This window comes from Trichoplusia ni, chromosome 8 (assembly GCF_003590095.1).
Source record: "Trichoplusia ni isolate ovarian cell line Hi5 chromosome 8, tn1, whole genome shotgun sequence".
Classification (NCBI taxonomy): domain Eukaryota; kingdom Metazoa; phylum Arthropoda; class Insecta; order Lepidoptera; family Noctuidae; genus Trichoplusia; species Trichoplusia ni.
Window position 1 is genome coordinate 314,687 of NC_039485.1, and position 72,089 is coordinate 386,775.

The window sequence follows — 72,089 nt, forward strand, 5'->3', positions numbered from 1 at the left end:
AGTGACTAAGGCATAATTAAGGAAATTATTTTCTTCATTGCTACTTTGTTTAATTGTAAATTTTATGAAAAGGTCAAAGTTTTGAAATTAAATTGGTGTACCTAAGTTTACACACGGTGATTTTTTAGTCGTCTTACAAAAGCAGCCCAGTTCATGTATCCGACGTGAAATACCCCTAGGCGCGATTATTATTTTTTTATCATCAACTAAGATAATAAGTACGAAGTAACATTTAAAACAAGAGAAATCTGAAATATACTCTTAAAAATGATAAAAACGCCGCCGCCCGCGTCCCTCACCATTGTTACAAGGCTCGGACCGCGCTCGCAACAGAGCTGGGTTTCTAAAAAAGTACGAATTGCATCATAATACTGAATAAAAATTGCATTTTAAATGTATTCTTATCTCATAAATACCTATTTTTTATCATGAATGTGTTCTAGTCATTGGATACATGAACTGGGCTGCTTTTGTAAGACGACTAAAAATCACGGTGTGACTTAACGGTTTAACACACGGTTTTCACGTTTTCACGGTTTAACTTAACATTTTTTAAATGTTAAGTTAAATTATAATATTATTAAAAACTTACATGTTGCTGTATCTTTGATTTTTTTTTTTAATTAGATATTGTATAAACTTGACTTAAACGTCATAATTTTAATAATCTGTAATAATTCAATATTAATATTTAGTAACATATTATGTTTAATTATACATTTTTTTTTCTTATTACTATTCTGAGTCATTATTGAGCACTAACTTTCTCATATTATTTATATTTTTTAATAATATCAGCTACAACGACAGCTTGATGCACTCAAGTCTTTTTAATCACACACAAAAAGGTTACGCAATGTCGTATTATCACTTAACGAACAACATAATGGTAATAAAAGCCTGGTACAAGTTTTTCAGTGTTAAATCTTTTAAAAATGACAGAATAATGGCTGCCGAGATGTATAGAGAGTTATGAATATCTTCTTTTTTTAAAGAGAGTGATTGCGTGTGAGCGCTCTGCGTTTGTTTAATGCTAAATTAAATATAACATTTAATTAGGCTTCAATCATCTTGCTTAGAAGAAAACCGTATTTGTTTCTTGACAGAAAAAAAGCCCGCACTAATCGAAACGCTTTTTCACTTAAAGGTTGCTTATTTCTGGCAATTTCTTTTAGAGGGAAACAAAAAAAACCAGGAAGGAATTCAGTAGCACATTATTTTACAAAAGCAAAATATTATTTTTGCATTGGGAAATCTAATTTTTGTATTTCTAGCTAATTATATCCCGAGTAATTATAAAGTCCAAAGCCTATATAACACGATCAGTTTTAACACGAGTGTTAATTAACACCTTGATCACATCACATGAACACATGAACACATGATCCACTAATATTTAACAGTTTTAACATTTAACACCTCTTAAGCCACATTCGACTTCTCAAGCCTAATGCTACCAGTTATCCTTATAGTCTGCATAAATTAGCAAAACTGTAAAAGTGATCCAAGTTTCGCAAATCTATTGCAATTTTGTTCGTTTAGTAGCAATTATTTGCTGCTTGCGTATTGATGTCGACTAGATAACTGACTTTTATTAGCTGGTAATAATTGCACTATCAATAATAAAAAAAACTTCTGTGGATCAAGCCACATCACTTAAAAGTTACGTTGCGCTTCTACCAGAAATGCGAGTGATTTTGAAAAATCAATGAAACTAAAAATATAATAATTATGACAAGTTTTTTTGGATGATACATCATCAAATTTTATTGAGTTGAGCGGAAGGGAGTATCTGACTTCTTCTGACTCACTCCCACTCATGTTCCTTTCTTCCTTTGCCGTTCGAGTACCGGCGGTACGGTAACCCTTTCGGACAATCCCGCTGCCAAGACAAGCATCAGCCAGATATTCTGTGGAGCTTGCTGATATCTCTTTGAGGCTCGTTTAGAACATGAACGTACCATCTGGCACGGGCCTGGTCCTAATCGTGTGGTGAGTTACTTCTCACTCACCGCTCGATTACATCTAGTCCTACTTCCAGACTTTGATATTTCTTTACTTTCGCTAGTCACTTAGTAAAGCAACATGCATTATTCATTTATTGATTCTTATGAAAGTCGTGTATGAAGTTTATGTCATAGCTTCCTTTATTGGGAAACACTTAATTATCATAAGTTAACACATGAGCTAGACTCGCATAAGTCTCATTTTCAAAACTCTCGACTGCTGCGTTTTTATCAAATAACTTTCAATTTTGTTTTCATAACACTTTTATTTAAGTATTCGTTTTTTCTTATGATCGCACTCAAAAGGTGGAACTTCTTATTAGGTACTAAAGATGCACTGTATGCCCATCTGTCAGTGTCATCATCGAATGCACTGCTATAGCTACAGTTGAAATTCACACAGAATATGTATGTCTGTTAGCCCTATTAAAACAAACTTGCCGTCTTTTTTTAACTAGATACGTAATTTATTAAGTTTTTTAACAGATCTTTATATTCCAATTCGTCGAAAAACATACCTACCCCAAGCGTTTCAAATAGGTCTCACCATAAGTACATAGCTTTTCTATCACCATTTCCGCTTTTTAAATGAAATGATATCCTTATATGTACAAATTCAGACAAAAGAGTTTTGAGCTCTTCTATTAATTCTCGAAGCTATAAACAGGCTTCCATAAGTGGTATAAATCTGACATCAAATGCCATATTCTCCGAACATTCCTCGCACATCTTCACCTTTCATCCATTACATAAAATTCGCGTCGATATGACATTCAGAAGTTACATCAGACATATTGGTCGTGCGGGTTGCGCGTGAGTTCACCGGCCGCACAGCCGCGCCGCACAGCTGCCCAGTCGCGTTTGTTCCGACGCCGCGGAGTCACGTGCGCGCATCAAACTCAAACGATTTGACGGTTTCTGTCGCGCGGAAATTTCATGTCAAATAATTTGATAGTGTAACGTGATTGTGTTGATAAACTCTTTTATTGGATGCGCTTTTTGGATAGAGGTGAGCTTTGTTTTTGAGTGAATTTGTCAATTAATATTTTCATTTCTAACTACTAATTTAGGTGCTTAGAAAGTCATAATACTTTTAATATAAATGAAGGGGATTATTAAAAAATATTAGAAGAAAAAATGTTTCATTAAAACATTTTTATTTATATAATGCAAATAAATATAATCGTGTCTAGGGATTTTTAATCTAAATTGGCGGCACAAAAATAAAAAATCTCATATCCAAAATTTTCGAAACAAGGCCCAAGGTTTAACTGCAGAAAATACCTATTTACATAAATAACAGTATATACAGAAACTGTGCTCTACAAATAATAATAAATGATGTAAAAATCCATTCATCATGTATATTGTTCTCATAATGTGCATAAAATAAAGTTAGTGATGTGCCAGAAGTGTGAGTTAGAGATGTTATCAGCATTAATATGTTTAGAACGACTGCATGCGTTACCACGAATATGCAGTACGTAACTCCTAGCTGTACTTTATGGGCTGTTTCACGTTATTCAATGGTTTTTGTGTTTTTTCAACAATGTACATTATTATTTTGTTACAATATTTTAGTATTTAATATAAAGACTACTGTCGTATTTTTTTTTGTATTTGAGTAACTATTTATTTTGTAGTTTATTTAAAAAATTACCTTAATGCAAACTATTTCGTTAAATTGTTTAACTTAGATTTTTTACGTTATGTTTATTGTTTAAGAACGATTTTTACAGTTGGCAAAAGAGTTCTGTGAATCTACGTACTGATTTATTAAAACATATGCTGATATGGGCATCATTTAACAAGTAACCCCCTTATTATGCAATCTCTACAAAAGCTTAGCAACTACTCAGATGTACTTATCCAGTTTACATTATTTTACAACAACTTAAACGCTAAGTTGATGATGAGAAAACCATATTTCTAAATAGATGGAAATCGAGATTTCTAAATATTACGAAAGTATAGCTTATCTGAATATTAGATAAAAAGTGATGAATATAGAAAGTGTTCGATTAGCAAGTGTTTAAGCTAAACCGTCTATTTGTATACTTAAGTATGAGTATATGACATTAAAAGACGATCGAATGTGAAGAGCAAATGCAAAACAAATAGGATGTGTGGAAAACACAGTGTCAACTACATTGCTTTTATTATCGTTGCTATATATAAGATCGCTAATGATGATTTCTTGGAGAGTCAACGAGAAATTGTTTTTTACTTTTATTCAAGAAAACTGAATTTTCAAGAACTTTCTGAACTTTCTTCTTGAACTGTACTGTGTGTAGTTATGGCGTTATTTTTAAGAAAACTTCTACATTTAAGTCCAAAAGTATTTTTATTTACATACTTCAATCAGTGCAAATTTTCAATTGACCGAAGGAGTAAAATTATATTTAACCAACGGAAGCCTACTGTAGCTCATACCTATAAATTCTTTTTATAGTTCATTAACTGTAATGATCACAGCGACATTGCTCCTTGAATGCCAGTAAATGTAGTAATTGAAATATCAAAGTCATTTAAAAAGTTTGTCTATTAAAATACAATGAGATAAATTTGAATAAAACCTACATCAGAAATCGTCAAGCCACATAAAACGAACTTTGATTAAAGAGAAAATTTGTTACGAAACAGTTAAAAGAAAATACGTAATTTATTCGTCGTTAAAATTTTTACAATTGACGAACTCGATAAATTGTAGAGTTCTACGTATAAATGTAGGCTTCGCATACTTATTAGTGAACAGTTAGCGCGATACCTGAATAATTCATTGCTTTTCTTGCGTAACTTCATATGTTAATATCACTTTTTTTTCTATGAACATGGTTGGCTATGAGTTGGGTTCCGTAGGCAGAATTAATATTTTAATGCATGGTGTGTTAAAAAATATTAATGTTAATTAATGTACGTTAATTATTTTCAAGTCGGAATAAAATATTCTTTGAGTCGCTTATATTAGACTAAACGCATTAACAATTTTCACGGTTATTTCGATGAGATGTGTACTTAAATTATACAACAACAGTCAACTCACGCTACTAAGCGGGATCACCCGACTAGGATCTTAAATCGTGGAATATCGGGCAGGTAACGAATCAAATTAAAAGTAAAACCAGAAACAAGGCCAGTACGGTACAAATTATCAGGATCCAATTTTTCTACTCGTAGACTGTAAAATGTCACGCACTTATTAACAAGATGAATCACAAAAGCAAAATCAAATAGTACACAGAACCCTATTAATGTCAGAATTAACTAATGCCCATTGTGTAGTAGTTAAGGCAAGATTTTGTGAAACAAATGCTCGCAATCTTTTCCGCTACATATTACTGAGAACACGTGTAGAGTCGATGGTTCATGTAACATGCCCTGCTATGTAGAGCAGCGAGGAGTTTTGAGAGAGATTATTTAGGAGATAAGAAACATTTGGGTTAGTGGTGTACTTCAACCGATGTTGAGAAATATTAGGATTTTTGTTTATCCTAAGACATGTTAAGTTAAGTTTTGGTATTATAAAATTAATACATATACAATTATTAACTATTTTCTAACAATTAAAAATGTACATGTATCACACAGGCCGTATAATTTGTGTCGTATTTCATAACGATGATCAATATCAATCAATTCTAATCGGCTAAATCTTAAAAGCTCTACATTAAGTCTAGTTAGCGAGCAGTCAACTATCTCCTGAACTGTCTCGTTACTTGGAAAAGGATGTGGTGTTATAAGAGACAAGAAACGCAATGTAGCAATTAATTAAGATTAATATAGTTTTCCTTTTGGATGTAATTATGTGCTCTAGAAGTTTAATACGTTTATTAATTTAAATGAATACTAGGAATTTCCTTTTGAGATCATGTTTACAAAGAAAAGTATGATTATCTGTCTCAAAATCATTGCTTGCGATAAGTTCAGATTTGTCACATACATCACGTGTGTATATCCATATACTATCTATGTGTATGAAGTTTAATGTTAGGTAAACAAACGTAATATATTTTTAATGTGTAAGGCCAAAAAAAAATACACGACGAAAATCTTTAACATTTTAAATTATGATGATTTTATGCTGTAAAGATAAACTACACACAGCTATGATGATATTTTCATCAATCAATTATTATTTAAACTCTACAAGTACACAGTTTAATAGCTGAAGCAAGCATTTCCATACATGATAACGATCTTGATCGCAATATTTCAATTTAATTCGTATCGGATATAACTATAGCCAACTATCTCAGAATCTCGTAGTAATGAATCTCCGATGAGGCGCGGGTACCGCTGCGCGCCGTTACGCCTCCTGCGAGCTTACTACGCAGTACAGGCACTGCACGCATTACAGGTATAGCTAATCATCCTTAACTAACGATTTTTAGGCTTAGTAACAGTAACAAGTTTTAAGTAACAATTTTTGAGGGGATTACAAAAACAATATTTTTCATTATAAAAAATAAATCTGTGAAAAAATGTGTTATTGCCTAAAACTTTTTTTTTTGTGAAAATTGTATCTTCCTTCTTTTTATTAAAATCAAAAGTTACCATCGACTGACAAATCTAAACAAGTTATTATTAACACAAACATAAAGCAACATAGATCTATATCGTTATCAATGAATCAAAGTTATTAAAATATCGTCACGTGACAATTATGAAGGTTTCTCATCCAAGTGGAGCGTGTATCTTAAGATAACATCATCCTATTTTACAGGGAGGTTAGCTTGCATCTGGTCCCACGTACAGTTCGTAACGGTATGGAGCATTTATAACAGCCTGCAGGCTTTGCCGCAACTTTCTTAGCTCTACATTATTCTAATGATTATGAAGTTACGCTTAAGTTACTGTTAATAAAATAAACGTAGTAATAGCAGCTATTAGTGACATAAACTTCAGTTTAGTGGAATTTAAAACTACTTGCTTGAAAATATGCGACTATTTAGGTGGAACAATTATGCCGCTTTTAATAACTTAAGTAAACCCAACATTTTTACAACAATCACAAATTGGTATACTTATGTCACTATAAATAATAAGTAGTAAAAAAACTATAATGAAACTAAAATGAAAACTATAACTCAAACATTATAATGAATGTAACTTGAAGTAATTATTTAAAACGCACTGTCAGACGGAACAGTAATTAAGAACAAAAGACATCAACGCGCAACTTATAAGTGAAGGTGCCTGTCAATCAAACTCGTTGAAAATACATGTATATTTTCTTTGTATTTTTGTTTCATATAAGTAATCCTTATTAAATTACCAATAATCATTATTTATTTTAGAATTTTAATAACTATGTTTTATAATATAAATAATCATAACTTTTAATCTTCATTGTAAAAATTACACCAACTTCCGTACATGGTCTTCCTCATATTAAACTCAAATTTTATTTTTTTTCAGGTAAAAGATGAGCCAGTGAGGGTAGTAGTGCGTGACTAGTGTTAAAATGGTACGAGTGTAAGTGTTAAGTGAACAAGATGTATACCAAGAGATACTTGTTCGTGATCATTGCCGCCGTGCTGGCGAGGCACACCTTATGTAAGTACTTCAATTATTATGTTACTATTATTATTAAAAATAGAGAAATTAGGAGTATAATTTTTGGAACAATACTGGGTTATGTAACTTTGTTTTAGGAATGTATAGATATGATTGTAGGCTGGATAGAAAGTTTTGACTTTGAGGCTATTATTGTCTATGCTTAACTAAGACTGATTGGTTTAATCATTACAATAAAGGATAAGAGATAAAAAACTCTATTCTTTTACGACATTTTGAATTTTACACAAAAAGATGTGATTCATCCTCATTTATGAAAATCATGTGACACTGATACTAAACAACACTACTACAACATACCCAAGTATACAATTAAAGCAAATCAAGTCTTTATTTAAATATAACAATAACACTGCAATACCCATAGAACACGTAACTAAATATATAATGTTATTTTTATGACAAAATTATTCGCTTAATTATAAATAAAGTTCGGTCGCTTTCCCTGCTTTCACTCGCGGCGATTTTGTTTCAAACGATTTACTCTGCGATAAGCGTTTGCGATGCTTCGGACAAGATTGTTATATTGTATACTTGATAACTTATCTTGACTGTTTGCTTTTGAATTGCAGGAAGTGATTAGTTGGTGATTATTGTTAGTCCATTTTATTTGAATGGCTGGCTTGTTTTAAATCGTAGACCATTAAGAACCACCTTATCTATCGTTGTATTTGCTAATCTGATTTAAATTTAAAATAAAACGTTGTTAGAATGAATATAACAAAATATATGTAATTTCATTTACTATGTTAGCACCATTTTAAATCAGACATAAACCAAAGAGACGCAAGTATAAGAACCAGAGTACAAACTACCTTCACTGATAAAATAGATCACATCGTAATTCCAACAATTTAACACCGATATGAAACAAACCGGCAATAACAACTCTACTTCTCTCTCCTCTAGAACATCTGTCCCACATACACTAGGTACAATTATATTATTATCAATCATCAAATTAGCTTCAAACTGATTGAAAGAAAATTGTCAGCATTACCCTCTATATCAATACTTACTACGAGACAACAAATCTCTTACATTAGGTTAGTTAGAGAAGAGTAAGGGATGCAGATACACAATGTAGAGTGCCGTCTCGCTTGTACTGCAGCATCAGTACTGATCTAAGAGCTCATAGTACAGATAGAGATCACATGTAGAGCGCAACAAGATTCATCCGAGATAACATCTACTGATGTAGGCTACTCTGTCAAGGTGAAAATGAAAGTCGACGATATGGTACGAAATACTATTGTTTTTGATAATTTTAAAACGTGGGACCGCTGTTTGTGGTGTTGTGAGAGTGAAGAAATGGTTATAAATGTTTTTGAGTGAAAACGAAATTGTTTTACGTGTGTAGGTAATATAAAAACGACTGTATAAATTTCGTTTTGAAGTTTATTTTGTTGTGTATTGATTATAATTTTATTTAATTATAATTACTGTACAAAATAATTTTATGCTGCACTTGTGGTGGGCGTAACGAATTGTTTTAATCAAATGTGGTTAAATCAATTAATGAACCCATAGAAAACATGTAATTAAACACTTTTACTATCTCTAATAATGCTTAAGTTTAATGCATTATTTAATTATATAAACTTTAAATTAAGTTTAGTGCATAGTGCGTAGGAGCTTAATTTTTATGATCTAATATTAATACCTCTAAACACAAGAATTAATTAACCATCAGTAGTTCTTAATATAAATAATTTAAAACTCTACGTTTGATACCTCTCATCGTGAACATTAGGTTTTATTGCATTTCTTATTGAAGTGGTAATGACGATACTTATTATTTAATCATAAATCAAATCGAAATTGACCATTTCATTTTAAGAAAACAAGAAAAGTATGTCTCAGGATGGTTAGATTTCCCCGAAAGGATGTAAGATAGGTTCGGTTAACTGTAAAAGTGTTTTTTATTCATAAAACTTGTTGGTTATTAATAGGAAGCCTACCACCGAGGGTGATTCTTCGGAAAAAATACACTAGTTAAGGTCATATCATTATCCTCACCAACTGGTTCACTTCACTATGATGATTAAAATGTTTTAATTTTTACTTCATCTAATAATAGCCGTAGTACTATACAAGCTTAGGTAAAAATAATATTAAATCAAGCAATCTGCATTATGTAAAGTGTGGTGAGGATAATGATGTTCTTAATTTGTGTTACTTTTTCCGGAGAATCACCCACGAACCTCATACAGCAGAACTGCTGCCATTGTGGAAAGCAGACGATGAAGTGTACGATGTAGAGCTCCATCTCTCTCTACAACTGCAAAAGTACTTAAGATGTGATTGAAAATTAACAGCCAATAGAAAAGGAAGGTCAGGGGTGTTATAAAGAGATACGATCAACAAATGATGATAGGGAATGGAGAAAGCTGTCTGTTCAGATTGTTCGAAGTGAAAATCTGCAGGTGACTGGCTCTGAACGGTAGGCGTGAGTTGAAATATTGATAGGATATAATAGATACGTTGCTATGATAAATTTATTACCGAAATGAATGGGACCGTCAAACTGGTAATACTTTAAACGTAACCGACTATTCGAGCTATCTTAAAGTGCTAAGAGCACTCGGGCAAACTATAGATGTATGTTTAAAAAGTTGTGGGAAATCAAACTTGGATTACGAATTAGGTATAAAAATACGTAAGTGTTAGGTTTTTACTTGAAATAAATACGCTAAACATGTAAAATTATATTAGAAACGATCCTAAAATATTTCATGTTTAAAACTGGGAGTCGAAAAAAATATTTGTTTTTATAAAATCTACAACACCGCCACTAGAATGGAAGTGGGATGAGACCGATCTTTGACTTTACTTCTCAAACCAATTGGTCTGAAACTAAGTCATAAATGACCTGTCAACACAATCAAATCAAATCAGATTATTTGTGAAACATAGGTATGTTAATATTTTAGATAGATCTTAAACTAGACATTGCGCTATGTTTTGTCAATTTTGACATACAAATATTTATTATCCTTAATGAAAATATGCACAATACATCAAGTAGTGTGGATAATTAAATTGTATTTCTTTTATCATAATAGTAATGCGGAGAGTATTGAATGCATTGGCTTATAAAACAAATATTTACATTATTGTGCTGAGGTTTGAAGTTAAGTAAGAAGTGTTTTACTATTGGTTTAGAAGTTTTTTTGTAATTTTTATCACAAGTGATAAAAGGATTTATACACAGACTTTATCTAAGTACTTTTCTATTTCAACAAAAAGTAAACAATTTTATCTCGCATAGCCCTACACACGTTTACAAATTGCAAACCTACATTACAGCTTCTATAAACTCGGTTAAAATACAGCTTCCCGTATTGCAGCTATGATTATCGTGTAAGGGAGAAAACCAGTGCGATACCTTTCAAGAATGTTGGAGGCGTGCAATACAGGAAATTCACTTAGATACCGCAATCACAGCTATTTACCCATAATTGAACCGCTCCATACGATGAAACCGAGATTTTAGAGCATCCAGTTCAAATACCATAAAACCATACCGTAGCAGTGAACCAACACCAAAATATGAGTCATGGAATAATTTCTCTCAAAATAATTTTTCATACCGTCTCAATGTATCTTAATATATAAAGTGTACAGTATCGAAAGTATGAATTATTTCTAAGTATGGTACGAAATGTTAAACTTTAACTAAATTGCGAACAGACGAACAGACAGAAAGGAAGAAATAAATAAATATTATTCACTGATTTTTGACCTTTAAAATGCATTTATTTACTCATCAACATCAACCCATCCACAATACTAAATCGTTGACCCAAATACTTAGTTCACGGTTTGCGATTCAATCAGAAACCTATTAGCATTTGTATCAAGGTCTAATTTAAGCTGAATCAGTGGACTTACCATGTCTTAACATAATACCGACTATTGCTGTCATAGAAGCGAGAGATCGCAATACAAAATAAAGTGGCATCTCTTCCACTCAAATGTAGCAATTTTATGTTTAGACGTGATGACGCTCCTGATCCCTTGGTTATGAAATAAGTTTTAGTTTCAACAGCTGTAATTATGAATGCTCGACTGTTTGGCTGACGACAGTAACCCTTGTGTAAGATTAGGTTATGAAACTAATTGTGCGTGGAAATGAGAATCTACTTAATTTAAATAATTAGTACACGAATTGACATCACCGAGCGGTTGGCAACATGCTGTAATAATTAGCTAATTATTGGCGAGTTTTGTCGTTATTTGCGTTTTAGGGTCTGACTTTTATTTCAGCATTGATATGCTCGTTTGGTAATGATTTTAATAGTTCTACTACATAATTAAATAAAGGTTTCAAATGTAAATATTATTCAGTTGCTAACGTAAATTACTACTTTAGGTCACCAAATGCTAACGACGCAAATTGACTTCTTAAACCAGATTTCTCGTGAACGTAAACTGGAAATATTTTAAATATTAACAAAGTACGTAACCGTGACATTCACATGATAATACCCAGTAGAAAATATATATAGCTATTATCATCTTGCATTACTATAAACATACTTTATATCGTAGTATTTCTTTAAATAGATAACATTAATAATATGACAAACAACACACTCAATCTGGAATTGATTCCATGTATTTTAAACTTTCAATCCCTCATTACCAAGGCCTATTTTTCTAAGCAAATTTCACACTCCCATTACGTTGTCCATATTTCTTGATTTTTACAAAGACGCCTCTATTGACCAAATTGTTAAAACTTAATACGATCATACCAAAAAAGTCCCGCCTTGACAGTACTCAGATGGACAATTTATCATCTAACTTCTTAAGCTATGTCTCTTGTTCCCAGCCCTTGGTACCGCCGCAAAAGCATAGCAATAATTCAAAGAAAAAAATAACTCAAACAACTCCCATGGATTTCTCTAAGCCGAGCAAATTAATTAGCGAAGAAAGGAGGCGGCGTGTCATCGCCATTACAGCATAAGCTCAACAAAAGTGGGCTATGGTTTTACAAAGTTATACTCAAAATCACCATTCAAAATAAAACCTTAATACAAAGTCATAAAGATCATCTCAAACGCAAAACATATTGACAGTCTAACAAGTTCTGATACAGCTGTTAACAACAAAAATAAACTTTACGCCGTTGTGTTAAAGTTCATGCAAGTCGTAAAATGTTAAGTTTTGTTCTCGTGGGACACGGCTTACTTAGCGTTTAACAATACAGAAACGTGTGGTCTTATTGTTCCGTTTTCATTAATTTACTTTACGTTTGTTCTGCGGAGTCACTTCCTACGGGAAGTTTGATGTGTGCCGATAGCAATCGTAATCTTAAGGCGAGGTGTTTTAATAACTTGCAATTTTTTTGCTGACTGTAGCCGGAGTCTTTAATCAGTGTTCATATCTTTTAATAAAACGCTTGTATGTTATGACTGGCATTTAATATTACAACTTCACTTACAACGTTGGGCATTTAGAAAACCAGCATTTTCAATTTGACGTTTTTTACGAGCTTGAATGTGTTTCACAGCTTTCGTCTTTATTAGATTTCATGCCATTTTTATTCTGTGACGCATACTTTTTTTCTACATTTTTTTATTGTACGTTTACTTTTTATTCGCATTCAGAGGTAAATAATCTATACTAATATATAAACCTGAAGAGTTTGTTTGTTTGTTTGAACGCGCCAATCTCAGGAACTACTGGTTCAAATTGAAAAATTGTTTTTAAGTGAATAGACCATTCATCGAGGAAAGTTTTAGGCTATAAACCATCACGCTGCGACTAATAGGAGCGAAGATACAATGGAAAATGTGGAAAAAACAGGGCAGATATAAATCATAGCTTATATCTTCTAACCACGCGGACGAAGTCGCGGGCATGTACACACGACTCATTAATCAGTCTTCCATCTGTCAAATAATAAACTTCTCTAGTAGAAAGTTACAATCGATATGTTTACTACTGCAATTCAATATATGAAGCTTTTTATGTGCGTATCCTAAGCACGTGTATTGAATGCTCACCAGAAATTTAGAAAGCTGATCATAATCGGCGTGTTAAGAAATCTTATGTATTTACTTCACACTTGTCTATTTTGGTTTTATTTATTTTGTACACAAGTGCCCTCGGAAACCTTTATCTAAGAGTTGTTAATGGGGCTTTATTATCGCAAAATATTAAAGACTGTCAGGCAAGGTCTGCTTCTTCTAGATTTTTTTTAATAAGTAAATTATTGTTTTTAACAATATATTAATCTAAACAAAAATATAATTTATTTCACAACAAAAGAGATTATCAGTTTAAAATATTATTCTGCGTACAAGTTTATTATTGAAATTGATCTTTCACCTGTTTTTTGGTTTCGTTTTAGTCATAGTAAGTAGTTTTGTCGATTGCCTGTACTTTGACAACTAGAAATACAAGCCAATTTGCTTTTAATAAACTTTGCACGGCATTTAGCTGCATCTAGGCTGAACATGCGCTAGTATTACGACAGCCCACTTACACAGTAGGCTTAATAGCACAACTTTTAGATTTATAAATAAACTAGCTGACCTGACAGACGTCCTGATTTGAAAATATATCATTTTTTAACAGTTTTGGAACCTGGAACCATCCAGGGTACTAACTACCAGGGTATACAAAAAGCTTATTGAAATCGGTTTAGTGGTTTCAGAGTAGCTTAATAGCATACATACGATAATCTCTTATAGCCTGAGCCAATATTTTTACACCGTGTGTTCTTTTTTATATTTTTTAACTAGGCTTTTATTTTTTGTGAAAAATGATTTTGACAAGATAAAGAACGGTATCTCTTTTCCGCAACTGCGGTCCCTTGTTATTGTAATAGTTACCGATGTTAAAGGTTTCGTGCAAAACCGTTATAAAGAAATTGATTCGTTTCGTTTATTAAGCGGAAAATGTAAATTAAGTTGCAATTGAAATGAGTGTCGTTACTCAAGCGGTACTGTTTACCTGGTTCCGTACGAAAAAGGAATCTTTATAGTGAATACCAAACTTCTTTTGACTTAAATTTTGAGTTTGAAACTGAAGAAAAAGTGTTTAAAATGTTCTGAGTAGAAAAAACTGTCTAAAGTGAAATAGTTTATTCTGAAAGAAGGGTAAATGATATCACTTTTACATGTCATGCTAGCTGGAGTCGACTTATTGAATATTCTGAAAAATAACATTTAGGTAGATAAGGATAATATTCAGCTATTGGTTTACATGTCTCAATAACTTTCACATATTTTTCTAGTTTTAGAAGAACGTATCGCAAAAACATTGAAATTGCACTCAATGAAATAAATATCCTTCTATCCACTACAGCGACTGAAAATACGAATTATTGTACATTAAAAATAAATTAATGTTGATCATTAAAGATTTATTAAGCGTCATTAGCTTTAATACTGGTGTATGTTTCTGTGGTATATTTCTAAGAAAACACTCCTTGACCACACGTATTACGCTGAGATTACTGCAAGAGTATTTAATTGTGAGTTTGTGACCGCAGTATCGATTAATGTGAGCCAGGAATTATACATCCCGTTAATATCGGTTAGATTTCTTATGGATTTAATATTTATTTGGTATTTTTTCTAAAAGTATTTCAGTTTAATTTAATATAGTTTTAAAAATGTAAAGTATTAGGTATAGTTATGTAAAAAAACACTCCGTTGGAAGAAAAAAATATATATTGTATACAGTTACTTATTTAAATGTGTTTTCAAATCCGTTGATTTAAGTTTTTATTGAAATTAAAATAATTATACCTGGATATGTATAAGGAAAAGCTGTTATATGTATATAAAACAAGAAAGGACAGTTGACTAATTTGTTATCCAAGCAAAATAATTCTACATCCCCAATTTAATGTTAAGAGTAACAGAATGTTCAAATAGAGACTTTATAGTATCTCAAATTAGGTTCGTTTTTGAACAAGATTCCTTCTTGATAAATGTTCTATGACATCGCAGGACATCAATCTTAGTGACTGACAGCTATCTCTCCAATTGTCTTTTGTAGATTATAGTTTATCTATGTACTTCCGTAGGCTGTAGTAAGCTTAGAGTTAGCTGAATCATATTTCGAGCTAACAATTTTTAAACCTCAAATATTTAAATACTACTGTTAAGAAAATTGAGTTTTTTTTATTGAATAATCAATTAAATACATAAACTCTAAATTGGAGTAATGCTTTTAACATGTAATAAATAAATCTTTTTTTTATGAACTTATAGAACATTTTATTTCCAAATCATTAATCACCAAAGCTATAAATAAGCAATACAACTTCTCACCTCACATCACACCAACCGGGACTCTAACATATTCCAAGCATGCGCACAGACCCTAACACATGATCGCAGGTCGTTGGCTTTGAGCAAAAACCGAGAACACCTGCGCGCTGAGCACTGGGGGTCTACCACCACATCTCACCATGTCTTGTAGTCATTGTGGAAGAGAGATGCCGCTCTGCGCTAAGACAAGTGTCTCGCTCCAACAACTAAAGGTGAAGCACAGAGAACAGCTGACTGCCTTACCGGCACAAAAACGTCAAACTTATAGATCCGCATTCTGTGGGCAATTGGACGCGTACTTTACTTGTAGGACGGTTGGACTGTCTGGAGATTGGGTTCGTGAGATGATGTTGTTTTTTTTCTTTGGAATAGTACTTTTTTATTGAAGTTGATACACTGCTTGTTTGACTACTTTTGCTTTTACATTTAACTGACACGTCTAAGGACATACTACCAGGTCAGGAGTCGTAGGTTCGAATCGGACATGGGACTCACTGATGTCTTTTTGAATTTACGAATAAGTGTTAAAAATGTAAAAAAAAAACTCGTAGAGAAACCAGCAATCCTGATTTTCTTCAAGGGTGTATAGAAACTATGTTAGGGGACCGTGGGCGGTTTGGAAACTCTAGGTTATGAACCATATGAACATAACATGAATACTTTTGTGTCAAGGCCTACCTATAATGATTTCCTTATTAGAATATTTTTATTATTATTTATTTAGAATATTAGCCCTTTAAATCTAACTTCCATGCGAATACTGCAGCAAATAAAACTATTTAATAATCGTCATTCCTCTCTACAATAAGTGGAATCTTATCAATAGGTGGAAACAATAACGTCGTCGATTTATGATTGTAATTTATGAATTCTCTGTGCGTTCGGAAGCCGAGCGTGACGGACTCTTATCCAGCTCATGTAAGCTAAGGGAATCATGTAATGGTTAAGTGCTTCGGGCTATTTATAAACAAGCTACATTATGCAGTGGGTTATCTAGATTTTGACAACGGTATTTTTTAGAATTGAAGATTTGTTCATGGGTAATAGTAGTTATAATAGTTGTAACATAAGATGAAGTTCATAATTTTCTGCTTTTTCCAGCGTACAACTACTTATAGTCTAGACGAAAAATCATTATATTGCTCGCGTTTTGATTTTAATGCAAAAATGATAAAAAAATATAACTATATTATTATGCCTTTAAGGTCCGTGAGAAGCATTACGGGATATTTCTTTAGAGTTTTTTACTCTGATTTATTTAAAGAAGGAATAAAATAACTTAATACATACAACACATTAGTGTTATATTATTATTCAAATGAAATTCAAATTACCCAGTGCGTTATCGAATAGAGCATAAAATAAATAAAATTCCCTTAATTAAATAAATTATCATTAATTGACTAGTTATATAACGGCTTATGAATAAGCAAAGCGTTTTCCCTCTGATAGCAATCTTGATACTTTTCCGAAGAAAGCGACGAGAGCGCGTCCAATCCAGTTGAAAGTTCAAATTATGACGTAATTGTTACCATCAACTATGGAAGTTGATCAATCTGTAGATTAATCAACTTTTTTGCTGATGAGATTTTAGGAAAAGTAGGGTGATGAGTTGCCATTTATACTAAACTAAGGTACCTACGACCAAAAATTTTATGATTAAAATCTGAAGTAACAACTTCTGAAACCCAAGAATCAAACTGGGTAAAATTAACGTTGATATTATATCTACTTATCAGAATAATACCGTATTAATAGTTGATTAACAAATGGAAATAGCAATAAAAATCTTAACACACATAAAAACTCGGTACAGTAAGTAATCAAAAGGAATCAAAAAAAGATAAACGATTTCAAGTTCGCGAAATCCATAAAATTACTTCCATTGCTATATCGGCCGAACACTATGCCCAAACTTTAAAAATAATTACAGAAAAGTATGCAAATGATTGCTTCGCGAAAGCGTGTGAATCACTCGTTTAGCAAAACTAATGTTTGTGAAATTAAAGGACGCGTAGTCGAAGTGTACACTTACATCATTATTTTTTAAGCCTAAAGTTTTCTCTCTATTGCATGCTTAATAAAATCTGCGGGTTGGTTTCCTGAACAAAATACAACCAATACGTGTTTACGTGTATTTAAATGATTTGGTTTTTTGCAACATGTATATTCCATGTATCACACGGTAAAGAAAGAAACAGTTGAACACGCAGTTTCCTCAATTGAAACAAATATAGTATAAAATATTTGATATAAATACAATGAGTCAATGATCCCACAAACAATGTTTACTTATTCAGATTGTGTATCCAAAATACAACGCACGCTGACATCGAACAACTTAACATTGTTTTATTAATTCTCGAGTATTTTCAAAACATCTGCAATATTTACTAACAAAACGTCAAATCAGTGTAGAAAATTCATTAACACTAAGCATCGTCTTCCTTGTCAGTGTGAAGGAAGTAATAAAGCCTGCCACGGAACACATCAAGCAACTTAATGGTGGTGTAAACTACTTTTTACTTGTAGTAATAGTAAATAATTCTATAGGTCTGTCCCGAGGCATGCGGACTATCTGAAGCAATGTTGATCGACGACATGAGCAAAAAGAAGTACCCTTAACACGTTCTCATAACTATGTCTGTCCACTATAAATAGGGATCGCAGAAAATCTATTCAATGTGAAAGGACACGTCATAAGTGCGTCAGCGTACTTGTGATTTGTAAAGATCATGTTTTCGGTTTGGAAATCTGCTGATTGTATTGTTGGTAATGAATAAGATTTTTAAAACTAATATAACAGTTCCAGTCTGAATAGATCAAGCTACTGTCCACACAAACGCATTGTACATCTAGCAACCATTATTAACTCATAAACTATTTTAATTGCGTCTGAGAACCACCGACAAAGAAAATACTCTAGATAAAATATCGTTTTAATACTTGCAGCTATTCTGCTAATCGCTTCTGTTCACATGGTTAACGACAATAACCGTACTATACAAAGAAAAACGTAAATAACTTCATACACAACTCATATAAATATGTAAATGAGTTTCCGAAAAAGTAAAAGTCTCATCTTTCTCGGTTGTCTTGATCGCAAGGTCAAGAACCTTCTGATGATATAATAACGGGCCTGACCTACGTTTCGATTTCTACCGGTACCCGTTATGGCAGGTGTCCTCAACATTTTCGTCAAAGTACGTACGTACTGTTTTAAAAAGTCATTTCGCAAAGCTAAAACACTTTAAAATTAATATTTACTAGGTATATATTCTAAGAAGACACGATGTTTAGATATGCCTAAAATTTTAAGTATTAATATTATACATCACAGCAATTGTCAATCGCAGGTTTCATTTATTTAAAGACATAATTATGTCGTAATAATTAGATAATTAAGTAGATGAGTATCATGCACGTAGGAGTTTTTGTAGACATGATAGCTATCCACTGAATAATACCACCGGTTGAGAACCCCTGCATTAGTCCAGTCTTGATTGCAACCTTGATTACTTTTCATTTTTGCATTAGTTTTTCTGGATCATTATAATAATCGTTTGTCTTTGAAACTTGACAGCTAATACTTGTGTATTGAGGAAATATAGAGTTAAATAAATGAGAAATGGATTAAGGCATAATAACTGCATTATATTCGTATCACAAGAGTACAGAATAATGAACTAGCATTTCTATAATGAGTTTCTTAGTCGAGTCAGAATACAGTTTTCGTATTTATTACAGTGATTCTAGATTTTGAGTTCAAGAAATGTGAAGTATACATTTTTAATGTTATGATATTACCTGTGATTAGATTTTTTTTTTTTTTAGTTTGCTCATAATTTAGGAACATTCAAATAAGTTGTTCGCCTTTTACGTATTTATTAGTATACCTTTTTCATGTTCTGTAATGACAATTGTAATGTCTTTAACTCAAATTCAATTAAATTCAAAATCGACTTTTTCAAACTAGGCTTATAAATAGCAGTTTTTCAATGTTAAAGTGCCAAAAAAAGCTCACCAAAGAGTGAGATTTTCAATTCACTCCACGCTCAAACGTAAACATGCAGTAAAATTGGACGGCTGTGTGCTGAGAGAATTAGTCATCCAATTTTTCCGTCAGAACACAAAAATTCTTTCTTAAAACTAGACCAAGTCAGTCCTCTGAGATTTGATTGGTGCTAACGATGGCTGTTTATCAGACCGTTCTCTCCGTCATCTCGCAGTCAGCTCGACGCTCCGGTGGTACTCACTAATTAGTGTGTCGCTCTGTCGTGACACCGCTGTCTATTAGAGTACCAGGCCTGTTGCAGAGCACACTAATTGCTTTATTGATTATGTCAATCTTATTTTATTGCATTTTGACTAGGTGAAACTTTTACAATGGTAAATTAAATATCCCACCAAAAACATTAAATGTAAAAAAATGCCAAGTCTCTCGATGCAGTCTTTCCATCGTAAAAAGTTTTGAGATCTCATAGAAGCCAAGTCCTATTCAAAATATTTTGTAGTTATAAATCAACATTTAGTAATTGTATCAATAGTTTTCTTTATATTATAATTATAGTGACTTGGCAATGAGCACAAGAAGAAACAAATAAAACGGCATATTTGTAGGAGTTGAAAGTTACACACACCGCATGCGTAAACATTAATATCACAAAATTAATTTTCTTTTGGTTTATCCGTGTCGTCCCAACCGAATTTCGGCAACGGCAGTCAGTCTTAGTGTACTCTCGATTCATTTACTTTCATAAAGCGATGGCCCGTAAGGTATTCTTAATTATTGTATTGGAGCATGTAGTCGGTAGTGACCATCATGATTCACACATAACAAATAATCTGATCACTGGTCTCGTCAGTAACATTTGCACATAATTCCAGGCATCAAGCAGCTTTTAATTTGTGCTCATTGCCAAGTCACTATAATTATAATATAAAGAAAACTATTGATACAATTACTAAATGTTGATTTATAACTACAAAATATTTTGAATAGGACTTGGCTTCTATGAGATCTCAAAACTTTTTACGATGGAAAGACTGCATCGAGAGACTTGGCATTTTTTTACATTTAATGTTTTTGGTGGGATCTCATTTATTTTTTGTAAGTGTATTTCTTTCTTTTTTTTTAGGTGTCATAATTTCTAGGACTTCAGCTACTGCTTTGCTTAGAACCCATTCTCTATCTCTATCTCTTTTGTTTCTTCTCTGAGACTTCGTTACTTCTAATGTAAACAAGCTTAAACTTATATATATATGCATATATATATCTACTAACTTACAAACTATAGCTAAACTAAACTAAATAACACGTAAAGTTCTCCGAATATCAATTATCACTACAATATTTTTTAGTTTCGAAATGGTTTTTCATAGACAGGTGGCGCTATCAAATGAAAATTATCGAATTATTCTGAAGTACTACTTAGACTGCGCTTTGTAACGAAACCATAGCGCGATTCAGACACGTACAACGCCATCTATCGAGCGCGCATACAATATTTATCGCAATACAATGGAGTTTTAGCTTTATTAATTTAATGAATTATGAATTTTATGTATTAATTTGTATTAATGATAGTCTGTGTATTACATTTATATTATTCTTTTCTATTCTATGTATGTATTCATCCAATTGAATAGGTACTTAAACAACGAACAAAGTTAACAATGCAGTCAAAATCCATACATAATGTTCTTGCCAAACCGCAAATATAAAATTGTTTTCTATGGCATATTATTTTTTAATGTTTTTATAATTTTTCCTTTATATGTGGCTAAGGACCTATCTTGGTGCAAAATTTGAAGTTTCTAAGTCTGCTAGAAGTACCTTAGATTTTTGATGATCTGTCAGTGAGTCAGTGAGTGACAAAATGGTGTAACTTTGATCGACCGTAACTCCTAAACCATTAATTCAATTGGCATGTAATTTCGAACTTAAGCTTGTTCTAATGCCTACTATTATTCCCCGAAAAGCTAAACTCCTAGCTTTGTCCACGTCGAAGATACAGGGGGGGCGAAACAGCCGCGAATCGCTTCGAGAAAAGATGGTACGGCCGTGCCCGTTTTGCTCGAGACTTGGCAGGGGCACTGCCGTGCCCTCAGATTCATGCTAAAATGCAGAGCGTATTTTAATAGAATTGTGACTTTTTACTTTAATAATGACTGAATCATTATTATAGTAACGTTCGATGAATGATTCAAGAAAAAAATGCCTTATTTAATTATTTCAGTTATTTGTTGTTATTCTGCTTATGTATAATATTGTCATATTTACGTTTTAAATCCTTAACACAAAATACGATATTTTTTAAATCTTAAATAGCGACTTTTGCTTTTGTGATGTTTACATAAGTTCACATTTTAGATATAATTAAAAATAATGATAATCATAACTTGATTATATGATTATATAAGGTAAAATAAGTTGCATCGAAATAAATATCATTAGTACACACTAACCAACAGTTTAATATATTTATCTCTAAAGCTACAGCCACGTGTTCCCGACTACTTCCATCGGAACAGTGTGACATAATAACGGATATTAGTTGAGCTAACGCTAATTGTGCGAGAGTCGGAGAAAAAAACGAAAGTGCTCGGACCGGACCGGACCGGTCAGCGGTCAACAACAGTCGGAACTGTATGTGTGTTAGAACTGTGAAGCTGTTTGTGATATACTTATGTATGTTTATATAAATAACTCTATCTGTTAATGAGAGGTGTTTGTTCTTCGACAAATATTTGATGTGTAGAGATTTTTGAATGTTTAACTTTAACACTTCATGGAATGGGGTCTTTTATTAGCTTTTAGAGTATATGACTAAATCTTATAATATAAATATGTACCTATACTCCTTCAGACAGATTACAAAACACCACTTGCTAGTAAGAAGTGTATGGGTAAGTGACGTCGATTTAAACCACACTTCATTTCTTGTTTACAAAATGAAAAAAATACGTGACCAACAGTTTTTGGAAATCTATCTGACTTATCTAACAGTTTTTTTTTAAGTTTTCGTTAATTGTATCTCTCTATACAATTAGAAAGCCAACATTTTGTATCATAATTTTTGTTAATTTACATTCTTGTCTATGGTTGCAATGCAAAACTGCATGAGGCGAGTCGTTTTCTATTTACATTACCTGTTCAATCTAGACAATTTATAGTATCGACATTTAAAATTGTGATTATAATATTGTACAGTCTCGATGCATTTTCTACTTATGTTTATTTAAACTTCCGCATTCGTTTCTGACTTCCATTTACTTCCGATTTCTATGCAAAATTCATAATTTATGTTGATATTTAAAAGCTTTATAATTTGATACGTAATACTTGCGTTTTCTAAGAAATGCATCGTTGATATAACCTTTGATATTTTATTACATAAATCATCAATCGGAATATAAAACATCAAGGACAGGGCGCAAAGTTCGTTATGGATTTACTACGCCAAATAGTAAACAATATATAAGGGTCAATGCAGTAATAGGAGTCAAAAGTAATTTTATTTTATATCTACAAAACGTGCTATGCCTAATATATTTTTATCTCAAAAGTATATTATACCAAACTTAACAAATACAAAATCAAAAATTACTTTCCGAAGAGTCAAAAAGTGAAAGCCGAAAAACGTGTCCAGAAAGCTGGCCACATGAAAACGACTAAAGTTTCTGTTACCTCGGGAACATTTCAAAATATCTGAATATCACATCTACTCTACTTTTTCCAAAAAAGTGACGTTTCGTTAAAAGGGTTATCTTCCATATATTATCGTACCAGCCCATTACATCTATTACAGAGGTTATGCCGTACAGGAAGTTATTTTACTTTCTAATCTGACCGTCTACATAATAAAAACTGCCTAATACTTGTAGGAGACCGAGAGGTCAACAAATTAGTGACTGTTGCTGTTGTTACGTTACTTATGATGAATACCAACGCTTAACTATTTACGAAGTACTGTAATTTGCGCTGTGAGAATTTACTATAAAAACCGGTCAAGTGCGAGTCGGTCTCGCGATGATAAGAGTTCCCTACATATTGGCTAAAGGAAAACAAATAAATGTACTTGTAAAAAAATATGACCTTAACAGCTGTAGCTTAAATCTTTGTTATAGCGACAATAGAAATTACATGAGTTAGACGTTTGAATGAATCTAATTCGCTCGTTTTTTAAACATAGAAAAACATATTGTTGACGCCCTTAAGCGAGTCTATATAGATCTCATTACCGTCGCTCCTACATGACGTAACGTTGGAGATAGGTAGATGGTTTTCAACTATCCTGCATGGAAATATGAATACACAAGTATAAAAAAAGAAGACTGACTAAGTGGCAATAACCTACAATGATTTCCAACAATTGTTAACGATCCCCAATTAACTGAACAGCGGTATTCGATAGGATATGAAAGTAACAAATAGGGAGAGATAAGTCATCAGAGAGAGAAAGCCTCAGCGACCAGTACCGACCTGGATAGCAGCTGTTATAAGCGGAGCCTGTATTTTACTGATTATATATCACAGGGCGATATACTAGGAAATATCTCAGTGTCGCGGGATGGGAGGCACCTAGCGGTCGAAGAATGCTGTGATACTTTTGAAACAATGATCGGTTAACGGGACTGAAGGCCTTCGATTTATATATATTTTTTTCACTGTATAAGGTATTTGTTTTAAATTTTTTCGAAGGAGGTAATTTCGAATGTTTGCTTGATAGAGATTAATTTGTGTTATCATATTTATAGTTCCTAGATATCTGGCGCTAACTTAAGTTTCAAGATTGAAGAAGGTAGATTATTTGACCCACGTAATGTTCATACCATGTGAAGTAAACAAATATTCTGAGTGGCTTTATTGTTTACATGCTTATTATGGGACCATCAGAAGCTGGTTCAGTTTTATTTCATTTAAAATCTATTCCTGTGAGTGGAATTCAATTCAGCGACTGCACCACCAATAACAATTATTAAAATCACTTGCACAAAGATCTAGACTCAAAATTGACTGCACGGATAGCTGAGTGGTTGAGGTCATCACGCCAAACCCACTTTGCGCGACGTGTCGCGTATTGTTGATTAGTGCGGGAGTCGTAAAAAAAAAGAAAAAACAAGCATTCATGGACCACACTGGTACTCAAAGACATGTCAGAAAGAAAGAGAGCATCAGCTATATAAAATACTGAAAATATAAGACACTCATTACATAACTTAAAAATAAAAGTATTTCTAACATTGCCTTCTTAGAAGCAAGAGTTCGTGATGTGAGCTTGTGATTATTCCACGTAATGATATATGTAATGCCCTGGGAACAGGTGTAGTTAGCGCCATCTAGCAGTCACGCTAAACTTTCTTCAAGGTGACTGACACTAGAACACACCTATGAGCAAGTGCAACATTGATAAAAGACATTCTATGACGTCATTAAGTCTTTGGCACCAGGTTCCAGCATTTGTAACTTATCAAAGCCAAAACGTACAAAAAAATCTGCGGTACAATCGCTTCTACATAAATGTAGTTTCAAAATAATTTGATGAGCCGATAATTAGTTAGGTCCATTCTTTTTCGAAAGTTTATATTTTACTAGCTGCTAACTGCGAATTCGTCCACGTGGTTAGAAGATATAAGTTATGATTTATACCTGCCCTGTTTTTCCACATTTTCCATTGTATCTTCGCTCCTATTAGTCGCAGCGTTACGGTAAATAGCCTAAAAGCTTCCTCGATGAATGGTCTATTCAACACAAAAATATTTTTTCAATTTGAAATAGCAGTTCCTGAGATTAGCGCGTTCAAACAAAAAACTCTTCAGCTTTATATATTAGTATAAAGTATAGATATAGATTTTATCTGTTAATGAAAAAGACGGATTTCATTATTCAAAATTAACAAGTTATCGAGTGTATCTTAATTTACAACTGAAAATTACTTTTTATATCTGCAAAACAAATATCAGTAGTTCTAAACTCTCAATCTTCAAAACGACTGTGACATTATCAGTGTAACAAATAACCTCCTTATTACAGCTTCATTATCCAGCAAAAACAAAATAACACAACTTTGTATCGCATTGACATAAATCTAGATCCATTATTTAGCAATCTTTGTATAAGTGCATATCTACTAATGCAACGTCTAATACGATTGCATTACGTTTCACTTTATTACATCTGTTGTTTACTTAGCAGGATAAGTTTGAAGAAATGTATTTTGAAATTACAGTGCGATCTATAATCATAGTTTATTCAAGTCTAAAGCAATGTTTTAGATGGTTGTTGCAATATATAATGTTCTTTATTTTAAAAATTACTTTTGTACCTACCGCGCTTATCAATCTTGGAAACGATTTTTTTTTAAAAGCTTTAAAAAAATCATTTTATTAAAGAGTTCATGAGAATTTGTTTTTGAAATCGTGTTCGATTTAATTGACATGCTTAAGAAACACATATATTTGTAGCAGGAAATATTAAAAGAACTCTCAGTTCTCTATAAATTTTAATACGTGAAGTACTTTAATGTGGCAATGCCCCTCATTTATACATTAACCACGGTATCTTCATAAAATAAATGTCTACAATAATAGTTAACTAGATCATTCACGGCGCGATCGCAATCAGCAATATAATATGGCTATTTGGTTACTTACACGTATTGTACAAAATGTAAGAGATGGTATCGTTTTAACAAGAATAGCTCTATTATGTTGTAATTGCGTGAGGAATGTTAACTGTTGAATACCGGCACTGGCGAGTGGAGCGGCGCGCGGCGGCGGCGGGCAGTGCCGCGGCCCGCACGCAATGGGGATGCGTGCTTTTGTTCTCAATGTAGTAAGCCTTAGCCCCTTTAAGTATATTCAAAATTAACTGAAACCATTTTTTGTAGAATTTATCAATAGTCTTTCGATCATTGCTATTTTTTTTCGGGAATGCTAGTTAAAAGGTTTTGGTTTCGGAAAATAATGTCGACGTCATAAAAAGGTTCAGGCTTTTTAATTTTAAAGAGCATATGAACTTAGTGAATATAGAATTGTATTATTGCTGTTTCATATTTAAGTACCTCATAATTGCGAAGATTGCAAAAAAATGTTGCTCATCATAATTAAAACCAGGTTGAATAACCCTAAAATCAAATAAAGTCACCGCTAAACTTGTTAATTTGTGTAAATTGGTTCATAAAAATATGTAATATTTCAAAGTAAAATGTAATAACAAATGTAACAATGTAAACATCGTGTATTAAACACGATGTTTACATTGTTACTGTGATTCTCAAGACAATTTAGTTTCGATAAAAAATCTCAGTTTAATAGGAACTTTAACACTGAAGCCCGCTATTCTAACCCATAAAGAAACAATGCTTGCGGAAGTACGGGTTCCGCCACCTTGAGACTTGGAACCGAAGTGGAAAATGTTCAGAAGGTCCACTTTGAGCAAATAATATTGAAAGGGCCAATTCCAAGTTACATTGTTTTTTGTATGGCATATACGTCGCCATGTAGGCGACTAGCCTTTTTCTTGAAGCAAAATTAGGAAATAATTTGCTAAGTCACTGATGATATGAAATGAAACCATTTATTCAGTAACTAGCTAATGCCCGCGATTTCGTCCGCGTGGTTAGAAGATATAAGTTATGATTTATACCTGTCCTATCTTTTCACATTTTCCATTGTATCTTCGCTATTATTTCCTATTAGTCGCAGCGTGAACCATCACGCTGCGACTTATAGGAGCTAAGCGAAGATATACCAATATAGTCTATAACCTTCCACGATGAATGGTCTATTCAACACAAAAAATAATAATTTGGACCAGTTCCTGAGATTAGCGCGTTCAAACAAACAAACTCTTCAGCTTTATAAATTAGTATAGAAGTATAGATTAAGGACGTCACTTTTAGTATATGTCTTTTTTTTTAAAAGCTAGCGCTAATCATAGCCATCTAGTAAGGAGTTACACTCCATATCTATTGTAAATGAAAAACGCCTTTCGACTTTAGGCTATTGTTTTTGTTTTTTTTTTTCGTACAGTTGTACTTCTGTCTTAACCTACATAGTAACAGAATATTGACTATTCAGTCATAACAGTGTTCTCACAGCTCACATTCAGATCGGAATCAAATCAAATTGCATATTATTGTTTGATTTTTTGCATGAGTTAAGAATGTTTAAACATAGCTTTGATTGCTGTAAATTACATTGGACGAGTTCAACAATCATTTACCATATCTGTTGTGAAAAGATCAGCGGTTAGCCAAAGATAATATCTTTATATCTTTTGGTCAGGAATATCTTGAATACTTTGCAGGTTTTTTGCTTAACATAATGATGGTATGAATGTTTTTGAAAACACCTCACTGAGCAATCTTTTGTAGTCGTAAAATGACTTTCGAGTTTAATTTTGTCAATGCCTGAAGACAGAATATAACATGTCACCGACCTCACATCCCTTCTCGAAGAGGAATGTCATACCAAAACGTTAAGTATTGTATGTATAAATTATAATCGGCGCTTCTCTACCAGCGTAAGCATTTAAGAAGTAGTGATAAGTGGGCGAAACTAGGTGCTATCTATTAGCCCAATTTGTATGGATGGTCTTTGATTTTGACTTCATTTATAGTTTATTATTCATACTATGATTTTATGGAATCTGTAAATTTTGTCACAATTAATACTTCTGCTTAAAGCTTATTTAATTTTTTGAAAAGTAAGTCATACGTCGATTTTTTTGCCATAATAACTAGCAACAGTTCATACACAAACTCATCAATGTAAAACAAACATTACCTGGAGCTCACCTCACAGCCACAGTACTTGCTACAAGCACTGTGTTTACCAGCAATAGCCCCGGCACATTGTTAGCAGCCTCCAATTGCGTCCCGCTACTCCCATAGTTTACGGTACATTATCCGAACATCAGCTTATGAGAACCCTCCATTGCGGGGATCACACGGTGTATTACGGATAACCTTCATTATAATACTAACTACTTCTTAATTTGGGTGCGTAATAATCATTTTTACAGTAAGTTTTCAAGGCAATTTTGATCACATAGAGAAATATAGTCAAGAATTTACTGTTCGTGTGCACCAGTAAAAAGAGAAAAAAAAAATATATGGGGAACTGGCAGCATTAACAACAATTTGCGAAACAAAACAAAAGCCAACGAAAATATGCGCCAAATTTGAAATCGAAAGTCATTGAACGTTATCATTTTCCTTGTGTCCGTGTGATACTTATCAAATTATTTTAATGGATTAACAGGCCTTATATAATAAACCACTAAATGTATTTCATTAGTCGTGAGATTTTTCTGTCTTGTTTCAATGTTGTCACCTTTCACGTTAATTGGGTTTTAGATTATTTTTCAACGGCATGTGTAGTAAAGGTGTTTGTACTATCAAATCAAGTGATTGTAATGCATTATTTATGGCGAAAATTTCCTACGATGAAAACTTTCAAACATTTGAAATGCTAACTAATGTTGGTAAAGCTTAAAAGGCCAAATTAGTCATAGTAATTGTGATGTGCGCGGCAATAGCTATTATCGTCAGAATTGCCATTGTACGAAGTTTCTATGCAAGTACCGACTGACTACAATTACTTGGATAAGCGGAATTTTGTTTTGATCTTATGAGGTCAACGTAATTTATCATGTTATCTAATTTCTATATTATATTCACTAATGTCACTGGAATTATGTTTAAGACTTTTGTTTTCTTTAAAGCGTTCTATTCAAGTGTCGAAGTTGAGAAATATTTTATTTTACAATTCAGTTCAATAACTTGTTACCTCACTTCAATAAGTTCTATTTCCTAATATTACTGGATTATATCGTAGAATAGGATTAATTAATTTTAAATTACGAGCTCTTTGATTAATTTGATGAAACTTTTTTTACTCAACACTTTGGTGGCGTAACATATTTCATTACGACTAAAAAATATTTTAATCACATGCGACAAAAGACTGGATTTCACGGACGGATTGTAAGCCATCAATGAAACCATCAGTTTCTACTCAAGCGTCGCGATTGTGAAACTGTCGATCTATGGGAAAATACTCCATGACAGCTGCAAGATGCGATTTGTCTCGCAATTGCGTTCATTGTAGATCTAATGGAAATCAATGAGGAAGTTTTAGATCATTTTGTTATATCTTGGGCAATTCCGATGCAATATTGATGTGCAATCCTGTGACAATAATTAGGTTGTTGACGATAACATCTCTAAAATGCTAGACTGTTCGAATGTTTCTTGGAATCAAAATTTGTGAGACTATTCTTTATGATATTATCCAAACGTTTCATCATCGTCTACTAAGTAGTGTTTAGCAAGTAGTTCATTTATTTTTGATATAAAGGTTTCACTAATGTACAATCTTCGAGGTCTCTTTCCTTTAATAAGTTAATGCAATGTATTTTTTTCACTAATGGAATATTTATTAAGTACAGATAAACGTTCACCTATCACATCTGTTTTTCCCTTCTCAACAATAGCCTTGCTTTATTGAATAGGGTCCATTTGTGGGACAGTGTCGTAAGCTGAATAATTAGTTTTGCCACTAGTCTGATTGTCTTCGGACGGGAGATTGCTTTTTGTTGCATTGTCTTCTAAGGTATGTTTATATGTTTGCGCATAATGGATATTGTTGAATACTTTTTTTGTCCGAATGTTTCTGTTGCTAAGGTCTCTTCAGTTTGTGTAGCTTGTTCTTCGTTTGCCTATTGCGTGTATACTTCACCTAATCATTTGGCCCTGCAAGGTGTAGGGTGAATAATTGATTAAAACCCATTTTTTACACATTTTGACACACATTTTTTACATTACATTTCATGTTATGAGACAGAATGTTTTTTGACATAATGTTTTGTTTCAGGTTGTAATTTCTACCCTGTGGGAGAGTATCTAAGGTTCGTGAGGATACCAGAGAATCTACAAGTTGGTGATGAAGTGCTCAGAGTGGAAGTACATCCCAGGTATGTGAACCTCATTACATTATAAGATTTGTTAAAGTAAATCGATGGAAATAGAACAAAGAGGAACTGATACATTTCAACAAATGATAAAAGCAAAATGCTGGATGGATTTTGAAACGCCGATGTTATTGAACCAATGATGAACATAGTTAATTTAACAGAAATAAATAATATAATTATTGTAATTAGATATCCAATTAGTCTGCAATATTTATTTGACACTTTAGAGTCAAGTCAACCTAGTCATAAATCAGCTAGTTTTATTTGATTACTCAATTAATTATTTCCATTTGAAGGGCTCATAAATTATATCACTTAGCGATACTCGCAGTCACCGCGGGACGATTGTTCGCTATTGTTTAAAAATTTCCACAATACATTAGAGACACATGCAATATCACCTTAGAACCATTTCTTGTCTCTGGACAATACGTCTCTTACACCATACGCATCTTATTTGCAAATTTGTTTTTGTCGTCAATGAGAACCTTATTGCTTTGAATTAGGACTTATTCTGGAATGTTGCAGTTTCTGAATGTATGTTTGTATAGTGCATCCTTTTTAGGGACAGCTTTAGCAAGTCCGTGAGAAATGATGATTGTAATGTTAGTGTGTATCTTGTAATAATAGTACTATTAATTTGAATATAACAGGAGCCTGCAATTGCCATCATTTTACTTGTACTAGAAATTACGCAGAATGATAAACGTAATATCTTAGAAATTATACACTAAAACTATCTAGAATATAAAATAATTTGCTAATACTTTCATTAATGAGTGATGAATGGTTTCATTGATTGAAATAAATAGAATAAGCGATTGTACATATTGATGAATAGTGCAGTAAATCAATTGTTGATGTATACAGCGTTGCAAGTAACGCTGTTTTATAATAACCTGCTGAATCAAATTAGCCAGTGTGACGTCCTCGATATATTTACGAACATTATTCTTGGTACTGATAATCTAGATATCGACGACTGGTCTTTAATTTTTATACCAATGATCTAATTAGTCGATTCAAAAGTAATTATGATTGTTATTTAAGTCATTAATGCTATAGAGCATGCCACATTTACATTATACAGCACATACGTATATCACATACATACGAATCTCTACTCCCATCGGAAGAGTTACGTAAAAAGCTTTAGTAAGGTTCAAAAAAACAATTTTCACTGAAGCGTAAGTTATTCAAATTCAATTTATTCATCGTGATCTCTTTAAGTCAGTTAAAGAAATCCATTAATAATTATGCAGTGACCTGTCAGATAGTTCGTTTACATACTTATCGTAATATATCGCGTGTAGTTATGTAGTGCTGTTAAATGTATTGTAGTTATTGCATTTTACAAGTCCACTTTTTATTGTTCGTCCTAATTCTAAGTACCTAGTCATTATTGTAAAGTTACCTGTAAGTAGTACCTGAAAAAAATACCTAATTACTTAACATAAAAACTTTTTGTGTTTTTTTTTCTAATATTGTTAGCTTCGCTCGTAGTAGGCGACTCATAGATCTATTTAAAAAGTTTTATTTTATAGTAAGTCCTCAGGCTTATGATAAAGAAAATTAGGGTTCGGGATTAGTAGGGCCCTGAGGTTTAATCCCAATATCCTTCTATCCCCTATGTTTGAAAAACAAATTCATTCTTGCGCATCCTCTTTTAAATTGTACTAAAAGCATGACACGAGACAATTTTCCCAAAATTATAATGCTCCTGCTATAGCTACAGAATATTACCAGCTCATATTTGTCCCACTGCTAGCCAAGGCTTTTTCCCTTTTAGGGTAGGTATTGAGCCTTGACCGCCACGCCAGCTCACTGCTATAAAAAGTCAAATTGTTATTTTGCCTGTGTTGGAATCGAGCATATGCATATTCATATTCATCAAATTTCTTTCCATACAACAAACTATTTGTTCTTGAAGATGCTTCCATCAGTGGAGTGCGCCTCTTTCCGTGACCGGCTATCGTGCGCGGTAAATAGCGCGAAGCGATCGTTTTGATAATAACCGCCTGATGTCATATTGTATAACCGACCGGTAATATCCAATATTTTTTGTGGCCCGAGGCAGCGGTAAATGTTTTACGACATTAATAACTAATTTTAGAATTAGGGTCATTTTTTATCATTTGAAACAATGATGGCATCAGAATAATTATTCAAAAATAGTGTAAATTTCTTGCGATTTGTTTAAATTGATTCATTGAATGGTACATAAAAGTAATGTATTTGAAATAAAAAAAAAACTTCCTTAGTATTCACTAGAAATATGGAGTCTACAACTTCTGATTTTTTAAATATATAATTAGTTACATAGAGATTTAGAGACATAGATAGAGGAATATGGAAGAGAAAAAGAGAGGCCTTTGGCCAGCAGCTTGATCTAAAACAAACGGACCAGATTCTTAGTCCCAGTAAATATCACAAGCTGTACACTATTCGGTACCTCCTGAAACAATCAAAAGTGCTCTTCCGCAAACACTTGCATAACGTGGTAGGAATTTATTGGAGTTATATTTTTATGAGAGTTCGACCTGTGTCGTGCGTGTTGCGCAATCAGTAAAAGTGCGGTTCCGACACATCTGAGTACCGTTACAGACGAGCGGTTCGAAGAAACTAGATTCGACATTAGTGGAATACAACTTAAGAATCTATGGAGTCTTTTGAATTATTCAATTTCTTATATTATCGTTTTAATCCAGTAAGCATAAACCGATTTTATGTAGTTTTTCCTAATTATCGATCGTCAATAATTTCCCCCAAGTCATAAACTGTTTGGCTCTTAAACTTATCAGTCGACAAATGCCTAGACGTATACTGCAATGGTTTCTTTTCAATTTATTCGAAAACTCCATTATTCCATCGCAGTTTTTTGGTTAACAAGATGACATCTTGTAAAAATGAGGATAGGTACTTAAAATATTGTTATTCAGTAATAACAGCCATTAGATACAGTATTATATTGTGTAAAAAAAAATCAAAATAAACGGATTTGGCTTACTTTATGATAATTATAATTTGTGCATATGTAGCACATGTGTGATTTTAGAGGTTTTGTTAATACATCAGATGTTAGAAACGGATTTAAAATAGACTCGATGGCTAAGCCGGTAGAAAGTGAGATCTGATCGAACATCACGTTTGAATAATTCAAGTTTATTTTAATTTTATTTAAACTTAAACAGGTGGTTAGTCGCATGCACGACTTTTACTTGGTAATGAAAACGAATGTGTTTTCTATAGACGTAACTTCCAGACTTAGATAAAGCTGAGGAGTGGAAGAGTGACGCGACTAAGTGGTCTTAACTTTTAAAGAAGGAAACTAATTTGGTTTTCCATCCTGTGGATTTATGGGTTTTCTTTTTTCAGACATTAATTGCAATGACTTGGATTTTTTATTTTACATTTTTAGTAACATACCTTTGCATACATGTTTTGGGTTCGAATCCTGGAAGGGTTGAAAATAGTAGTTAATGGTTTTGCGTTAGGAAATACAAAGAAGATTTAGAATTGAAATTGTTGGATGTGTACAAAGTCGCTGTGTCATTAAACCAATATGTGCCACGTGTTGCGGGATCGATCCCGCCAAACATTAGTGTGATTCACAAATGCTTGAGCTTGCTTTAAGTTAGGTTTTAAATCTTTGTGCATGACTTGAATTACGTTAAAAGGGTTCAATTCTTTATAATGATAGTATTTTCAAAATACAAAACATCTATCGAGATCAACAGTTACTTAGATAATACTGAAGCGTTTCAAACGCAGCGTTTCCCACGCTCACCTACACGACGCTTCAGACTCATTACTTCAGAGGATGACTCGGCCATAACGTTCTATAATTACAGTGACAATGAAACGAGCTGGAATAAATGTTACGTCGACGGTTCAATGGACACACGTAACTTGTTGACGTTTAGGTTAAGTAGGACTAGTGGGAGCTGGTATTAAAAACCTTACACTTTACTTTAGCGATTGTTTATTAAAGGTATATTATGAGAGCTATGTCTAGGGATTAAGGTTGAAATTTCAAGCATCAGTGACATTAATGTCATCCTCGCCAATATCGTTGAGTTGAAACATTCAATAATCAACATAAATAAGACTTTCTTATATTACGACATTGTAATGTGCTCACACTTTGAATAAAAATAAAACATGTTATAATATATTACCGATGCCATTATACCGATACAATATTATTAATTAGGTCGATCATCATCATGGATATTTATCTAGAAATTATTACATAAATCGCTATCGATATTTTCTGCATAAAATCTTCAAAAACTTAGACGACCTGACCCACTTCTTAATAGTCTTATAAAGCCATTAGTTATTTACTAATGACTTGTATTACGCAAAAAACATAAGAATCGGTTTAATATTTTGTGAATCTGAAGATTAATTTGTATCATTTATCTGTGTATCGTTGTAATTTAGCGTATTTAAATTATGAAATTGATAAATCGTGGGAGTATTTATCTCAATTTAGTTTGAAAGATTCTTATTTTTAGGGTTCCGTACCTCAAAAGTAAAAAACGGAACCCTTATAGGATCACTTTGTTGTCCGTCTGTCCGTCCGTCCGTCTGTCCGTCCGTCCGTCCGTCCGTCCGTCTGTCAAGACCCTTTTTCTCGGGAACGCGTGGAGGTATGAAGCTGAAATTTATATCAATTACTCAGGTCTACTGTCCCTTGAAGCTGTGAAAAAATCAAACTTCTAAGGCAACGCAATCAAAAGATACAGCCGTTTATGCCGCAAATTTTCGACACTTGCAAGGGAATCAAAACCTACAGGGTGCTTCCCGTGAACTCAGAATCTTGAAATTTGGTACGAAGCAACGTCTTATAGCATAGATAAAGGAAAAATTACGAAAACCATAAATTTTTAGTTACATTTCAAAATATATATTTATATGACTCGATTGTCGTAATGAACGAACTTTGTAAACCTTGCAGGTTTGTACGGAACCCTCGGTGCGCGAGTCCGACTCGCACTTGGCCGGGTTTTTTTGTATTATTTCCAACACAAGAAAAGTTTTTAAGACACTTAGGTTAATTTTTAAGTTAGTTAGTAACTCTTATCTCATTAATAGGTAAATAGAAATTAATAAATTAAAAAAAACGTTTATGGATATTACGTCGACAAAATGATATTTTATGTGACATTTAAAACCAAACTGGTGCCATAAATTAATGAAGAGCCATTAGGATTTAAACAAGGTTTTGATGAAATAGACCTAATTTTAAAATGTCATGACTTCAGTTTTAATTAATTTTAGCATTTGATTTTGCATATTTTGAACATCATAATTATGTATTGTAAGGTACAAGTTGTTTAATATTTAAAATTAAAGCAGTCAGGAACAACCTTTTATTTTTTTAAGTTTATTATACATACCGGAAATTATATTATTTTAGTGTTTTAATGTTTTATTAAATCCTATTTATTGTTAAATTATATTAGCTCAATATATTCAATATTTTTACCATTTCTATTTATTAAATAAAGTAAATAACTATTATTTAACAATAATTGAATGCTAAACTGGCGCCAGCGGAAGTTACATTTTGTCAGTTGTCAACTTAAAATGGGAGAGGGAAAATTGAATATAACGGATTGACGTTAGTTTAGCAAGGGGGAGTGGTTGTCGCATTTTGGAACAGATAAGTACTGTGAAGTGTAAAGTGTGGACAAGTGATAAAATATACGTAAATTCTACCATCAGCACGTGTATTTATTCCATCTGACCTAAAACCCTTTAGTATCCATATAATGTCCCAACCAAAGTAATCCGAAATATGTTTTAAATGACACAACTAAACGCATATGTCCAAACCAGCCACCAAAGGCTGGATGCTGAGGATTTATTTTGTCTCATGACATGACATTAAAATTTGGCTTAAGAAAAGAAAAATGTTTGCATTTTCCAGTGTTCAGTACCAAGTGATCAGAGGGGCTATCGCCAAGTCTTAAAGTAATATTGTTACGGGTGTGAGAGAGATGCCGCTCGACAAAGTGTATAGCACCGTCACGCTCCCACAGCCTTAGTAAAATTACTTTAAGACGTGGTGCTATACCCCCTGATCTGAGAATGATTAACTTTCCTCGTTGCTTGGTGTAAGATCTAAAAGATTGCGGTTTCTTTACCAAGATATTCAGAGGGAAATCTGTCTTTGTAATAATAGCTAATTTTAATGTCTTGACTTTTACTTTCTATTCAATAGAGTTGTATAACTTTGGTTAGTTTTGTAATATTTAAGGATTTTCTACTACCGTTTGTGTCGTGTCGTTTATCTTATTATGTGTGACAGCTGATTATTAATTAGCCACGAATAGAATTAGCAGTAAATGCTTCCGGGGTTCACAAGCGGTTAAAGAAAGATGTCTTTTGTTGTGAAATAATGCGACTGAGGAGTGCTAAGCGTAGATTAAAATGCGGAACTTATTTAGTATGCACAGTGGCTTAAATAAATGCAATGTTTAAAAATAATTAAAGATGATTTAAAATCAAGTATGAGTCGGTCGATAGACACTGAAGGTACCATAAAAACTAAAAAAAAAACAACAAATCTTTTGGGCGACAAAAAAAAACTGTCTAGCGTGTACCGTTTTTAGCCGTCGGGTACGGAAGCCTAAAAATATAGTCACTTACTTGAGACCGCAGTCTCATAAATATTTTCTGCATGTCGGCAATCCAACATAAACCAACACAGTACACATTCACAGCACATTTTTTACCACAAAACTACCGAAAACAAGCACACATCTACTAAAAGAGTAATTGGATAATCGAGTATTCGAGTAACACTACTCATTACTGATAATAGTATTAAACAGACACAATAAACTGATTAACAGCGTTTCGAATACAACGGACTTGAGATTTGTAATATTTGAGGAAAGTGTGCTTATTTTTTTTGTGGTTGCCGGTATATCGCAAAAACCAGCTCTGCCCTACCGCCATCTGGTGACTTGAATGTCTTTAACGAAATTCCAAAATTATTCTAAGCTAGATAATAAAAATACCATTTTCTTTTTTGATTGAAAGATAAAATTTAACAACTATTTATTATTTGTATTAAATCTTATGCGTTTGTTCTGTCAAACATTGTGAAACAGACCCTAAATATCCATGCATGAATAGTTGACAGATAATATAATTCAACAATATTCTTATAATGAAGATGGATGGTGTCGGACAGACACAAGGACACGCCGTTCTAATATTTATATCAGTTTAACAGCCGTCACTGCAATCGCATGCAAATGTTAAAATCTTTATCTTAATGTCGTTCTGATTCACATAATTTGGGCATTAAGGCGTGAGGCATTAGTAGGCTTTTTAAAATCCATTTGGAGACGCAAAGAGGTTTGTACTTGGTTTGTTCTGTTGATTGATTTTTAAAACATTGCATAATTTGTAGTTTTTATTCTTCGAAAAGGAATTTAATTTTCTCGTCTCGGGGGGTTTCAAAAACATACGAATCACGTGCACAGAGACATGCAGACTCAGAACAAGCATTCGTGGATCACACAAATAATTGTAATACGCGGGGATTGAAACCGCGATACAACGCGCACAGTGGGTTTAGCGCGGTGACCTCAACCGCTCGGATTCGTCAGTTAATTGAAAGAATAATGTAGTAAAAGAATAATAGTATAAAATTAACAAAAGGTGCTATGGTGATACCAGCAAAATATTTAATAAAACTTAACGTTTTGACGTTAGTAAAAACATCACTGTCGCATGTTACATGCACATGTTGCAGAATGCGTCAAAATATTATATTTAATAAATACAATGATAAGAATCACAAGTGCAGTAGTAAAGATAAATTATAAACTCATATGAATGGTCTGACGAACTATTTCCCTCGCTCGACTTTTACCACTTGATCGTGAGACTCTAGGCACCGTCTACCACACAAGACTGGCAACAAACAAATAGGAAAAGGAATCTTAACCCCTTGGTATAAAGGTGATTTGTGTAAAAGCTTTATTACTTCTGTGTGGTAGACTATTGAGTAGATACAATGAGTTTGTTACCAGGTCGATATGGAAGTCGATTAGATCTCACTTATAAGGAATGTGTTCTGTTCCTGTTTTTATTGAGTTACTATGACAACTCAATTTGAACAGTTGGTCTCGAAATTACCAGCACAAGATCATTGTGTAAAAAACGAAGCAAATTAATTTAACAAAGGTCTGCATTATTTTTATCCTTTTAAGTAATATTGACTTAGTCGCTATTTATTATTTGGCAATATGACGGCCTCATTGTCTCGTCAATCCCAAGTTTGTTATCGCTAAGCTAGAAAGCTTGATGTAAACAAAAACTTCCATAATATTTCCATAATGATACCTATCGTTTAATAAACATGAATAAAAAATGCTACTGCAATATATTAATAAAATACTTTCCTATCAAAGGATATGTAACAATCTCATTTAAATAATCAAATATAGCTTCTTTATCGAACCTTTAATATAATTTCATAATGACGGTTGCGTGCGCAATATAAAGCATTACATTCGATTACCTTAAACGGTGATCTCGTTTGAGTAATTCCCGTTTGACAGTCATTTTCATAGTTGTGTTTATTGAGCAAATTGATGGATACAGGCTTCGATAAGTCGGTCAGAGATAAACATCAAATACCTCGCTCTAGGTTACAGATAAACTGGATTGTGTGGCATGGTTAACGATAAGACCTAGAAAGTTTATGAATAGACTTGACATTGCAATGTGGCGTGAAACAACACTGTTACAGACGCAATATCTGTACTAATATATTTTCATATCAAAATTATAAGGCTTAAGAGTTTGCTTCTCGAGTTGTTTGAACGGACTAATCTCGGCAACTACGAGTCGGACTTGAAAAATTGTAAGTGTTATATAGCCCATTGACCGAGGATTTTTTTTTGTATATATATTATCACGCTTTAATTTTTAGGCGTAAAGCAGTAATAAATAATAAAAAATATGGAGAAGATGCTTCTACTCCAAAATTATTAAACTTATTCTGAACAATCTCAACTTACATCTTTATAATCTTGCAGACAAATTCGCGCGTAACAATTAGTTGTAGATAAAAACCGACGTCCCAATATGAAGTATAATTAAAAGTAGGTAATGTAATACTTGCTATTGTGGAAGAGAGACAGTTCTACGTCGTTTAGTGCTCTCTTACTCTTGATGCTATGAAGAATAATTTTTAGTTTAGATAATTTTGTATCGGAATATCAATATACATCTCATCAACTATGTTAGTTAGATTGTTAAACCGGTCATAAATTGGCAAGACGACCATTTTTGTATTTATTATTTCGCACAGAACCCTCAATATGGCGACTCTGACTCTCATTTGACCGATTGTTTAATATGTCAAGGATTCGATCTATATTTATTAGTACCGTATGATTAATACCTGTTCATTAGAAATATGAATAGTTTAGTCGCGGATTTCCTTATAGTTTCCTGCAGAAATGTAGGTCCAGACAATATTTGATTGATGACAGAACATCTAAATATGTGTAGCGAAGTTAAATGTTTTATGCTGATGGAACAATAAACGATTTGTAAATGTCAGATGGATGCTGATTTTTGCCATTTAACAGGAATATTTACCATCTTTTATTAAAGAACTTGGCATACTAATGCGCAGGGTTATAATATATGAATGAAACGAAATTAATATTAAGCATAATTACCAGTAAAGATAATATATAAACCTTAATCTTTAGTTTACACCTGCAGTTTAATCTGAAAACACATACATAAACAAGTAATTTTCTACTTATATTTCAACGCCATCTATTACGTTAAAGAAAAACTAAATTATCTCGAATGTAAAAAAACAGCAAAGAGCATACTCACGCGTTTATCACTGTTTCACACTACATTTGTAATAATTAAAGTCAAACAAAAAATAACATATTTAATGTGAAACAAATTTTATATTATGTTCAAAGATGTCTTCTCACGATCAAAAAGCTTTTAAACAAACACGAATATCGATTGCATCACTAATTATAGGTAATAACGTTTTAACACAATGGGTGGCACAGTTTAAGGAGAGATGTAAATCTCTACATCCGCCGTCAGCTTCCGGGCCGCCCGCCGTGAGAATTTCCACTAATTCATCTCATAATAACATAAGTTGATGTTATTTCTTACTTATTATGTCATTAGGACAGTTAAAAACTTGTTATTTTAAGCGATTAAGAACATTTATGTAGTGTTAAGTAGATGCAGTTTATTTATGAGGCACTACCGTTTTTATTCCGTTATATAAAAAATAAAATTCATTTAAAATACAGTCATTTGGATGCATTTAGTCCAAACCGTTATCATATCTAGAATTTTTTAAGCTCGTTATAGACTTAGCCGTTTTTAGAGATAAACGCCATCTAGCGATTATGAAACGAAGCAGTTTCTGTAAGAGGATCTTTGCGTTTGGGCTTGCTGTATTCGGTAAAAGTTAACTTATGAAAACAGAGATGGCATTTTACAATGATATTTTTAAAGGAAAACAATGGTCAGAAAATTAGTACTCACAGACCCAAAAATATCTATAAAAACAGTTTTATTGTCAGTTAATACTGACCTATAAAAGTTCTACTGTGAACTCACTTTCAGAAACACACATTTCCTACGATATCAACCTTCGATGATAGTCAACCGTATGTTAAGATAATCAAACCACGTTCGAAAGAATTCCATCCTTCAATCACTGAGCTACACCATGTCCAAAAATCTTTCAATAATTGCCAGAATATACCCACAGCTGAAAACCTGTGTCTTCTCCCCTATTTCCAGAAAGAACCTCAGCCTGCAGCCGGTGGACCGCGAGGAGGACGCGCACCTGTTCACCTACCGCGACGTGAACCGCACGCACGTGTCCGTGGTGCTCGCGCAGAGCGTGGACTCCCTGGTCGACAGCGACTCGCCGCAGAACGTCGTCAAGTTCCGCCTTGGGTGCGACTTTGATTCTGGCGATGATCTTGTAAGTTGTATGTTCTATTGTAAGTTAATATTTCAGCATTATATTAAAAGGTCGATTGCAATAAATCAATCAAGTATATTGTGAAGCCAAAATTTTAAGAGGTGTTTACGGCTTTGGTCAACATTAATCTGAAAAAGTTTTAATACCTGATATACAGGTAATGTAATAAACTATCGATTTTGGTTTAAAAATATTGCAAAAATACTTCATGTATCTAACATATTTTAGTGTTTTGTATGGTATAAAATTGTACGGGTCAATGGACATTTCGTCAATGTATTATAATTGGTTCTTTTTGGTACTTTGTGGGCTTTTCAGGATGGATATATTCCTTATATATCTCCTTCTAGGTATTCAAGTTTGTACACCGCTAATGGACCCTATAACTCTTTTATTATAACAGTATAACGACATGAAGTAGGTTAGCCTCCAGCAATCTGCCACATGTGCGAGTATTCGACGAAATTTAATATCCACGTCATTTGTCACTCTTAAATGTCAAACAGGGATTTGAAGAGATACTTACTTATTGCGTCAAAGCATTTTACATAAAACACAAATCCTTCAAGTATCAAAATCCAAAAGATTTTTTTATAAATAGCCAACAATGCAGCGTAATTAAAAAAAAGTTGCATTGCCTTGAAAAGAGTTTGAGAACAGTTATGAACGAGGGATGAATATTAACGCTTTGGAAGTCCAAAAAATAATTACATTTTTAACATAACAAGGTCAGATATTGCAAAGTTGAAAAGTTCTTTCCAGTTTGTTAAAGTCGATTTTAATGAGACATTAAAAGTATAATTAAGGGTGACTTACCAAACTTCAAATTTAAATCCAACACTGCAAGGACTTTCGAAAGATTTGCAGTGCGATCGCAAAGTCATTGCCGTTGTTTTGGCATGCAAAAACGGACTTAATATCCGGGATGTCAAGGTCTGTTTGGAGTCCAAAAAGGCTTTGAAACAATGCGGATGAAAGTTCCCAGGGTTGAGCAAGTCACTTCAGATAACCATTCGTCCTTAACCCAGTTGCTGTTGGATCATTTCCCATACTGTTGGGCATCCCTTGGGTCATCCCTACTTAATTTATCCATGGCGATGAAATTACATTTTTAATCTTATGTTTCCATTTAAGCAGTCATCTGGGAGGGTTTAGGCGAGGGCGGTTGGTCAACGTCTGAGGGTTAATTTGATGCAATCAAAATATATGGGCATGGGAAGGTTATGTTGACCAGTCGTTCTGGTATATTATGTTCTCTTGTTATATAACTCCCACATAATTCACAGAAAAATTCTGAAACTCGTAGCTCTGAAAGCTTTGAAACGTTTATTGCCATAGAATAACATACCCAGAATACACCTATATTATCCTATTACGTATTCGTTCATCTCACTTCGCACAATACAATTCGGATTTTAATCCTCATACAAAATGTTACTTCAAAGTTCGACAATTCTTTTGTAACTTCATATTCCTCGCCTGATCTTAACAATATGTAAATATTCACGTTTTTTTATCATAATTCTCTTCAGCTGTACATCTGAATCCCACCTCAAACATTTTCCCCAATACGAACAGTTCATTGACACTTCAAGACGTATTTTCACGTTTTACGACGTCTGACTGTAAAAGCAAGCGTAAAAATGTTCCTACCGTTTTTGTATCAAATGCGAACCATTTGTGTCCTAGTACTTGAGATGTTTTACTGATTTCTAGATGTTTCTTTGGATATAAATAACCTAAAGAGTCCTTACATATTGAAATGACTATGATCGAGATTATGATGAGTAGGTTATCAACTAGGAATAAAAAACTAACTAAGAGTAGGATTGAAACAAGAAACATGGTCACAACAAATAATCTTTTATTTCCAAGTTCAAAAACAACCTATCAGCCAGTAACAAAAACAAGTGACGAACAGATTCATCTGAAACATAAAAAGTGATCATCGAGAGATAGTCTCAACTTTATCAAACGCTAGAGAATATTACTGATACAACTCATACACGTAGGCATGGAGTGACAAATGTCTCGTTCGAGCACGTTTACAAGCACTCAGCGGCTCATTATTACAATGTATCGAGTAACATGAATGGTAATATCATATTTGGATCTTATTTTAGGTAGTATTGAAGTACGTTGGAATGTGAAGCCTCTCGCCTACATTTTCAGAAACGGAGTAAGCTTATATTACAACAGGGCCCCAAGTCTGCTATTTACAATGCACTACAACTAAACTACACTTAGTTTCGGACTTTATGACAAGCGTCTCAATTCAGGATTGCTTTGACAATGGCATCAGTTAGGAGAGACCAACTGATCCTCTGTCAAAGCAAGACACACAACTACTACCTAGTATTGCAGTACACCGTCTATTCATAATGTGAAATAATAGTTATTTTGGCATTTTTGCAATTGCTGTTTTCTATGTATTTACAGATATCAGCATACTTATCGGTGACGGTATACATCGAGGATGTGAACGACAACGTGCCCAAGTTCCTCGACACACCGTATCATGTCGCTGTGGATGAATTGACACCAACAGGTGGGTAACAGTCAAGAGGTACTTCAATATACGTGCTTGCAAATGTATCGGTAGAGAGTTCAATTATGTAGATTGTTATTTTGCATGGTGATGACTACATAGTGGTATCTTATTAATTAGTATGTATGAAATTATTAGGAAGCGTAAGTATTCTAAAGGAGATAAATTGTTCAGTGATAATGTGATTAAGTTCTGAAGAACAGGTAACGGGACTTTTATTAAGTTTGTCTAGAAATTAAAAGTTTCGTAATCAAATTATTCCAAGCAATTTAATTTTCAGCAAACACAAATAACTCCAGTAACCAATATCAAGCTTTTACAAAAAGTCTTTGTGAAAACTCCAATGTCTATTTACAAAATATTCTTGCGAAGGAAGTTTACGCGCCTTTTGCAATATTAATAAAGTTCAAAGACATTGTTGTCTGTGGACTTAAAACCAAAATATTATATTTTTCCATTGATCCTGTGACCACAAAAATTTATAAGGGTTCAAACTTTTCACTTTTTTCTTATTGCATTGATGCTATTTGTTGTGAAATGTTAAAAATCTCTGGCATTCATAGTATTATAAATTTTAAAGGAGCAATGTGTTGGATTCTGAGAATCTATGAATAAAATAGTTCTCAGAAAACCAGACAACGCAAAGTAAGTAACTCAAATGTTGTCTCCGTCATTTCAGGTCTTACAATATTCAAGGGCATCCGTGCCTTTGACCGGGACAAGCCCAATACGCCAAACTCGGACATCCAGTACAGCATCACCTCCGGCGACGCTGACGGCCATTTTGCTCTAGAAAGTTCCCACAAACCTGTGCTGGTTCTGAAGAAGCCACTGGATTACGATACAGGCGATAAGGAGTTTCATCTAGTTATAACTGCTTCTGTAAGTGATATTAAAAATTATACAGATATTCATTCAAATAAGAAGACGAAATTAATTAAAAAATAATTGTCTCGTTTTAGGATCGCGGTTCTCCTCCTCGCAGCTCCAACGCTACAGTTAAGATAGTAGTCCAGGATAATGACGATTTACCTCCCAAGTTTACGGCGGATGTGTACAAAACACAAATTCCGGAGTTTTATCCACTATTGGTACAGAATTTAATTGACATTGTTGTTATATGCTTAAGTGATCTGAAATCTACATTAGTCTATATGATTTAAAAAAAAGCACTGTGTTTTTTTGAAGTTTGATTGAGGGTCATCAAAATTAGCTTTACTATATTGCAACTAATCCTACATTTGCCTTCTTTGCAGGGTAAACGGATCCATAAGGAGTTGTTATTTCCGGAGCCGATCAGAGCGTATGATCAGGATATTGGTGTTAATGCTAAACTAAAATATGAATTGGTAGCTGGCAATGAAAGAAGGCTCTTCTCTCTAGATCCTCGCAATGGCACGTTGTTTCTAGAAAAAGAAATAGATTTGGATGCTGAATCAAACTTGTCCGGTACGTCAAATATTTTTGGTAATTTTATTATGTGTCGAAATATTTTTAAGTTTATTTTATTATTTCAGGAAACACGTTTATATTACAAGTGCAAACGTCGCAATTGGACAATCCCTTAAAAACAGCGCAGGCTAGAGTAGAGCTAGAGGTGTTGGACTTAAACGACAACCTTCCAGCGTTTGAAGTTGACTTCTACAATATAAGTATTGTAGAAAATCTGCCGAATGGTAAGTTAAAAAGGAATAGAACAATACAACCATTAATTATTAAAAACCAGTCACTATAAAGTTCAATTAACTAGCACAGAGTATTTAATTATGTAAAATGTTATTCCAATGACGTATATTGGTAAACATTTTCAGGCTTTAGCGTTTTACAAGTAATGGCAACTGACAAAGACCAAGAAGATAACGGAGAATTCACGTATCAGCTCAACGATCCCGAAGGAGCTTTTGTCATCGACCCTAGAACTGGGTGGCTTACTGTCAGAAATCAGGTAATATTTGTGGAAATAATAAACTTACTTATTATTTAACGCATACTGATTTTTGTACCTAAAATCGGAACTAAATTTTCTATGTTTTTTCAGACCGTCTTAGACAGAGAACAACACGCATCACTAAAAATGAAAGTTTACGCTAAAGAAAAGATCCCGAGTGTTGTAGGAACATTCTATGACAAACAACGCCTTGCAAAATGGCGAAGAAATCCTACGACAACAGGAGTACCGTTGTTAAAGGACAGGACTACTTACGTATTCCCTGATAAGCTTGGAAGTAAGAATGATAACGTGGAATATGTAAACGAACAACTTATGTCTTTCGTGAACGTCGAAGTCACGCTCTTAGATGCTAATGACAATAATCCGGTGTTTGTTCCAAGTAATTTGTACGAATTCTCAATAAAATCAAACGCAAAAGTTGGAACCCTAATTGGTAAAGTCAAAGCAACGGACCCTGATTTAGGAAGGAATGGCATGGTGCTTTATGATTTGCAACGAACAAGCAACTTGACTATTACATCACCTTTCCAAGTGGATGCTAAGACTGGTGCCGTTAGTGTAGCAGAAACTCCAATAGTGGAAGGAAGACATGCTCTATTCATTGAAGCTTCAGATCAACCAGCTAATCCTAGTGAAAGAAGATATTCATTAGCCGTTGTTACCATTGATGTTACCAGTGCAAGTAAAGGTATGTTTACCACTATATTACACCGATATTTTGCAAAGCACAAGTTTTTAATCATATTAAAAATAAAGCGGTACTAAAATATAAATATAAATTAACAATAACTTGATCACTATTTTTCACCATAAATATTTATCATGTTTCAGGCCCTAAAGGGGACAGACCCGGTTTCATAGGAGCTCCTTACGAATTTTGGGTTGGATCAAATGTTGGTATTGGTACAAGTGTTGGCCAAATTCGTATCAATGATGCAATGGAAAAGAACGACGTGTCGTACGATCTATTGCATAGTTATGAAGAAGGAGGCTAGTATCTTAAGTACTTACATTTTGGGTTTAAATAAAAAAACCAAGGACGATTCCGTATTAATTTTGTTTTCTTTTTCATTAACAGTGCCGTTTGCTGTTGAAGAAAGATCAGGAGTAATAACAGTAGTAGATGAATTAACTAAATACGATAGACCGATGTTTGATTTTGAAGCCGTAGCAATGCAGGAAAATGCAAACCTAACCATTACCACAAACGCGACAGTACACGTAGTTGACGTTAATGATGAAAGAGGCATACTCCTGAAGTAAGATATTTTAAATGTTCAAGGTTTAAGGTTTACTTTACAAGAAATCCATCGAGGAATTCAAAATATTTATCATTTTTCTGCTTGTTTATTTCAGAGGAGCTCACTCACCGTTGGTTTTCCATGTTAAAGAAAACGTAGCTGGTGCAACTATTGGTCAAATCTTTCATGTCAATATGAGTTCACTTTCAGCAAATAACAGTGGTAATATAAGGTTTATAATTGCTAACCAGCAGGATGTCTCTGAAGATATTGCCATAGGTAAGTCAAAATATTTTTTTTAAACTAAAATGGAGTGACGAAAAGTACATATCTGAAATAATTATATTCTTTTCTATAGGTCAAGATGGCACGATCTTCGCGCAAAAACCTTTAGATAGAGAAAAGCGCAGTACATACCGAATGACTGTGATTGCTGAATTTTCAAAAGGTGTGATTTCTGGGGCTGGAATTTATCAAGTTACCATAAATGTCGATGATGAAAATGACAACCCACCTTTATTTGAACTACCGATATATGAAGGATTTATCTCGGAAAACTCAGCAAAAGAAACTGAAGTTAAAATGACAAATAAAATAATTGCTAAAGATGACGACGAAGGTGCTAATGCACTGTTTATGTATACCTTATTTGGAGACGGCCGTGAAATGTTCCACGTTCATGAAAACACCGGAGTTGTAACGTTTGTCGGTAACAAATTAGACAGAGAAGAGAAGTCTGCATATGTACTGAAAATCGTTGCAAGAGACAGAGGTGGTCTGAGTTCCGAAGCTAAACTAACAATTAATGTACTTGATGAGAATGATAATATTCCGAAATTCAATCAAATCATCATTCCGTTCGGGGAAAATGTAGAACTACTTGAGGCAGACGAAAATTCTACTGTAAACATTTATCGTGAACAAAAGAATAACGGGAGTGCTGGCTTAACCAACAAAGACGTGAAGCCAAAAAATAAATTTGCAATGAATACCGGAACTGGACCTCTATTTATGTTACCAGAAAACGTTGCCATTGGCTCAACTATATTGAAACTAAATGCTATGGATATGGATAGCGGCATCAACGGTCAAGTAAGATATGAATTTATTTCAGAAGTGTTCATTCCTCCTACGTCTACAAAAGGCATGCAAGTTAAAAGATATTTTGTGATAAATGAGAGACATGGACACATTATTGTTGCGAGGACATTGCCCCCAGAGGCAGAATTCAGATTAAACATTTCGGCTTTAGACGGCGGTGAATTGAGTGATAATATTTCTATAAGATTATTTATCAAAGATATAAATGATCATTTCCCGATGTTTAAAAAATCGTGGTATAGTTTCAATGTTGAAGAAGCCCAGTATACTAGAAGAGTATTAGGCAAAGTGGACGCCACTGATGCTGACTTCGGCCAAAATGCCAATTTGACATATTTTATCCAACCCGTATCAAAGGACTTGCCTTTTGAAATATCGCCACTAACCGGGGTATTTAGTGTTAATGGGGAGCTGGACAGAGAAAAAGAAGACAAATATGTTTTAACCGTAGTTGCTCAAGATAACGGATATGATAAAAAACTTTCATCTTCAGTAAGTGTTGAAGTGCAAGTATTGGATGTTAACGACAATGCACCAAAATTCTTTGCATACAATGAATTACTTGAATGGAAACATCCCGAAGCGGATGAAATCGCTAATCATAACTTTGAATCTGTTATGATGATACCTGTATATAAAGCAACTTTAGAAGAAAATGCACCTATTGGCACTGTGGTCACCAAAATTTATGCAAATGATTCTGATTTTATTGGTAATGGTAATGGTTTAATTTTATATAGCCTCCCACAGCGAAAGAATCAAATGAATCTATTTGCTATTGATTCTAAAGAGGGTATAATTACAACGACAGGAAGGTTGGACTACGAAAGTCAGACGGTACATAATGTAACTATTGTAGCATCAGACTTAGGATCTCCTAGTCTAAGTTCTACTGCTATTCTAATTTTAACGGTGACTGATGTTCCTGACGAAGTGGAAGTTTCAGACAAGCCAGTATTCATATCGAGATATTACGAGTTAGAGATTGAAGAAAATGTTCATGCTCCCGTTGAGCTAGTAACTTTAAACTTGACGGAACACTATGAAAACTTCAAAATGAAGTACTTTATTCTCAACGAAAATGACTTAGATGTTAAGAAATCCTTTGTTATTGACCCCAAAAATGGTACCTTGTACTTAGTAAAGAGCCCAGATAGGGAAGTGAAAGACATTTATGAAATCGTTATAAGAGCCGAAAGACAGAAGATAAGTAGAGAGTTGCCACATATGATATATCCTGTTGCTGATGATGTAATGGAAGGATTAACGAAGTATGACGTGAAAGTCATTGTGAGAATAAAGGACGTTAACGATAATGCTCCAAAATTCACTAATAGTGGACGACCTATGGTTACAGCAATACCTACAACAGCACCATTTGGATATCAAGTTATTCAATTGAAGGTGAGTGTGTATGTGGTAAAATAAATAAAAAATATATTTCTTAATAAAAAAAATCAAGTAAAAAGTTAAGTTACATTATTGGTCCTCATTTTAATAAAAAATTCTTTCATCAGGCAACGGATGCGGATGTAGGGATCAACTCGGATATTCGCTACCAAATCATAAACGAGCAGGCACCGCGCTTCGCAATCGACCCGGTATCGGGCCGCGTCCGTGTCGTGTCGACCCTCGCTCGAGATGCAGGCCGTGTGTTCGGATTTGATGTCAAAGCTACTGACAAACGTGGTGCCGACGATGGAAAGTCAGCTATAGCTAATGTTTTTGTAAGTTTTTCATAGTCTTTTTAATTATAACTGAATTTTTATAATTTTTGTACTCGATGTCGGTTGAAGATATTGTCATGATTATCGAGGGAATCTTCCATGACGAAATGTTATCACGGCGATTCGAATAATTCATTTCTTTTTTAGGTCTACGTACTGGACGAAAATAAACAACTGGTGCTGGTAGTCGGAGCAAAGCCAATGGAAGTTGAGAGGGGCATAGACAATATCACTAGATCGCTGACGAAGATGACGGGCTTCGATATAAGAGTGAGACGATTGGAAGCCAACACTAAGGCTGCTATGGATGTTGCGTAAGAGACATTTGCGTATAATAACTGTACTTAATGTATTTATTAATTTCTTTATTTAAGACTTTGTTCTAATATCTGATATATATACGTATATCAATAAGAACCGGCAGGATGAATGTCTAGTTCAACAAATTAGTATTGTTCCAGGACTGACATGTATATTTACGCAGTAGACCCGTTATCTAACGCAATAATTGACATGGATGTTCTGCAAAAGTAAGTACCTGACAACACACAGAAAAGACTACAATACCGAGCTAATTTTCAAATTTCCAACGTAACAAATACATTAAATCCTTCCAGATCTCTGATGAAACGGGAGACGGACCTCCGTCACAACCTGGCCGGCTTCCGAGTTCTGGAAGTTGGCGACAACGCCATGGTGCAGGCTAGGAGTGGTCGTCTACTGAGCACCATGGAGATCAGTGTGGTGGCTCTCGGGTGCATCGTCTTCGTCGGAGCCTGTACCACCGCTATCTGTATACTGTGCGTTAGGAGGAGTAGAAGGTGAGACATGGGTTTTTGATCATTAGAATTCGAGTTCCATTCTCTTAAAATTTTAGGCTACATGTGTTGTGTTCTCTGCACCTAATTTACAAAATGAAATTTGTATATTACGTCATTTCACAAGTCATATCTTATTAATATTTCGTTTCGTTATTCTCTTCTCAACATGGATGATGAGCAATGGTGTTAACTTATCATTTTCAGGCACCATCATCATAGACGAAAGCATGTGACCCACTACTTTATATGAAACTACCCTCTTTTGCATGTGTTGTAGATTTTTATATCTTTAGTATATTATTTACTGAAAGTAGATAAACCTTTAGAAAAAAGTATAATTCCTGGCACTTAACTCTTCTGGAGTTCTTTTACGGTAGTATTTGTTGATAGATGTAGTATGTATGCATAAGTATCATTTTTTATCGTAGGCAATCGCTGTTTTTGGTAATTTTATCTCCTAAAGTGATTTTTTTATACCTTTTTTCATGTACTTAAGCTTTATTTACTGTATTATTCTACACCTTGCTTTTTTACTTCAAATTATAATCAAAAAAATATGAGTCTTAAAAATACCAAATTCAGTGGCTGCGATCACTTTAACCCACACTCACTTCATACTTTTGCCCTAACAGACGCAACCACAAACCATATTCCCAGCAACGACTTAACGCTTTCTCAACTGAGCACCTAACCAAATTCGGAGGTCTCTTCCCGTCTGGAGGCAACCAGTGCCAAGAGCTGAACCAGTCATACAGCGAGGCTGACTCATACATCGACGTCATTAACCATAATGGGAAAAAGATCTGTCCTCATGGGAACACAGTTGAAGAGTTTGGGAAGGCTCACCAGAAATGTGTGAAGACCCAGTTTGGTGATGACATGTTCAATCAGAAACATGAGCGAATGTGCATCAAGTTTAACCAGCGCCCTCTACAGAAGAGGTACGATCATGGTATATGTAGTAGATTTTAGTGGACAGTTTGAAATATGCACCAAATAAATGTAGTTCGCACAAAAACTATTTTAAGAGAGAAGTTCATACATTGGATGTGGAGTACAGATTTTTAAATTAAAATGCTTGCTTTATTGTATTTTTGTGATGGATCTTCTTCAAGCCCTTCCAACTAAACATTTTATGGTGACCTGACCATAATATTTGTGATCATTTGAATATACAAACACTGTTCTCATTTTTCCTCATTTAAATATTATTTACGGTAGAATAATGACAGGCTAATTTTGATTTTGGTCTTGTTAAAGGTAATGACCCTTCTATTTGTCTGAAAACATAAATAGATTTTATTTGCGACCCACATTCTAAATTCGTATAGAGATTTGATACTGTTCTGGCTATGGAAATAAATGTTTAGGAAAATTTATTTTCTATAATTTATTATTCTGTTCTCTATATAATACATCATACGGGGTAAAAGGATAGTTTATGTGTAAAAAGCTGATATGGTTTCTCTAAAATTTACCTCGAAATGTTACTTTTATAGATTAAGGTATGTTGCGACAGTCAATAGACAATTTTAAGCGTCAATGCAAACGATATAAGAAAGTCTATTCATTTTCCTCATAGATAAAAAGACATATAACAGGATATTAATGTCTGATAGCTATTTTACGATCAAAATACGCGAATAAAAACAAAAGAAAACTGAATTCGCTTTATTTTGTACAGATTTTTGACGTTTAATTTTTATACCTACAGCAGCAGCTTGTTATTATCACGCTCTAACCCATAACATAATTTAAACAAAACCTAACCAATACTAACACAGCACGACATTAACACTAACAGAACAGACGCACAGATCTAAAACACTTGACACTATATAGGAAGGGGCAAGATACATCGATAACGTCCGTGAATTCCAGTGGCCAAGACTCTGGGATCGCCGAAGTCACGCGGTGTCCTTGTGGCCAGTCCAGCGTGCATACATCCGAGGAGAGCAGCGGGTGGGTATACTTTAAACAGTAATTTCTGGAGCTTAGGGTACAGCAAATGGTTGAAATACCATTTTTTCATAAGGGACAATATTTTCTTTAAGATAATACTCGAGAGCTCATTACTAAGACAAGTCCAGTTATGATTGGTTAGATTTCAAAATTCGAAATTATGAAGACACTACATAACACATACTCTCACACAGCGACACTATACAAATAACACACCTTTATATAAATTCATGAATTGTACATTACGACAGCTTAGTCATTATTCATGCATCCATCTGCTTTTTTTCTTACAATATTGACTATACATTTATGTTCTATTCAATTCAATTATAACATAAGGATCTTTGACCAAATTATATTTACTGGCCACAAAATGTAAAAGGTTATATATTTTTTATTTTAATTTCTAGTTGCAGTTACGAAGACTCTCTGAAGTCAACTCGCAACGCTGACAGTCGCGGGAAGCCCTACCACGCGGACACCGAGCCTCGCTTCATGAGACGAGCATCCTTCACCCACCAGCCGCTGGACTCTCGGCAGTTCAACTACAGGCGTCAATCCTTCTCAGAGAACATGCAGAGACATTTTCCTCCGTTCGAGAGAATTGGTTCCCCTGCCGGCATGACCAGGCAAGCTTCAACACCAAACGTGTCCAACACGCAATCCTACTTCTTGGGAGGTAAGAAGAGAAATGAATCCAGAAGAAAAGAGGTCCTCAACGAGCCTATGGTGGATTATGATCATAGTGAGGGAGAAGATGTTTTTGATACCACACATAGGATGGAGAGAAGAACTAGTGCAAGGAACCATAAGCGAGGAAAGTTCATGGAGCTGGGAGGTCAAGCGGCGGTGTTTGTCGCCACGCCCGCAGCCGCCGAGATCATGAGGAGGCAGGGCAGCGAGAGACTGATGTTCGCCAGACCGTTATAGTAGGAGCCATTTAATGATTCAGTATATTATTTAGCATGGATGCATGGACTCTTGAAAGTGAAACCCCCTAAGATTTGTTAGTAGTTGAGTATACCAAACGCGTACAGTACAGATCTTTTAAAAAGTATAAGTCATGAACCTTGTTGTATGTTCTCCTTATTTTTTAAACTTTATACATATACTCAAGAACCTAATACTCATTAAGAACCTTAACTGGATAACGTCCTTAAAATTAAATAATTAAGAAATTAACTTCAATTTGTTGAAAATTGTGAATTGAGTGATAACTTATGATTGTGCAATTTATATTTATACGTAATTAGGTGTACATTCTATGTAAATAAGTGTAAAAAATTTGGACATTTTATAATTATTTCTTGCCTTTGCCAGCTTTACTATTTGGTTGTGTCCAAAGAACTCATAGATTGATATTAAGTGCCATTTGGAGAATGTCTCTACATTTGTAGAGTTTTGTTACTGTCTGTTAATAATAATGTTTAACCACCTAATAATGATGTTATACGTCACGGAACGTGATTTATTGTATTTTTGTAAATACTTCTAGCTATAAGAATAAATAAGTAAACAATTATCACATAACTTTGTTACTGTTCTTTAACCATCCGTATACCTAAAATTTCACAAACCAAACCAATGTGTTAAGAGAAAAGCCCAATATCAATATATAAAACAGATGAATGGAAATAATCCATACTCCAACAAGACATAGGAACAACATAACATGAAAACAATAAAACATCACTTTGTAAATGTGTTCTCTTTGAACACTGCTATAGAATATGATAGCATAAATAAAAATCTGCGAAAACAAAAGGGAAACGTATTGCACGAATGTGTTATTGTACTTTAAATGTGTGGTGACTACACGATCAAGTTATTTTTGGACGTCCGAGTTTTATTTGCTTTGATCATCTAATATTTTGATATTAAGTTTTACAGTCTAATCTGGAATAGGGTGTTTACCTAAATGTGATAATATAAAAGTATTAAGTCCGTTAGACAGATTTTCAAAAAAATACTGAATAGGTATTTTCCATTTTATCACAATATTAAAATTTCTGAAAAGCGTACTGGTAAGTGAAGGCAAGCGAGATTTTAAATCAGTTTATTCCCATTTTTGTTTATTTTTTATAATTTTTTGTTAACTTTTGTTGAAATATATTTCCAATATTTTTCAGAATTCCGATTGATTAACTAAACATTTTTTTTGTCAAATACCCTGTGAGTGGTAGAAAATAAGAGAAACTAACCGAAGGTAGCAAAGTCCTCGCTTTTTTCTGCCGGACCTTATCTCAAGCTACGATGGGATTCACGTCCATGGCACATGAATCGAAAACATACATTTTTATATAAAGCCATTACGTAGCCAAGCCCTAAATATGATCGACGTTAAACAAAATAAAAATTATATCTAATAAGTAATAGTTAATATAGCCTTTTATTACGAAACAGAAAGAGTGATTAAATTAATGCAAAGTAAATTAAAGTCATTTAGGAAAGTCGAGATGAGGTCTTGAGTACAAAAATATTAGATAACTTTTCTCAGTCAAAGAAGTACGAGGGATAAAGGTTATCAAACATCGAAGTCTATTCGACGAACAATACAACAAATGAATATTGCTATGATTCTACAACCCTTCGGTTGAGAGTACAACTTATAAGTACAGCCAACAATTTCCATGTAATGATTTTTGTACGTAAGTATCAAGAAAATTATGTATTGATTTCTACAATCTGAAAATTCAGTACCAAGTCGTTTTTTAAGTCCTTGCTCAGATGTGTTTTTAAAATGTAATTTAATTGCTGAGAGTACACAAAAAAATATTCTATTTCTATTTTCCATTATAGTTTAATCAAGTTATGACAAAATTATTTACTCAAAGTTAAATAATTTTCTTAACTCCACGCATTTAAAATTTATGAAATGTCTTGGAAAACTATTTGGTAAAAATTATTGGAAATATAACTCTAACCGACAGTTATTCAAAAATGGGAATTGTAATACAATTTAATTTAAAACTAGACTCAGATGATGAATATTTCACATGGATTGAATATCATGGAATGTACTGGAATGAAAAAAAGACAAATAGCTTGAAAGCTGTGCCTAAAATTAATAAGATGAGGTTTAGTAACCAGACCAAATGGTGTCTAAATACTTAGGGCAAAACATTTAAAAATTCAATTAACCTTCTAAACTTGGATACCACTTTTTCATGATTTCTTATCTGAGAAATAATTAACCCACTCAACCCGAAGCTAGTAGCCTCTTATCTTGAAACTTTCCCTTTAAATTAGGTGATATAGAAAGTAATTAATCTCTGTCCTGAGTTAATCCGGAGTTAACATCGGAACATCTCGGCAGAAACGTGTGGTCGCCCTCGTCCATTCATAGTTTGCGGCCTCCTGGGACAATGAACCTATAAAATTATTTGGTTTTTAGGGATTATGTACTTTATGACTTTTGGACAGGATTCCAACTAACCTGTGTTTATTGACGACCATTTTCAATAAGCTTTGTAATTTCTTCAAAGGATTTTAGGACGTTTTCGGCGAGTTAGTAATGAGGGTACAACTACAGATTGATGAGCTATTGAAATAGACTTACCGATTTATGTGAAATAGCATAGATTTTAAATACTTTTAGTTGCGTTGGATACTGATTGTCTTCTACCATTTGACAAATTTCAATAAAACGATAGCCTATTTAAAACAAAGGCCTCGAGACCTTAAAATAGATAGCAAGGAAGGTTCGGCTACCGAGAATATTTTAGGAAAATGTTGTGTAAATAAAATGGTAGGCATTTATACAAGAAAAACCGGAAGGTATCCTTATCAATATTTGAATAAGTAGAATTCTTTGATTGGATACCTTGTTGGCAAAATTTTGTTGTGAAGGAGAATTTGAAAGATCCTTGTGATGCACTAGGATTCAACGTGTCGAGTTCCTGTTATCTTTCTAATCCTACTAATATTATAGACGCGAAAGTTTGTAGGTATGGATGTTTGTTCCTCTTTCACGCAAACACCACTGAACAGATTTAGCCAAACTTGGTGTACTGATAATTTTTAACCAGGATTAACACATAAGAAAGTTTTTATCTCGATTCTTTGTCCTGTTGTCTGATTTTCGATTAGTAGCGGGCGGATCCGCATAAATACCGAACACTTTCCCTCTTAACTTTCTATCTAAAACTGTTGCTTTATGATGACCTCCGTGATGTGAAAACTTTTCCCACTCGAGTTTGGTAAACGCATTAGAGGAAAAAGAATTCGTTTGAGATAACAAATGCCCCACTTAGATATAAAGTTCAATGTCATTTGGGAAATATTTACTCTCATGGCTTTTCACATATTGTATGTATGTATGTGGTTTCATGTCCTTGACTGAATAAAGTGTGGTAAACGAGATCCTTTAGAAAGTTTCAGGGTCCAGTAGATGATAAAAAGAGAAAAAATGTAAGCTATTAAATAACACATGACAATAAAATCTTCTTGGACGTCAGAATGTATAAGCCTTTACCAGTATCGTTTCTTTTGATTGATGATTTGATGAGATTTTTGTTTCATAACTGTCAGACAGGGTGTGAAAAGTGTTTCTTTCTGATTTTCTATTGGTTAATTTACCTACTGCCAAACTAATTAATTTCAATTCAAGCTTAGGATCACTGAAGTTACCAAAGATAGATAGAAAAAAGATACACCTTACCATCCAATATTCTATTTCGTAAATAAATTTCATAATATATCTTTATTAGTTCACCTCGCTGTCTTATTGGCCCGTTTAGCTGGCGTAAAGAGAACCAAATTGATGTAGTACTTCCCTGAGGTTGTGAGGCGTTACAGCGTGTTCAGATTGGGGTGCTGTTGTTGTGTAGGTACACTGTATGTTTGTGAATTGTGATAAAATATTGCTAAACGAGTGTTAGATCATATTTTAGAGATAGTTTTAAGAGATAGTGTCAGTGAGAAAAGTGACTTTATATTTTTTGTTTTTAATTTGTTTAGCATGAGTTTATAGAAACCTGTTAAAAAAACATGGTCACTTCATTTGGAAGTAAATTAATTTGTCTGATAAGCAAAAAATTCCACCAGCATGTTATATCATTAATTTCTAATCTTTTGCTGAATAGGTTAATAAATAAGTTAATTGCAAAAAAAAAATAAGTACCGTTTTAAAATACAGTACCCCTGGAATACTAGTACCCCAATAGCAGCGTGTACTGACGTCACGCCGCTCAGGGGTCGTCAACCGTTCCGTCTGTTTTATACCGGACATCGGCTGTTTGTCACGTCCCGATGCGAGCGACGCGAACGACGCGGCCCGCCTCCGTCGTGTCACCTGCTGGACAATTAACTGAACAACGATGTTCAGTGTAGGTGGTTACGTCATGTAAGATGTATGCCCTAGTTTATTAATTATCTATAGTGTGTGATATGTATGATCAGTAATAGTGTACCGGCCCATAGATGCCCCAGTGCTAGGCACAGGTCTCTTTCGATATAGAGAATCATTACGCAAGCTCACTGCGGGATGTAGAGTCCAAATTTTAACATGTGCAAAGTACTTTAATTAAATGTTCGTTCTGTTTTAAAACATGAACTTAAAATAACTAACTTTATGTATTCGTAGCTTTAGCCTCGTAGCCACTTAAGTTATCTAAATACTTCCTAAATTGGTGTTCCTACTCTCGTTTTAAATGGTTACCAAGCTTCTGTTTAATATACCATTTGATTGATTATTTTAAATTGCTTTCTAGTGCAAAAAAAACTGATTTAAATTCCACTTTCCCAGGTAAGCAATGCGTTACCCAAAATATAATATATGACTTCTATCACAACTTCGTGGTGTAATATAAATACAAAACATTTTTTGTATTGTGCCCAAAGTGAATGGTTTCCTACATTCCTGGTTTTATGATTGCGATATTTTTGGCGATAAATTTCCCTTTTAAGTGTAAATTTACGAGCGTAATACAATAATATCAAGTTTTGGCAGTTATTGACGTTGAAAGGTATCGATTGTAACGCATGGGTTTTTGAACCGATAAACGTGTATGTTTGTCGATGAAACTTGTTATTACTCTTAAAATACTTTTCTGTTTTTGATTTTTGTTTTAAGATTAATTAGTAATACACGGAATAGTTTTAGGGTGGACTTGAGATACATGATATCTTTAAGTAGATATCTTTTCAACAGTAAAAAAGGTACACCAGTATAATGCTTGAGTAATTTTGTGACGAAGCATAAGTTTGGCATTTGTCAATGACAAATACAATCCAACCCACGACAATCTCAAGAAAATATTGATCTGGTGAAAGTCGTTTCAGGAATTCCGGTACTTATCAAAAAGTCTGATGAGAATTTCATTGAAAACCTAAAACTAAAAGCAATTTAAATAAATAAGCAAGCTATAAAGAACAATCGCAGAGAATGAAAAAATATGTTTTTCTGTCGTTCAAAATTGTAGGTAAGTACTTACCTATTTATTTGTGTTTCATGTGTTATAAGTTTCCAACATTTTCTTACGTCGGAGGTTTTATCTCCAGAAACTATTACGCCCGTAGCTTTAGTTCACCCTGCGTGTTGATTTAGGACGAAAGGTTGACTTATATGAGCCGGGGATTAACTTAATGGTGATGCGGATCAACTAACTTTTGAATAAGGTTTCTGTCATGGTTTCTTGATATGGAAAAGAAAATCTGGTCATTTTCTATTCAAGGTCAAGGCGAGCCAATGCATCAATCACCTATGAGATATGTATTTTTTTACTGTCATCAGGAATGTCAGTCTCATACAAGTGAAGTTTTCTGTTATAATGTGAAGTACTTAACGTAACATTTTCAGTCGAGGACGTCTGGATACCTATGGCTAAATGCCACTGGAACAAAGATTAAATAGAATGAAATTACTGCAAATGATTTTGAGTTTAAATTCTAAATTCTAAGTAAAACTATTTTTGTTCTCTCCAATCACGATATATTTTACAAGTTTAAAAACCACAGTGCAGTATTAATTCTGGAGATTAATGTAATTTTCTGTCTCAGATGTTTTGGAAAACGACATCTTGTTTAAAATAACGGCGACGTACCAACAGTACGAATCCATCATGGCGGTCGTCGCCCTTACTGTCAACAAAAACCAACTGGTCCTTATGACAATGATTTTGTAAATAAAAAAACAAAATATTGTGATCCATAAATAGGTATATTATTTCAAACACGCATTTCAATGAAACCGTTTTTTTTCGCATCTGAAGATTGAATGTCACAATCACATTTCACGCTCCGCTGCGCCATTAAAAGTTAGAAGGTTCCTAGAAACGGTACAGTCCCAGCAAAATGATACATTGGAAATATAAATTCAAACATAAACCACACAAATGCGAATAACCCTTGTGGAGGCAATACCAGATGACACTAACGCAAAAAAGATGTCGACTCTAATAATTTATCTCAACCCATTAATGTTCTATTCTATATTGTTTGTCAGGAACTCGGTCAGACCCGATACGGGGTGCTGTGGACCCTTCCCAGTGCCAACGACCTCAATGGTTTGCAACTCATTTGTCAGCACATGTATATTTAGACAGTTGTCTCGCTGATATTCTTTTAACTTCGGAACTTCTCAGAAGTTTGATTTTATATAAATTACTTTTGTTTGTTTATTTTCGAGACAATGGTAGTACCGTGTTTATCTATCCCGCAGTTCGGTTATTTTACAGCCAGCGGAAATTGTTAAAGTTCCCGAAAGATTATTTCAGAAATGCTTTTACACGGCCTCTTTAAGACGTGAATTTTCGCATTCACTGTAGATGAATATTGTAGGAAATATAACAAATAATCCGAATTATGGTATTATTACTCATATTTAAGAAGAGTATATCAAAAGCAGACTGGTTCCCCATTTTCTATTAATAATATCTGTTCCACAGACTTCACAAAAGAACCTGATGCGAAAATAATAACATAAACAACTGTTATTATAATAGCAGTAACACTTATTATATTGCCAGTAGTCTATTCACGTTCCCTATTTTTAGAACTAGATACTTTTTCTAAAATTACGGCTTGTGGGAGGTAGCGGACATGTAAGGATCTGCTACCACGTCTTAAAGTAAGGGGGTTGGCAAGTGTGCAAGCAAGATGGCTAGGTGAACGGCGATAGCGGCATCTCACCTTTACATCTACAGCAGTTGGTAATTGTTCATTCGGTGGTAGGTTCTTGAGATTAACACTCGTATATCACTTGAATCTATATTTGATTGAGAAGCTGACCGCTCAATTATATTAGCACCCATTTAGAATCCGTAAGTTATTTGTTCTTGAATAGGGTATTAGGGATCAACATTGTAAAAACTTATGCTTAGTTCATGTATAATATCATGGTCACAATTTCATTATTATTAGATGAGAGTTTTTTATATTTCATAATTTTTAAGGAATTTATCCTAAAGCAATTCCAAATTTAAAAGAGAACTAAAGATTCATCGCAAGTTCTATCAAAACCTATTTTAAGGTGAATTTAATTACACCGATAATTGGACCTTTGAATATAAACTTCGTGGTGTTGAATTTGATCCCGGTTCAGTGTGCGGCGGAAGACAATATCTTCCTTTAATTTAGCTTCTAGCCTTCTATTGTAAACTTCCAGGAAATCTAAATTATCTGTATTTAATGATAATTACAATTTATTACATTCTGTTCTAGATTTAACGAAAGATGTATTTGCCATGATCTTCAATATAATTCAAGCAAAAAAATTTTTTTTTTCACTACTTAAAAATATTATTCGTTTTGAATGTTATTAAAAAAAACTTTGAAAAGAGCTTTTTATCATTTTTTCTATACCACATGGAAAATACATTTTTAAAGTTGTACAATCTGCTTAAAAATTACACTAATACGGTTTCTCACAAAAAATTACAAGCTTTCTGCAAGTTTCTTACAAATGATTACTACTATCAAACTTCTTACTTCACAAACTTAAAAAGCACACACATGACACGCGACATCCTTCCAACCAACCACACAGACAATCCAAAAGGTCAAATCCACATCAAAGCTTTGTGTCCTGTAACACAAGCCGTGCTCCTAACGAGAAGGTTCAATAGGAAACTGGGCCTGTCAAACAGTACCACGGCTTGCATATCAATACGAGATTATCATACGGTCGACACCCTCGGGATACGGATTTGTTTACGTTTTCACCGAGGGTGATAAACCCAGGAAAGTTCAACGTATCACAGTTTGAACTTTGAGATATTTTTGGTATTGAACTTGAATGAGACAGGTGCAAGAATGTCAAATGTTATTCAATATTTATGACATTCATAGAAATACAAAAGGGAAACCTTTACGCACTTCTCTACATTTATAAATCAAACTTAATGTTTTTTTATTCGTTTTGCCGTTGTACAGTTCACCTTCTAAAAGTAAAACGCATCATCATCATCATCTTCAGCCCATATTCGACTTCTGCTGGACATAGGTCTCCCCAATTGCACGTTATCGATATCTGACATCGGCTGCTTAAAACACATATTACTCAAATAAACATACATAACAAAAAGAAGCGGTGATTTGTAGTTCTATACGGTCTGTCATGAACGTCCAACGATCGTAAATAGTACCTAACTGAAGTCGTCGGGAAACACTTGAGTTTAGGATTGAATATTCCCTTTTTGTCCATTTTCGCCACCACTTCGTAATGCAAAACGAGCATTAAGCGATGAACTGGAGTAATTAGTTGAAGTGGAAACAAAGATGGCGGACTGCTGGGCCTTGTTTAAACTTGTACGAGAGGTTAACGACTCTACTGAGTTTATTAAAATCGCCATTGGCCTAATAAGGGACGGATTTGGTTGAGATTTGCGGTAAAGATAAAATTATACCCGGGAAGATTTAGCATTTATATGTTAATCATATAAATTAAGTAAGTACATTAAATGAGTCTTTTAGTCTATAACCAATTCAATTATGAGTATATTTTATATTAGCACAATAGTTCTGCAACTATTTAGCACTGGTAAGCAATGATACCATTGAATACAAGGCAAATAGAAACTTCTTAGTTGCGATTATGTTTTTGCAGTGAATTTAGTAAGATTAGAAGCCGATATCAGAGAAACTAAGGCAAAATTAAAAGAGCTATTTTGCTTAATAACGCAACATTCCATATTGTTCTAGACACTCTCTTCTTGGGCATATCATCGCCTACTTTGCATGCAGTTCACAAATGCAGTCAATCTCGAGCCCAAATCCAGCTCTGATTGTAAAGCGAATCGCGAATATTCTGCGACGGCCGTTGACCTGTGACGTCGCCACAAAAAGCTATGATGGATTGCTCAAGGGTACTTCTGGCCCCACTGTGAATCCGATCGGAAACGGACGAAGGGTTAAAAGTATCGGCAAAATGAAGTCTGCTGTTTTCTGGTCACAAGATTTATGATTTTAATTAAGTCGTGACGGTTGCTTAAAGTTTGATCGAATGTTGGACATTTTACAGAAATGGATACGCTTTCAGGAACTATAATTATGAATTTTACAAGGTAAGCAGAGTTTGTAACCGAAATTTCTGTGTCATAATATTCTAGCCATTCTGTGCATTGGATTAGCTCATTAACTGCTGTTGGTCTGATTAGGCTAGGGCTCCAAAATCAGTGAGTATTTAGTATACAATTAAAATTTTGATAACATTTTCAAGCACAGTCCATGCCGAAATACAAATATAATCCGATGAAAAAAAAACTCCTAAAGAACAGCATTCATACAAAACATAAAAGTTAAAAAAACTTCCTCCCCAAGAATACTGAAACTATCGATAGTTTCATGGCCACACACTAATTCAATTTATTAAACCTCCATTTTAGTTAAGCTGTTATAATGTTAGATTGGTAATATCGATATTACATTTTTGGTATCCCGATTCCGATAACAAAACAATTTTAGTAAAAATTCATAACTGGTAGCAAAAAGGGTTCGGGAACGAAAACGAGACATATACTTACAAGTAATTATTCTACATACGGACCTTATTTAATTTTTTACTTTCCATTTCACTTATCTGAACCATTTTGTTTTAATTTCAGTGCTGACATTACCCTTCAATCATTTGCATAACTTTCACAGACCAAAACTGCCAGCCTGCGATACTTTTGTCTGCAGAGTATTTAGCCTAGTTTCAATACCTTTATAAAAACGTCGAATAACCGCTATTGGATATTTGTAGTGAGACGAATGAGTCTATATATCATCTTCCTTGGCTCTGTGTGGGCTCGCGCTGTCGGGGACATTTTTCTAATAGTGCGACATTTAATAGCCTATTAAGAACGCCATAAAAATATTTGGTTTCCACCCCTTGAGGAAATAGAACGTGAAATGTTTCCACTCCTTTTGTACAAAACACTTTGGAAGGATACTACCGATCTCGTGGTATACAAATATTTGATTAGGAAAATTTCATATTTAACCACTGATAAAATTTAATTGTTAGTCAATTATGCTTTATGATACAATCAAGAAATAAAACCCTAAATTGTATTTTTTGTCATTCGATGTTCGCACGCTACCGCTATCTTGTATTTTGGGCAGAAGGAAAAATAATGCCGAGTTTATAACACAAGTAAGCGGTTCCTGCTGATACTTATAAAGGAATATCTATACTAATATAAAAAGCTGAAGAGTTTGTTTGTTTGTTTGTTTGAACGCGCTAATCTCAGGAACTATTGGTCCAAATTGAAAAAGTCTTTTTGTGTTGAATAGACCACTCAACGAGGAAAGCTTTAGGCTATAAACCATCACGCTGCGACTAATAGGAGCGAAGATACAATGAAAAATGTAAATCATAACTTATCTCTTCTACCCACGGGGACGAAGTCGCGGGCAACAGCTAGTAAAGGAATATTACTGTCCATATAATCTAAATACCAAACTTCTGGAATTTGAAGTTTGAAGTTAAAAATTGCTTTAAATTCATATTATAGTCTTATGTGGCATGAAAGACTCTTCAATATCAAAAGCTAAAATTTTTACTCACGAACGTTCGTGTCATTTTTCCTAATTATTCATAAAGACCAACGCTTCTCGGAAATCATTCATTTAGACACAAAACACTTCAAGTTTTGCCCATTAAAGAAATTAACAGAATACTTCACATGCGAAGGAGCAAGTACTTCAATTAAAACTCTAAATTACTCCCATAAAACTGTGTAAACGTGTAAACATCTTCATCAAGACTAATTTCCTTGATTAATTGATAGCTTTCATTAGCTAATTGGAATCCGAAACGAGATGTGTTGAAATTTATTGCGAAGCATTTATATTGTAGTCTCTGTTTATTCAAAGGAATCTCTTTCCTTATGATATTTTATTATTTCATTTCTCTCATTCCTGAACGATGTAATTATAGGCCTGTTACATAATTAACAGAGTAGTCTGAATGTATTTTTGTTTCCTTTATCCTGTTTTATTATAATTTTTTTTATGAGTTGTTTTGAAAAATGGGTTCCTTTTGGTAGTTAATATTTTTGGCGCTCTTACCTTTGAGACTCGAAAAATAAGTAGATATATAGTCAAGCATCTAAATTATTTTTTGGTGCAGCTTTGTACTTATTCAGTTTCAGTTGAGATACCAGTAGTGTTAAAGTTATCTATTAATATCAAATTATCGTGTCACTGTATACGAAATTGAACTCCCCCGAAAAGGCTCAACATATTCTTATGAAATCTTGTGTACATGTTCGGTAGCTCTGAGAATCGGACGTTTGCTGGGATAACTAGTTACATATAAAAGTAGGTATTGATTCCGACTCAGTAATACAAAATAATAAGTCATTGTCAATATGTGCATTAAATTGGTTTTATTATGGTCGACAGTGATTTTGTATCGAAAGAGATTTTGTATCTTACGAAGAATAAAATATAAGAAAAGGACACAATCTATTTCAAAGAAGCCCAAAACTGGACGAAGGATTACTTGGAAGTATGATTGAAAAGTGTAAGAGTAAGTAATGAACCGTCATATTGTATTAAACTTATACTTTTTTTATGATGAGCTATCATGAGATGAAATCTCTAAAACGCCTGTTGCATCAATGTTTGCTATGGTATGGACTCATGTTGAGAGATTCGTTCTGGGCCCGAAATCTTTCAGTAATTTTTGATTTGAACTTTGACCAAATTTTGACAAAATATATCAATTTGAAATTAGTTCATTCCAAAACTCTATTTCTGCTATAATACTTTTAATAAATTGGATTTATTATAATTGAAACTGCCCTTTAGCTTAAGTGATACAACTCGAAGACTTGGAACGGGGTCAGGTCAGGTCAGCCTACCGGCGAGAGGAAATAGCGCGGTGATAGTGAGGATGTGGCGCGCAATCAGTCCGGACATACCGAAGGCTGGTGGTGGCAAGCCGGCCTATTTAGGACAAGTTATGACATGTTATGGAATGTTTGTCTACCTATAAAATACAATAGATGTGTTTTCCTTTCTTGGAGATGAAGCGAAGTGCTCCGAAAGTAGCCATCACGTCTGGAAGAAAAAGAAATGAAACATAGGTATGTCAAAAATGAAATCGATATATTACAATTCAGCGTATCGATGTCCACTGCTGGACATAAGCTTCCCCCATAACACAGGGTCCTCCGCCTTCCACATCTTTATTAATAAATATTTAAATATTATACATATATCTTGTAATCTATGTTAATTCGCTGCCAAAAAAATAATAACTGCTAAAATGTAGTTTCTATTGTCACCGCATTACTCTGGTCTACATTAGCAATGATGATAAATAATACTAAACATGTACAATATTGCATAAATTATGGAAGATTTAAGTAAATATTTGTACTTATAATAAACCTCATTTAAACGGTTACTGCCCCCGGCTAGGTTATCGTCATTTAGTAAAGGTTATACGCTAATTAAAAGGATCTATCTCTGATTATACAATTGACATAGATATTTTTTTGTGCAAGTTCTGGTAATAATTTTGAAGTTTTTAGTTTTCATTCAGTCATTAATTAAAAAAGTTTACTTTGAAAAAACCTTATCAGTCTTTTTAGGTAACAAATTGGAGTCGAAATTTCTAGTAATTGGATTTTAAGTAATCGTGTTAAAATTGACGTTTGCAGGACTTACAAGTATTATACGTAGAACGTGAAATCTTAACATACGTAGCAAACTCAACTTAAGATAATGCTTCCATAACTGTTTACAAACGTTTGTATCACTTGTCATTCGTAGCTCTCATCATTCGTAATCTAAGCCTTTCGTAGCCCATGATGTGCCTAGTATCTGACATTCGTGGTACTGATCGTAAGTCATGACGTTGGTAAAAATAGACCTTCAGGGACTCTGTTCTTTTATAATACAAGAAAATCGTAGCATTTACATTCTTGACCCTTGAAATTAGTAACGCTTTCTGCTACGAGCACTTGGCATTCGTAGCACATGACTTCCGTAGCACCTGTCGTTTACTACGGTTGACATTCTCTGAGCTTATTTCATTACACTTGTCTTGTCCTTTGCAGCAATTGATATTTAAGGGCATGAAAAAGGAGATTTTGGAGCCTTTTGGAGTCTGTATTTTCTTAACGAATTCCTCATTTACGTGACGCGCAATTATAACACTTAAGTTAGCATAAACATAATTACTTTTAAACTTGAAAACTACAAGAATACGCATAATAAATACAAAAACTTACACAGTGAGAAGAAACGTGAATTTAAAATATGCTATCATTTTCAAAAATAACAAAAAGTTCGACCTGCTCATCTTATGGGAAGATCACTCATACTCTAAATACTGCAAAGTATACAAACCTTTGTTCTTTATATTCACATTAAAACAAAGCGAATTTCATTTTCTAGGGGCTGTTGTTACGATAAGTGCTTAAATTTATTTCCGAGATAACATAGTCATCAAAGCGTTTTCCTTTTTAGGGTTACGAACCCAAATGGTTCGACTGCCTGGCCGTCCATGGGCCAATAGGCTCATAATTCTCAGGTGAAGTGTTTATTTTGCCTCTACAGCACACAAATTATAAGAAACGGCTAGAACAGTCTTAAATTTTACAGACAACTAATGTTTTAGCAAATGTTATTTTCTTCTGCCTATTTGTACGGAATCCTCGATGTCGCGAATCCGAGTCGCACTCAGGTCGAGATTTCAGCAAAAAATTTGACACTGTCCTGAAATGAAGTTAATTAAAAGATTAATTACTTTTAACACATTTACTTAGAGTTACATTACATTTGAGTAATTAGACTTCTTTATAATTATTACACTTTATCAACATACTTTTACTTTTACACCTAACATATTCTTAAAGAAAGTTTCAGTCAGCATCTTTTACGTATTCTCATCAATCTAATTAAAATTGTTTTGAAGTCTCACTAGGTGACTGTTATATTATATTAATGATAAAATAAAACAGAAAAATATTAATTAATTCTGATCCAGCCCTCGTCCTTTCTACGTACCTACAACGAAAAAGGCTTTTTTCTTCTACATTTTTACAAATATCAACCAACCAAATGTATATGTAATAAAAAAGATATCTGTCCCACTTCCCTACTATTTATAAGCTAATTAACAGCTCGTGTCAATTAATGCCCTTGTCTTACCGACCTTGGAAGCCTATTGGTTGCAAATGATCGTTTATCGGTTTTTGCGTGAAGATGCTTCAGCAAATCAAGACATCTTCAGTGTGTCAAGGCTGGAGACAATTAAGTGGTATTCATTAATTATATTATTTGGCACACTTGGGTAGTAAAGGGAAAATAGGATCAATTGATACAACTTAACAGACTGATTGAAACATGTGTGACTAATATTAAGCTATTGATGGTTTTCGAGGCTGATTGCTATATTCCAGACACTTTATTCCGTATGGATAAAATTAAAAAGGTGTTTTAAATCTGCTAACTGGTGTACCTTAATTCTGTAGGTATGTGTTCTTTTTAAATTTCAAAAGCCAAGTCTTTCAAGACACATAAAAAAAATTTTCATCAGATCACCACGACAAAAAACATTTCGGTAACAATAAATCGTTGAGCTGAGCAAAAATTATAGTTACGTTTTAATTCTTTAGGTCACAGTATGTTCAAAATACTGAAACAAAAGGTAAACGACACAAGAAGTATGAAAGTTCGTCGCACCCGACACTTGCAAGTTGAACGGAACTTGTAATCATATTATAAAAGTGATTGAAGTAGAAGGCTTGGCTAAAAGGGCCGGGGCTTCATCTGTTACACTGTTTTGTTACTTTCAAAGAGTTACAGAAAAATTCAGGTATTTTTAGTTACAGTTGGTATCGGTAAAAATAGCGAGTCTCTAATAGCAACAAGTGAGTTCTATGATCATGACTTTTAAGGTTAATTTGCAGTAAGTAATGTTCACTATCGTGAGAATGATTCATTATTAAGTGATGTAACGGTTTACTAACGCGTATTTATCGGGGTAGCCCGACTAGTTTCGGACCCAACCGGAGTCCTTAATCATGAGCAAACGCGGCGGCTTTATCGCGAGTCTAACTGGGTCGAACTTCGATAAATACGCGTGAGTAAGCCGTTACATCATTTAATATTGTATTGACAAGGTCAAAAAAGAAACATAAATTTAAACTGATGCAGGTGAGAAAAATCGCTCTACATGGCTTAGAGCGTCGTTTTACCTTAAGAGACACATCTATGGATTTCAATTAACATTATCTGAAACGTGACAAAGGTCAGGCAAACAGTTGTCCATCTGACAGCTGTGGTCAGCTGATAATAGTACAAATTGGTTGAACTTCAGAACAAGAGCGCTGCGAAGTAAATCACACGTCTCAGTGTAGCGCAGTAGATTTATCGGCGTGGCCTCTACACCAAACGATCCGATACTGGTCAACATTAGGCTGGGGTAGGGAGGCTTGCCCGCACCGGCTTACAGGACTTTACAATAGATATAAATTTAAAGGTAGCAAAGTAGTAAAGCCTACGATTTAATTTTACTGACATCCTAAAAAAAGCCTTAAAAATGAGGCAAAATCTCGTAAAAAGAAATATTAACAAGAGAACATCATATACCTGAGTTAAACAAACAAAACGACAGACTTTTATTAAAGGGTCGCTTTCAAACAAACTCAATAAGTAACGTAAGGTACGTTACTTATAACAACAATATTGAATAAGCGAAGCATTATTATAATATAACGTTTGATCAGCATTATGGAATCTTTTAAAGGTTAGCAGTAAAAGAAAGGTGAATGGTAAATAAATTTAGTTTCTATAACGTTATAACTCTAAATATAAATCAAAATGTCAATGTATTTTCTAATTTAAATGTCTATAACCTTTTCACCAAACTAACTAACTTTAAGTAGGTTTTGAAAAAAAAACGCCCATCATACTAATTCTCCTCAAATAGCCTCAATTTTGGTGAAACCTAATAATTTGTAAATTACAGAAACATTTGTCTAAGGCAGCCATAATAATATGCCAAAACAATACCCTAGACTATTTTCTTTCAGTCATCATCACCAGCCAAGTCCACTCGACACACTCTTCTACTTAATTTCAAGATACTAGGACAATTATCCGGGAAGTCTGCACTCGGTGTAGTCGGATGCAGGCCCTAGGCTTGTGACCTGATTACCCAGTTCGGAGGCAATGGCCTTGAACATCCTCAATGTTTACCTACGGACCGATGCAACTGTTTAAATGGTTCAGATAACGTGTAATTTACTGAGACACAATTACTAGGCGTAATTGTTTTATAGAAGAGTTAAAATGAAAAAGTATATTTGTGAGATTTCTTTTGTAAATAATTATATTTGCATGAAGTAAGTTTCCATTGCTGCATTTTGTTTTTGTTTTTTTTTTTACGTCTGGCAACATTTTTCTTATGGCAAATGAAATATTTTTAACATTCGAGTCAAAGTTGAGTTTTCACAAGATGTAGATTTCAAACCACTACGATACTTTTTTCATGAAGAGCCATTTTTCGTCCTTCTAAGTAAACGTGGTGCTACTATATTTGATCGTTACCTTTGCCTTTCAAGAAGTGACAGGTAAATTTATTCGTCCGGAAAGACCAAAGTAAGACGTACGGCAGACTGAAGAGTAATAAAATATGTGTAAAATATCGGGCGGCCGCGGCCCCGCGATTTAGGTCAAGTGCACGCGCTGACCCACTGCGAAACTGATATACTGATGCAACCGATTTTCGTCTATTATATTTCACTTGCAACGTGTGACTCACATGGCGTGTTCAAATAAAAAAAAAGACAATTATAGAGAGTTTTTTATTCGCTGTTATTATATGTTCTTCGCTTTTCCAATTTTAAAAAAATATTAAAAATTATATTTTCTTCGCTTTTCCAATTTAGAAAAAGAGTGTGCATTTAAATGTCAAAAACGTTGTATAAGAGCAATTTGTAACTTAAAAATAACGGATTCCTGCAGACCATATTTCAAAACTTTAAAAATTATGACTATGCCTTCATTGTATATTTATGAACTGACAATATTTATAGTCACAAATCCTACTCTATTTGAGAAGAGAGGGCCAAGCAAACGGGATCCCACTAGACTAACAATACCAATAAATAAAACTACATTTATGAACCAAAGTATTCTGGTTATGGCTAGTAGAGTCTATAACAAGTTACCAAATAATATTAAAACAATAGTTGAACTGCACCTTCTGAAAAACAAACTACAATCTTTTTTAGTAGAAAAGGCATATTATTCTATAAATGAAAACCTAAATGATAAATTATAATATTTTACAAGTATTTAGTACAAATTTCTTACTGGCTGTAACTTTAATATTTTATGTCACTAAATCAGTAATAATAAGCACTGAATAACAATAAGTCACTAGCTAATTTTAATAATGTGTAATGCTATAGGTGTAAT

General features: G+C 33.7%; 1 protein-coding gene across 1 annotated transcript; it reads left to right on the plus strand.

The window, feature by feature from the left end:
• The first annotated feature begins 40,812 nt into the window (after positions 1 to 40,812).
• LOC113496633 (cadherin-89D) lies at positions 40,813 to 54,755 on the plus strand. Its single transcript, XM_026875911.1, has 19 exons — positions 40,813 to 41,874; positions 44,314 to 44,422; positions 45,102 to 45,304; positions 45,385 to 45,513; positions 45,679 to 45,871; positions 45,940 to 46,098; positions 46,234 to 46,367; positions 46,461 to 47,061; positions 47,205 to 47,363; positions 47,452 to 47,632; positions 47,730 to 47,893; positions 47,973 to 50,119; positions 50,233 to 50,442; positions 50,590 to 50,756; positions 50,904 to 50,972; positions 51,060 to 51,263; positions 51,896 to 52,204; positions 53,106 to 53,225; positions 53,636 to 54,755. Exons 1-19 carry the CDS (start codon positions 41,614 to 41,616, stop codon positions 54,153 to 54,155), a joined length of 6,039 nt encoding a protein of 2,012 aa, XP_026731712.1. The 5' UTR covers positions 40,813 to 41,613; the 3' UTR covers positions 54,156 to 54,755.
• Positions 54,756 to 72,089: the final 17,334 nt, after the last annotated feature.

Bases quoted from the DNA above. Each gene is read 5' to 3' on its own strand.
- LOC113496633 (XM_026875911.1), top strand. From the start codon at position 41,614: ATGTCCAAAAATCTTTCAATAATTGCCAGAATATACCCACAGCTGAAA. The intron at 41,875-44,313 runs GTAAGTTGTATG...ATGTATTTACAG, and splicing joins TTGATTCTGGCGATGATCTT to ATATCAGCATACTTATCGGT. The intron at 47,894-47,972 runs GTAAGTCAAAAT...TCTTTTCTATAG, and splicing joins CTCTGAAGATATTGCCATAG to GTCAAGATGGCACGATCTTC.